We start from the raw sequence: 72,089 nt of genomic DNA, 5'->3' as shown, positions 1-72,089 counted from the left end.
CGCCCGTCATCCGTCCCCGTGCCTACGGTATTTTAATCCTGCTTGTTTACTATAATCACTACTGCTGTCTTTGTTACTCTGCTCGTTGTTATTTCACTACTCGCTACTGCTATAAAGCTGTTACCTACTGATAAACTCTTGCGAGCAAGTCTGTTTCCAGTGCAACTGAATTGACAAGTCCGTTGTTAAGGCTTCCAAGTGTTCTTTGTCTCCCCTTGTGTCGAATCAATAAATTGGGTAATACTTCCCTCGAAGACTCGTTGCGATCCCCTATACTTGTGGGTCATCAAGACTATTTTACGGCGCCGTTGCCGGGGAGCATAGCTTTATTTGGAAGTTCACTTGGATTGATATTGTTCGCTGCAAATTCTCCATCATGGGTAAACCTCGCGATACTAAGATCGCCATATTACCATCCACTACAAGAAAAGGTACAATTCGAGTACCTCCGCTACACTTGATTCACCATCTGTGATTGATAAACTTGTTTCACCGCCACATGCTTCGCATGCGGGTACATCTGCTGAATCTGAACACTCTCATAATATTGATAATGTTTACTGCTGTGCTTGATGATAGTGGTTCATTGGGATCTTTTCTAGATGCTTCCATTGCTAGGTCTAGACAAATTGAAAATGCTTGAAACTCCTGATGTTACTACACCTGTTAATTCACCTGAACTTGAATACTCTAGTGATGATCTTGATGAAGATTATGTGGAACTTGATGATGATTTTATTGAAAAATGCCATGCTACTACTGATGCAAGAAAAATTAAAAAGTTGCTTGCGAGAACATACTGTTAGATATAAAGCTGTCTCCTGATCCTAAATTTGCCACATCTCCTATAAACATTAGGGATAAAGATTATGATTTTTCTCTTGATCTATCTCATATAGCTATTGTTGAGAAAACACCTTTTTGTGGTACTGAAAAAGAAAGTGCTTGTTGAACACATGACTGAGTTATCTACTTTGAGTAGCTTGTTTTTTGATGATGTTAAGAAGCGTACTTACTTTGTTGCTAAAATCTTTCCATTCTCATTAAAGGATGACGCTAAAACCTGGTATAATAGTTTGCCACCTAGTTCTATTAAAAGTCCAAAAGAATTGCTTGCTTGTTTTCTTTCGGAAATACTTTCCTGCTAGTGCTCAACATGCTGCTTTGGAGAGAGTTTATAATTTTGATCAGGGAGATGAAGAGAAATTGCCTGAGGCTTGGGCGAGATTTTGCTCTCTTATTAGAGCTTTGCCTGACCATGATCTAGAAAAGCATGATTTACTTGATATATTTTATAGTGGACTAACCATTGAGTCTAGGGCATACCTGGATAGTTGTGCTGGTTGTGTTTTCAGGAAAAGAACTCCAGACGACGCTGAAGAATTATTGGCTAAAATAAGCCGGAATTATGATGATTGGAATACGCCTGAACCAACTCCAACGCCGATAGTGAAGAAGAGGGGTTTAATTAAATTGAATGATGAAGATATGAGGGAAGCCAAGAAGTCTCTCAAGGAGAAAGGTATTAAATCTGAAGATGTGAAGAATCTACCTCCAATAGAAGATATATGTGAGATAATTCCCCTTTCATCCATGATTGAGGTAAATTCCCTTCAACGCTTTACTAGGGAAGATATTCCGTATTCAAAACCTCCCGCGCAATGCTTAGATGAGTTTGATAATTATATTGTTAAGCAAGAAAATTTTAATATGAGAGTAGAGAATCATCTAATGGAAAATTCTCAAGCTATTAGTCAATTGCATGATATTGTGGAGAGAACCTCCAATGATGTTAAGATGCTTGTTAAACATTTTCATATGATTCAAACTCAAATTGATCAACTCACTAAAGTGCAAAATGACTTGTTAGGAAATAATGCTAAAGAAAAACAAGCTTATGAAGTAACAACTAGAGGTGGTGTCTCTACCCAGGATCCTCTATATCCTGAAGGGCATCCCAAAAGAATTGAACAAGATTCTCAACGCATTGAACCTAGAGCTCATTCTAAGAAAAAGAAAAAGAAACATAAAAATGTTGTAGAATCCTCTGAACCTGTTAATGATCCTAATAGTATTTCTATTTCTGATGCTGAAACTGAAAGTGGTAATGAACATGATAATGATAAAGATAATGATAAGAATGATACTCCTGATAAAGAAGAGGTTGAAGAAGAACATGAAAAGCATGCTAAAAATAAAAAGTATACTAAAGAAGATTTTATTACTTAGAAACATGGTAATGAAAGAGAACCTTGGGTGCAAAAGCCAATGCCTTTTCCTGCTAAGAAACTAAAATCAAAGGAAGAAGAACACTATAATAAATTCTGCGATTGGATGAAACATTTATTCTTGCAAATCCCTTTAACTGATGCTATTAAATTGCCTCCTTATTCAAAGTATATGAAAGATATTGTTACTAACAAAAGGAAAATCCCCAATGAGGAAATTTCCACTATGCTTGCTAATTACTCTTTCAATGGCAAAGTTCCAAAGAAGTTGGGCGACCAGGTATACCTACTATTCCTTGTTCTATTAAGAATAATTATGTTAAAACTGCTCTATGTGACTTGGGAGCCGGTGTTAGTGTTATGCCTTTTTCTCTATACAAGAGACTTTACTTAGATACGTTGATACCTACTGATATATCTTTGCAAATGGCTGATAAATCTACTGCTATTCCTGTTGGTATATGTGAGGATGTTCCTGTTCAAGTTACTAATAACTGCTTGATATTAACTGATTTTGTTGTGTTGGAAATGCCTGAAGATGATAATATGTCTATTATTCTTGGGAGACCTTTTCTTAACACCGCAGGGGCTATTATTGATTGCAATAAAGGAAAGGTTACTTTCAATGTTGATGACAAGGAACACACTCTCTATTTCCCCAAGAGGATTGAAAAAGCGTGCGGAGTTAATACTATCTCTCATGTGAGAACTATCAAAGTGGGAACCATCGATTGTCCTATATATGAGCCTAAAGAAGAATATCAAACTCTTGTGATTGGATCCATATCAATACAATTCAAGGTAACATGATTGATTTGAGGTTTATTTCTTCATATGCTATATAAAATTTATTTGGTGGCAAGACTTGATCAACCTTGTTAACAAATACCTTTTATATGCATAGAGGAGGTAAACAACATTTCTTTCTTTCTCCACTTGCTTTAGTTGCTGTAGCATTTTTAATTTGCAAAGTTTCTTAGTTGATTTGAGTTTTCAAAAATTTTCCTGGCCAGTAATAATAAACTTAATACCCAGAAAATGTGCATTTTTCAAAGTTTTCAAAAATTCGCGAAAATTATACCGTTGGTCCTATTTTTCGACGAGGCACTGGGAGCACCCAGAGGATGACCTGTGGGGCACCAGAGGGCGCCAAACCACAGGCCGGCGCGGCCTGCAAGGTGGCCGCGCCACCATGTGGTGTGGGCCCCTCCTTGCCCCACTTTGCCATCTCTTCCTCCCAGCACCTTCTCTCTCCCGAAAAAACTCGAACACATTTCCTCTCACTCGCGTTTCTGCTCAAGAACTCCAGATTTCTCGATCTCTTTGCTCAGTTCAGATTTCCTGCTGAAATTTGGCACATTTGCTCCTTGGTATGTGACTCCTCCACCCATCCAAGTAGAATTTTGTTTGTTTGAGTATATCTTGAATATTTTGCTGCTGTAGGTAACATGTTTGGTGAGCTTGCATGCTTGTTCTAATTGGTAGAAATTAGTTTTGATGCATGATTAGTACTCTAGCAAGTTCCTATGGTAGTTTCCCCCAATTGTATGTCACCAAATCAAGTTTTATATTGTTTGTTGAAAATTTCAGAAAATGGAAGGAGGTAGATACCAACTCAACCAACATGAGTTGGAGGTTCCACGGGTCATGAGAGTTCACCGGGAAGAAGGAGTATATCCCACTTATTATCCGTGTGTGGATTTCATGAGAAGTGCAGGGATTTTGCAGGACGTCCAAAATTTAATCTCTCGTGCGAGGATTGGATGATTTTGTTGACGGGGAACCATGCCAATATGTGAAGCTGACTATGTCGGTAGTGCAAGATTTTAAATTCAATTGGTCACGGTCTAACCCCATGGTTCAATACAAAATTTATAATAAAGCTGTCAACTTGCCATTCGGTGATTTTTGTGCGATAATCGAGTGCCGCAATGGGGATCATGCGAGAAAATAAAGGGATCGCCGCAAGAGCTTTTGGACCTCTTCAAGATGATTTGTCATGGAAGAAGCTTCTCAGAGGATGATGGTAAAATCAGTAGTATTCATTTCCCGGCTATTCGTTATTTCGCCTATTTCATTACCAAGTGCATTCTAGCGAGAAAGATTGGAGGTAAAATAACTATCCCAGATCTAGCCTTTCTAGCTGCCGCATTACAAGGTAATAGGACTTATAACTTGGGAGCTTTGATAGCCAACAGACTTGCCACTAATCGTGAGAAGGGAGGAATTTGTGGAGGTCTCATCGCCTCTCGTTTATTAGCTATGCATAATGTGAGACCTCACGAGTCTTGATATTCCGCTCCCTATGGAGAAACTTGACATAGCTTCCATGATTAAGCATGAATTTCTTTCTAATTCGTCTAATGTTGGGAACCTGTCTTATAGAATAACATTTTACAAGAAATCTTGGACAAAGACTAAGAAAGTTGAAAAATTAGTAGGATTGCCTGCACCTTCTCTGTTTAACCTTGATTTCGGGGGGATTGGTCGGTCACGGAAAGTGCAGTTAATGCATACATCGAGGGAGGAAGCCATCGTGCACGAGACAACACGGATGAGGTCGAGGAACACCTCGACTCGTCATCCGATGCAGCAAGCTCTTCGCATCCACAAGCTGGGTATGAGGAACCCCCGCGTTTTTCTTCTGCATCGGTACCTTATTATGACTACTCTACATATGATCCACCGGCGTGGAACCCAGACCCTCGATGGGGTTGAACTCCACTTAGGCCAAAAGCCTAAGCTTGGGGGGAGGTATACCGGCATCACTCATTCTTTGCATATTATGGTTGCTGGATACTTGCACATACTTGTTTAGTTTGTTTGAGTGGTTTTCCAATGAGAGGAAGATGATATTTGGGGAAGTGCTGCCTGAAAACAGATTCTGGGCTGTTACCGTAAAAATTCGTGTGCCCAGCCAGAACGTTATTTTGAGTTGCAAATTTTTGTGCATGTTCCCCAGGTTGTTATCTAACTTTCATTAGTTGAGCACTTTTTTAACTGAGCATCGTAAGAGTTTTGTAAAAATCGATTTCTGTACTGCTGTCAAGTTTTGGCAGATTTCTGCCATCTTGCTTTTCTGTGTTTCTTTTAGTTTGCTATTTCTTGCTTTCGCTTTGTTTCTTTCCCAAAACACAAAAAGACCAAAAATATTTCTGTTGTTTCTCTTCACCATTTGTTTGCTTTGGTTTCTTGCATTTGTTTCGCTTTATTTGCTATTGCTAGTTTGCTATAAGAAAACCCAAAAAGATTTTGCTTTGTTTGCGTGTTTCCTTTTGTTCTTGTTCTCAAATTCGAAAATACCAAAAATATTTGCTGTTCCTCTTTGTTTTGTAAAGTTCTTTATGAGTTCAATGGTCTTCGGTGGCTGGAGCGTGGTTTTCATTTCATATTATCCAAGCTACACAAGTGAAAAGGCAATAATGACGATCTACGACAATCTGATTGTGGTGAGAGGCTGGTATGAACTCTATTTGTTTTCATTTTTGTACATATACTCATCCATGTGAGCATGCTTAGTTGGTTCATGTGAGGTATATGTTATTTAAGAAAGTCTTGTAGTTTATGATCTCTCATGTTTAGCTCCAATCTATTAATATGAGTAGCATGTCATGGATGTTTGCTTGCATTGTTTTATTCATAAGTAAGTATGGTATTGTGGTATCCTCCTCTGAATAATTCATTTATATCGACTTGGCACATGCTCACGCATGCATATGACTGAACAAAAAGTCAATTAAGCCTCGATGATCTATATTGCTTCGAGTTCTTGTATCACTTTTATGCCTCCGTTAATTTATTTTGCCGCAAGCATGATTATGACGATTCTTCGCTCTCTTGATTTGTCGCTCCCTAGTCTATTGCTAGCCTTCACTTGTACTGAGCGGGAACGCTGCTCGTGCCTCCAAACACATGAAAACCAAGTCATCCCAGAGTGTCCACCATAAATACATATGCATGGCATTTCAAACCATTCCAAGTAAATTCTCATGCGCTACCTTTAAAATCTTCAAAATGCTTCTTAATTTGTGTTAATGTTTCATAGCTCATGAGGAAGTATGTGGTGTTTAGCTTTCAACCTTGTCATTTACTTTTGACGGACTCTCATATGGAATAGTGGCACATCCGCTTATCCAATAATTTTGCAAAAAGAGCTGGCAATGGGATTCCCGGTCCCGAATTAATTAAACTTAAATAGACACTCCTCCATGGTTTGTGATTGTTGGACGGCACCCGAAGGATTCGGTTAGCCATGGCTTGTGTAAGCAAAGGTTGGGGGAGTGTCATCATCATAATAAAACTAAAATAAAAAGGCACTCCTTCATGGTATGAGATTGTTGGCGAGGCACCCGAGGATTCGGTTAGCCATGGTTTGTGCAAGAAAGGTTGGAAGGAGTGCCAAATAAATATGCAATAATTCATGGGAGCCGCTCTTGAAAGTCCGGTTGGCGAGGTAGTTGGTGTACCCATTACCATTCGTTGACAACAACAAACACCTCTCAAAATAATTTTACTCCTGCTTTACAAATGAATAGCTCTAGCGCATGTTAATCCCTGCTTCCCTCTGCGAAGGGTCAATCTTTTACTTTTATGTTGTGTCTCCATTATTTCTTTGAGCACTTTCTTGAGAGCACAAGCTGTCATTCTTAGTATAATATGCTTGTCTCAAAATATGATTGATTGTGGTATAACTTTGATGCTTTTATCTTTGACAATCACTACTTCTAGTCTTTCTATGAACTTCAAAGGTGCTAGGGCATTTATGTTTTGCCAATCAAATACGGAGCAAGCGAGATACCACTCTATCATACTCTCTTATGAACATTGCAATCTTGCTTATGTACATGATTCTTGATGCTTATTATTAATTGTTGGTACCTCTCCATGATTGACATAGTCTGTTAGATGATCTTATTTGCATGTGTCTCATTATGAACTGCTTAAGTATTAGCCATAACATGAGAATATATACATCATATGAGCAAATGTGTTCGTGAAAGTTCTTTTATCGCTCGGTTGTTAACTGAATTGCTTGAGGACAAGCAATAAGCTAAGCTTGGGGGAGTTGATACGTCCAAAACGTATCTACTTTCCCGAACACTTTTGCTATTGTTTTGCCTCTAATTTGTGTGTTTTGGATGCAACTAACACGGACTAACGCTGTTTTCGATGGAACTGTTACGGTGTCTCGTTTTTGTGCAGAAATCCAACTTTCAGGAAAAACCTCGGGATTTTGACGAAAGGGCCTATTTTCCCAGAATAATGACGGAGCCAGAAGGGCAATTGAAGTGGAGGCCCGAGGGCCCCACACTACATGGCGGCACGGCCTAGGGGGGGCCCGCGCGGCCATGTAGTGTGGCCCCCTCGGTCGGCCTCCGACGCCCCCCTTCGGACTACTTATTCGTCTCAACCTAAAAACGCACGAAAAGAAGTCGAAGTCGCCAGAAACCCTCCAGAACGCCGCCACATCGCGAAACTCCGTCGCGGGAACCAGAAGTCTCCGTTCTGGCACTCCGCCGGGACGGGGAATTGGAGGAGATCATCACCGCCATCACCGCCAACGCCTCTCCATCAACCAGCAATGTTTCCCCCATCCATGTGTGAGTAATTCCCCCGCTGTAGGCGAAGGGGATGGTAGGGATTGGATGAGATTGGTCATGTAATAGCATAAGATTGTTAGGGCATAGTGCCTAGTGTCCAGTAGATGGTACTTTTATGATATTGTTGCAACTTGTTATGCTTAATGCTTGTCACTAGGGCCCGAGTGCCATGATCTCAGATCTGAACATGTTATTATTTCATCATGATATTCGTTGTTTATGATCTTACCTGCAAGTTGTATACACATGTCGCTGTCCGGAACCAATGGCCCCGAAGTGACGAAATCGGGACAACCGGAGGGAATGGCGATGACGTGAGGATCACATGTGTTCACGGAGTGTTAATGCTTTGCTCCGGTACTCTATTAAAAGGAGTACCTTAATATCCAGTAGTTTCCCTTGAGGCCCGGCTGCCACCGGCTGGTAGGACAAAAGATGTTGTGCAAGTTTCTCATTGCGAGCACGTACGACTATAATTGGAACACATGCCTATTGATTGATTAGTACTTGGACACCGTTTTATTATTATCTGCAAATGCCCTGCTATGATTGTTACATGAGTTTCTCTCATCCATGCAACGCCCGTCATCCGTCCCCGTGCCTACAGTATTTTAATCCTGCTGTTTACTATAATCACTACTGCTGTCTTTGTTACTCTGCTGCTTGTTATTTCACTACTCGCTATTGCTCTAAAGCTGTTACTATCGATAAACTCTTGCGAGCAAGTCTGTTTCCAGGTGCAACTGAATTGACAACTCCGTTGTTAAGGCTTCCAAGTGTTCTTTGTCTCCCCTTGTGTCGAATCAATAAATTGGGTAATACTTCCCTCGAAGACTGTTGCGATCCCCTATACTTGTGGGTCATCAGCGGTCAAGAATACCGGCGGCGACCGCGGACGTGGCCCTGGGCGTCGCGGTGGCGAGCACCTGGGCGTCTAGAGAGGAAGACGAAGACGAGGACGTCTTCCTCGTGTTTATCCTCGCGAAGAGGTACGAGGGCTGGTGATGGGCTGTGTTTTGAGCTGGGCCTGGCTGCTTGGTGGGCTGCGGCGCTGGGCTGCTCGTGGGCTGCGACGGCAGGTATGGTCCAGGTAGGTTTTTCTTCTCTCTTTCTTTTTTTTGTTTTCATTTTCTGTTTTATAATTCAACTTTTAATTCAGATTTGAATTCTTTTCTGTTTGGCAGGTATTTGATAATTTGAATTTCATTAGGACTAAATAAAGGATCATTGTAACACTGAATTGTCTTTGAATGAGCATTTAATATATGTGAACCTTTATTGCAAATTTCAATTAAACATGATTTATGCTCTCATTTTAATTTCCATTTTATCTTGTGAATCAAATCTGTTTGGAAATATTGGAGTTGATATTTTCAACTTAAAGTATTTCAGAGGTTGTATTAGGACTTGACTTCCATTTTGGGAATTGGTCACTTGCACATGATCTTGTGTGAATACTGGTTTGTTAAGATCTTGTAAGTTTTAATTATAGCCCTATTTCAAGGTTAGCACTATTATTGTATTTTTACTAGTACCTTGAAATACTTAGAGTAGTTCTACTCTCATCATGGTTTGATCTTGGTTAATAGGTTAAGTGGTTGATCACCATACATATGGTTTCAATTATAAAATGTAGCACAGGATTTTGCTTATGTTCAAGAATTGAAGCCTAAGATTTATTTGATGTGCAAATCTAGGGTTCCAATGCTATTTACCTAATGACACATGGTTTGAATCTTAATTTGTGGTTTAGGTTTTATGTGTGATCACCCAAGTGATACACAAACCAGGGTTGAGAGTTAATTCGGGTTGTAGAGATGAGATGACACCATATTGCATGTGCTAGGGTTTAATCTCCCCTAACCATGATAAGGTGGTTGTTTACTTAACATTTTATGTTCTCCTCTAGTCACTATGATATTGAGAATTAGTTTTATCTTCTACCAATTGGCTTCTATTATTATCCTCAATTTGTCGTTTAAGTAACTACATTGGTTATAGCTATTTTTTATAGTTAACTTTGGTCATATAGATATATGGTTTCTCACCATATTAAGTATGGAGTTTTACACTAAGGTTTTCTTATGTTTCTTAGGTGAAGAATAAGTGGAATGCAGATATGGTAGAATACTACTTATGATCACCAAGTGGTTCACAAGTTAAGGTTGGGATATAAGTCTAGGATTGCTTACTAGTGATCTCCCCATGATTTCATGTGATGAATAATATCTACTGATCATATAAGTGTTAGCATTTGGATTATACTCCTATTTCTCCAAAGCATGGTCATGGATTAGGCATGATCCACTTGTTCTTAATATCCTTACCTTAAGTTCTTAGGGTTTATGATCATTACCCAATTTTGTAATGATCAAAGGTTTGGTTTCCTAAAGTATCTTTCATGATCTAAGTTTCTCACTTCTAAGATCAAGTATTGTCTTGATCACCTAGGGTGTAGTACTTCTATTTTATTTTCCTAGATGGTCCTACTATGGTTGTCTCAATAGATTAAATCCCAGGAGAATTCCTGAGGTAATTACTTAGAGTTCTCTCAAGGATTGATGGTTTAACCACTTGAATATATAATAGGTCTCTCCCTTGAATCCAAGTGTTTCCTCAACTAACTTGAGGGTAACACCATAGCTTGAGTTCTCTCATACAGGAATAGTTATTCTAGGGTTTATGGTATACTCCTAATATTTATTTAGGTAGCTGAGCTAAAGATTCAATTGTCTAACTTAGTTGGAGTAGCCCACTCCTTAGTTCACTAATTCATGGATATAGTCTTATTCCACTTGGTATTTGGTTATCTCTTCACACCAAGATGAAATGGTTTACCTCCTAATACTTTAGTTCAAAGATTATCATTGGTTCATTAATAAGTAAGGTCTGGAATTGGTATGAATGGTCTCTCTCATTTTGGGAAGGACTATAATACTAACTTAGGGTTAGGCTCTATAGAGATTGATGTGATCATCAATGTCTATGTTAAATATAAATGGTTTATCTCTCTAGGAATTGTCTTAGATAATATCCTAGGGTTTCTCTTAGAGATGTTGATTTGAATACTTGGATGTATATCCAAGGTTTAGCTCAAGGTTTGTTATTGCTTCTCTAATAATTATAATAGAACTCTCACCTCTCTAGGTTTGATGCTTAATAATTTGTAATAGAGAAGAATATATATTTCTAGAGTTGATCTCCTTGTAGTGTTTCCAAGATTAAAGTAGAATGAATACCATGATATTCATGGTGGGATCAAGGATTAGTTTAAGACATGGAGAAGATGAGTGAAGAATAGTTTCTCCAATTGTTGTTACTTGATTTCCAATTAAATGGATGTTCTTGTGTTATGACAATGATTACCATATTATGATCTTTTATAAGATCAAGCATTTGATCATTGAGTAAAGTGTTGTTGTGTTGATTATTAGTTCCATTTGATCTAACCCCTTAGATCAAATCATCTCTACCCAAAACAAGATTTTAACAAAGTCACATTGAGGTTTATAGCGCTTGACTTGATGTGCTACTTCAATTCCACCAAGATCAAGTGAAACTTCGTTCATCGTGATGTTTTACTTTAAAGCGCGAAAATTCCCCAGATTTTCTATGCATGAATGCAATGCACACATCTGTTTCCTCTATTTTTGTAACCCCATTACCTGGGATATTACATAAACCACATCAGCAGATTGAGTAATGATGAAGCCGACGTTCTTGCAAACATCCGGTCACAGTGCCTCGCAATCCCGCCAGGCGTGTTCTGGGAGGAGATAACAGAGAGATCCACAAAGCCGAAGAAATCAACAAAGAAGGAGAAGAACGAGAAACCCTCGGGGGCTGCGAAAGAAGCATTGGAAGAAGAAGAAGAGAAAAAGGATCTAGTACTGATGGTGCAAATCCCATGGATGCAGGTGTACATATCATACATCCTAAGAAAAACAATATCCGACGATCCAGTTGAAGCAAGGCGAGTTATTAGACGATCCAAAGCTTTCACGGTGATCAAAGGGGAGTTGTACAAATGAAGTATTTCGGGTGTGTTACAAAGGTGCGTCACACCCGAAGAAGGAAGGATAATCCTGAAGGACGTGCACGAAGGAGTATGTGGTCATCATGCGAGCAGCCGAGCTATTGCAACCAAAGTTTTTCGGGCTGGCTTTTACTAGTTGACAGCAATCGAGGACGCGAAGGAGATAGTGCGAACTTGTGACGCGTGTCAAAGATTTGCCGCAAAACCCCACTCTCCGGCAGTAGAACTCATGCCAATACCCTTATCTTGGCCTTTTGCTCAGTGGGGCCTTGATATGGTGGGAAAGTTACACAAGGCTTCGCCAGGAGGATAAGAATACATGCTCGTCGCTGTCGACAAATTCACCAAGTGGATAGAAGCAAAGGCGATAAATTCACCAGATGCAGCCTCAGCAATAAAATTCGTGAAGGGTATTCTTTTTCGGTTTGGCGTACCTAACAGCATCGTCACGGACAATGGCAGTAATTTCACATCCAAGGAATTCAAGGCGTACTGTGCAGAGGTAGGCATCAAATTGCACTTCGCGTCAGTCGCACATCCTCAAACCAATGGTCAAGTCGAGAAAGCCAATGGTATCATCTGCAATGGCATCAAGAAACGCTTGTTAGGGCCACTAGAAAAAGCTCGCCATACCTGGCCAGAAGAGTTACCAAGTGTGTTATGGAGCATCCGAACAACACCAAATACAACGACACTGGAGACTCCGTTCTTCCTGGTCCATGGAGCAGAGGCGATGCTCGCCGATAGAAATAGAGCACGACTCCCCCAGAGTCACAGAGTACAACGAAGAAGTTTCCAGGAAAGCATTGGAAGACGACGTCGACGCACTCGACGAAGCTCGAGACGAAGTATTGTCAAGGGTAACTAAATATCAGCAGGACCTAAAAAACTACCACAGTCGATGTTTGCGACCAAGATCCTTTCAAGTTGGAGACCTAGTTTTGCGACTCAATCAAGAGCCTACTGAAAAACTCGAGTCGCCATGGCTTGGCCCTTACGTCGTTACAGAAGTCATCGAAGGAGGAGCGTACAGGATTAAAGACAAGAAGACAGGGATTCCCGAGAAAAACCCCTGGAACATGGCACAGCTAAGGCGTTTCTACGCTTAGTGTCAAAATATAGTCCTCCTTGTAAAAATACAATGTACTGAAACGCCCGCGAGTTTTCAGACGCACTCTTTTCCTTTTTCGGGGCACCGAGTGGGGCCGGGAAAGGTTTTTAATGAGGCGGGCTCGCAGTGCTGCAATATAATAAAGATAGTGGAAATATATATATGTTCTTCGACACGGTCATGGGCTTACGCCTCGAAGTTACAATATAGACGAGTCTAACTGATAAAATTATCTCGCCTCGGTACCGAATACCTCGCCGGATAAAACGAAGTTACAAGATAGCAATCAAAGACAAAACACTCGGGGGCTAGTACCCGCAAATATAGTATAAAAACTCGGTTGCTTTGGTTTAAAACCTCGCATACACAACACAAGGATTCAACACCGAAACACCCGGGGGCTTGAATGAAGAAAAATATATACAACTTACAATGTACATACAGCAAAGATATAGTTCTTATCGACAAACTACAAACTCAGTTGCGGGCCAACAAGTCGTCAATATTTACTCTGGCTTCTTCGGGAGCAGCACCCAAAAAATCGGCATAATGGCCGTCTGAAAAAAGTTGGCGTCCATCCGAAGAAGGTCATCAATTATTTCCTCAGCTACTGGGGTGATCCGTGCATTGATTTTATCAACACCTCTTCGTCGTTGCCTCAGCTTAGTATGCACAGTCTCCACCACCTTTGTCATATCAAGTTTGGGGTGGTAGATTTGAAGCATAATAAGGGTAACCTTGGCACCAGCTATCAGTTGAGCCCTTACAAAGCCATGGATCTTCTGCACATCCTTAAATTTCTCCATCAGTTCACGGAGAGATTTTGGTTGAACATTCCGAGGAAACATAACATTGAAAATCTTGGATAAAGTGCTGGAACAAAACTCAAGAAATCCCCGAACTTGGCACGAGCGGTCTTGGAACCTGACAATCTGTCGGGTACGTTCTGGAGTGGCCCAGAAAAGAGAACCGTGGTCAAGAGAAAGGTTAACAAGGAGATTTGTCCTTGTATTTACCCTTTCGTCTTCTGCAGCGGCGTCGAGAAAGGAACCTATTTGGCGACAACATAAGAATCTCGAAAAAGAAATGACGGGAAAAACAGAAGGAGTCTGGGTTTGCAAAAGCATACCTGACATATCCGCACTGGCTTCAATCATCAAATCAAGCATCAAATTTTCTCGAGTAGTTGCTTTTTCAGCTTCCGAAATAGCAGCTTCCTTGGCAGTCATGGCTTCTTTAGCTTGTTGAAAGGCAATCCTTTCCCTTTCGGATGCTTTGCGAGATTGTTCCATCATCGCAAGAGTCTGCTTTTTCATGGACTGAAGTTGTTGGCGAAGTTCTTGCAAATCTCGTGGGGAGTGTTTACTTGAAGAACCTTCGACAAGGTCATCAGCAACAAGTGTTTTCTTCGAAAAGGAGGAAGCAGGAAAAATGTCGGTAGGATGAGGATTTACGGAGTAGTTATCAAATATCAACTGGAAAAGCAAAATTTCAGTATCAATGATCACGCAAAATAGAATTCCATTGATTTTCGAGACATTCACACAGATATTACAGGAGGAGTCTTCAAAAGAAATACTACGACAGTTAAAGTTACTATGGCGACAACTTCAGAAGGAACAAGAAAATAAAAAATAGAAAAAGATAAGGCATTCTACTAGACCTCCGGCTTTGACGAGCTAGGGGCAGGAGTAGGCGTGAATCCAAGATAAGCGAGGATCTTCTTTGTGTTGGGCTTCGCAGCCTTGATCAGCGATCGCCACTTCGTGGTCTCCATCTCCTGTGTGTCGCCAACTTTGGTCCAGTCGATGTTTTGCTGGCTGTCAGCAACCAGGGCGACAGTGCTTTCAACAGCGACCTTCATATTTTCTTGGCGCAGCTTCAGTCCAAGATCTTCTGGTGGATTAAAGCACTTGGCAAGAGCAAGAAAAGTCGCGGGTTCCTCTTTCTTCGGGAAGAAGTAGGGGAAGAGCCGCGACAGTCCTTGCTTGGCCTGATCAATGCCGTCGCGTGTTTCTGTTCCATGAAACTCAAGGAATGCAAGTGCGTCAAGAAGAGGATCATTGTCGGGATCTTCAAGTTCAAATTCCTGAGATGTTTTATCTGTCGAGACAGAAATTTATTGATCAACAAACGAGTAAAGAAAAGCAAGTCCAAAGAATACAAAATGGCTCAGGTACTCACTGACAAAGAGACGGTTTTGCGACTTCAGGCGTTTAGTAATCGCGTCTTCGCGAGCAGATTGTGCGGCTATATGCTCGCTCAGCGAAGTCTCGGTGTCGTGAAGCCTCTTCCTAAGCTCTTCGACACCAGCATCGTCAGCTTTGGCCTTGTCAGCCTCTGCCCTAGCCTTACTAGCATCTGATTCGGCCTTCTTACGAGCCTCCTCACTTTGCTCTAATTTTTGAGCAAGTGTGTTGGCACGCTCGTTGGCCTCCGCCAGTTTTTCTGCCAAGATAGTTAAATCTAGTTAAAATCACGACAAGAAAGGAGTGAGAAGGCAAGGGTAAAGAGAAGCAGAAAGACATTACCTTCAGCTTTGCTAGCATAATCGCGGTACCCAACGAATTGGGCACCGAAGCGGATGAATTCTTTAATCAAAGGCTGTTAAAGAGAAAGATGGAGAAAGAAAGCGTCGGTAGGGGAAAAGTGCGATAGCACAAAATCAAAAAGAAGCAAACAGAGAAAACATCGACAGCATCAGAAAGCAGTTGAGGACTTACATCATCCAAAAGAGGAGTCGAGGAGCTACCCAATTGCAAGGTAGGCTCCGTGATTGTTTCAACCCTTGCCCTTTTTGGAGAAGGGACAAGAGGGCTTGCAGGAGGAGTAGGTGCATCGGTGTTTTGTTGAGGAGGCGAAGATTCTTCTCCTTCAACTGGCACTTCAGAAACAACTAGAGTATGCGACGTACTCGTTCGAGCAGTCGCATCAATAGCTGGCATTTCTTCCTCGTCACCACTACAATTAAAATTACGGAAGTATAAGACGCTAGATAGATGAAAACTTTCAAGAATTAAAACGGCGAGAGCCAAGGAGTAACTTACGAACTGATGAGGGCGTCAAGGTATGGATTGAAAGCTGCCTTCCGACGTGAAGGAGCAGCTTCTTCGGCTTTGGATGTGCCGGAATCTTCGATGTCTGCCCTCTTCCTTTTCTTCTTTGGAGAAACAGCAGGAGGAGGAGATTGTGCTGATGCGGTAGCTTTAGAGGCAGCCTCCTTTTCAGAGGATCCCGCAGATTTTCGAGAACCTGCGGGTTCATTCTCAAAGGAAGGAGCATCTTGGTTGTCATCAGTGACAACGGCTCGTTCTTCGACTTCTCCATCCTCAGGAAGGGGGGGAAGAGAGACAAGGCTTGGATGGTTCTATAAAAAATATAATAAGCAAAAAGAGACGTCAATAAAAGAGTTATGAAAAGGATGTCAAGCAAATATGAGAAAATCGACAAAGGTTACCTTGGGAAGCGCATTGGTGGCGCTATATGGTTCTACGCGACAAGAAGAAGGGACAGGATCTTTCTTGCTGAGGGAGGAGATTTTCCGGACAAGTTTTTCTAAATCCTTGACCGATAAATCCACCGACAAACGATCCACATCATCGTCGCCAGTATACTTCCAGAGAGGATTTTTGCGAGCTTGCAGAGGCTGCACTCTCATTCTAAGGAAATATGCCATGATCTGGATACCCGACAGTTCTTTGCCGCGGGTATTTTGCAGATCGTGGATGCGGGTCATCAATGCCTCCATCGCCGTTTTTTCTTCGTCGGTAGCTTCTGCATCCCAGGAGCGGCGGCGGAAGATTTTCTCGGCACCATCAAAAGGAGGGATGTTGTCTTCAGCGCACCCATGGTTCTCCTCATGAATGTACAGCCATTTTTTGCGCCATCCTTGAACTGAGTAAGGAAATTTAACGTCGAAGTACTCGACATCAGGGCGAACGCAGATAACAACGCCGCCTATGTTATAGGCGACATTGGGAGAGCCATTGCGGCGACAGAAAAAGATACGCTTCCACAACGCCCAGTTAGGCTGGACGCCGAGGAAGGACTCGCAAAGGGTGATGAAGATGGAAATGTGGAGGATAGAGTTGGGTATGAGGTGATGAAGCTGCAGTCCATAAACAAAAAGCAACCCCCGAAGAAAAGGGTGAATGGAGGCAGAAAGGCCGCGGATGAGATGATCGACGAAACTAACCCAATACTCCATTGGAGGGGTTGGGTAGCTCTCTTCGCTGGGGAAGCACAGCGCCTTCGGTTTCTTGCTGATCCCCAGTTTCTTCAGGAGGTTGATGTCTTGGGCAGAGATTTTGGATCTCTCCCACTCGGCGCTCCCCAGATCTGTGGAAGCCATCGTTGATTCCGGCGTGCTGTGCCTGGTCAGTCTGCGCGGTGGCATCAACAATGGCGCAGGAGTGCAGCTCGAGAGAAGTTGAGCTCAGGGAACTGTGGGGCGCAAGAGGAGATTTTTGCAAGAGGAGAACAGGGGATCGGCGCGAGCGAAAGTGCTGAAGGAAGAAGATGAAGACCTTAAATAGAGGTGCGGCGAAGCGCCGAACCGTTGGATGGAAAAAAGTGTGCGGTAGACAATATACACGTGGAAAAGGGGTAAAAAGTAATTTCTCCCTGGGGGAGTTGCAATACGTGCGCCAGGAAAAGAGGAGGACGCGTGTCCCCCACTTGCACGACGTGTTAACGTGGTAAAAATTTGGGTCCACGAGACAGAGGGAGAGAAGTTCTCGCGTTTTCCCGATAAAGTGATCGTGGCTATCGTCAGCAATGATGTCACCTTGACAAGATAAAATTTCGGCTACAAAGGTTCGTAAGATTGCGACAGCAGAAGGTTGTTGATTATTTCGAGAGCCTTTGATCAAATACAAGTTTTTGCCCAAATGCTCGGGGGCTACTTTGGAAAAAATGAAAAGTTCGAGAAAGACAAAATAGAAATGGTATGAGCCTATGATCAAATACAAAATATTTGCTCATAGCCTCGGGGGCTACTCCCATCGGGAGCGCTGTTCGCGCACCCGAGAGATTTGAAAATTTCGGGAGAGAAAGAAAATATAGCGGCATAAAGCGTGGAGCCTACACCGAAGCACAAGTCCTTGGCTGTAACCTCGGGGGATACTCCCATCGGGAACGCTGTTCGCGTGCCCGATGAAATTATAAAAAAAAAAGATAGAAGAACAAGAGAGTATATTTCGAGTTAAAATAACTCTACATATACTCCCATCGGGAGAGCAATATAAGTCATCCGTTGACTCAATAAAATGTGCCATTCCAACAGCCGAATAAGCACTCGACAGTATATTCTCAGAACGCCAAAGTTACGAACAAATTCTGAATGCCGCAAAACTTTGCGAAGGTAAGACCCCAGATCCGTTCTGAGTGGCGTGGCGCCATCTCTGACGTCGGTTTGCTACTTCTATCCGTATCAACATATACGAAGAAAAATCCTAACGGACGCGTTAGGTACTCGATAAATATGACTGGGACTCGACAGAATGGTAAGACCTTAAGCGGCACCTGTCGAAGTTTACACCAGTATCCCGAGATCATGTCCGGGGACGTGATCTTGAAGTAGGTTTTTGCGGATTGCCACTAGAGCAGTTAACTAGTACCTGATCCGTCAGATGAACTAGCCCGAACTACCATTATCCCTGTACAATATAGAGAAGTTTAAAGTTGTAGAGTAAATATAAACGGTGGAGACTTTCCCTGACTCTGCGATTCAAGCAAAATCTCGGGGGCTACTGACATAGGCATCCCCAATGGGCCTGCCGAAGATAGTACCCGGGGTTTACTGAAGGCCCACGACTCGAAGGATAAGAAGAATCGGAAGCCCAAGTTGTTATTAAGGAAAGCTAGAGTTGTATTAGGAGATGATGTTTGTAATCTTGCGGGATGAGTTGGAAACCCTCCCGGACTCTATAACTTGTACAAAACGAATCCCTCGGCTCCACCTCCTATATAAGGGGGAGTCGAGGGACAAAGAAAGCATCGAATCATTGTCTCACAAACCCTAGTTTTTACATCGTCGAGTACTTTTCGGCTGAAACCTTCGAGATCTACTTGCCCTCTACATCCAACGAAACCCTAGTCTACTATCTGTAGGCATTGACAAGTTAATACCTTGTCACCTAGCCCATCAGATTTATAATAAAGAACTTTATAATTGTTGTTTTGTTCTGGTCACATGAAAACAATGAGTTGTTCAAATTATGACCGTACTCCATGTACGATGGAAAATTTATTGTAAATCTTAATGGTGAAACACACATGCATAACACTGACGCTAAAATAATAAGTATTCCACTTATTTGTGGAAACGCCATTTGTGTCATGTTACAAAGGAACGCATGAAGGAACTCCATGCAAATGGATTTTTGGAGTCATTCAATTTTTGAATCGTTCGGCGCTTGCAAATAGCTTCTAAAGAGAATGACTGAAATACCGTTCATAGGCCAAGACTTGAACGGGTAACTAGATTAGTGGAAACATACATGATGATGTATATGGTTTTTAGGCATAGTTGTGTGCGGAAGATTCCTCTACTTCATGAAAACTTCCAACAATGAATTGAGTGTATATAATAAGGATATATTCAATAAGAAAGAAGTTTGAAACATTTGAATGGATTCAAATAAATTTTTAGCATGAAGTGAAAATCATCGTAATAGAAAAGTCAAATATCTATGATTGGATCATGGTGGAAATATCTGAATTACGATTTTTTGCGAACATCTAAGAAAGTTATTAAATTATTCTACAACTCACGTTTCTTGGAGTATCATAGTGATGATGGAGTATCCGAGAGACGTACCCAAACCTTGTTGGGTTAATGATGAGATAAAATAAAATGATGCCATTATATTTTTGTGGATTATGCTTTAGAGACTACCGCTTTTACACTAAATAGAACATCATCATAATCTGTTGAAATGATACCATAAGAGTTATGGCATGGGTAGAAACCCTAATAGTGTCAGAACTTTGAATCTATATTGTGTGTGACAATATTAGTGACATATTTCAGACTGCGGCATTAAGGTTCCACCCGAAGACTAAACATATATGATTAATGCCGGCTCATTTGGAAAATGAATGATGCGTGGAGACGCAAATGAATTGGAAAATACATAAGTTTCTGAGTGTGTCAGATTCGTTGACTGAAACCTCTCCTGTGAGCAAAACATGATAAGCACCAGAAGGCCAAGGTGTTATATCTTTACAAATGTAAACTAGATTATTGACTCTAGTGCAAGTGGGAGACTGTTGGAGATATGTCCGAGAGGCAATAATAAAGTAGTTATTGTTATATCTTAGTGTTCATGATAAATATTTACACCCCATGCTATAATTGAATTAACCAGAAACATTAATACATGTGTGTTGTGTAAACAACCAGAGTCCCTAGTAAGCCTCTCGTTTAACTAGCTTGTTGATTAATATATGATCATGGTTTCATGATCATGAACATTGGATGTTATTAATAACAAGATCATATCATTAGGTGAATGATGTGATGGACACAAACCCATAGTAAGCATAGCATAAGATCAAGTCTTTAAGTTCAACTTGCTATAAGCTTTCGATACATAGTAACCTAGTCCTTCAACCATGAGATCATGTAAATCACTTACACCAGATGGGTAATTTGATTACATCAAATGCCACTGCGTAAATGGGTGGTTATAAAGATGGGATTAAGTATTCATAAAGTATGAGTTGAGGCATATAGATCAAGAGTGGGATTTGTCCATCCTAATGACGGATAGATATGCTGAGGGCCCTCTCGGTGGAATTTCACCTAATTAGCTTGCAAGCATGTGACAAGGTCACAAGAGATGACATACCACGGTACGAGTAAAGAGTACTTTTCGGTAACGAGGTTGAACTAGGTATAGAGATACCGATGATTAAACCTCGGATAAGTAAAGTATCGCTTTACAAAGGGAATCGATATCGTATGTTAATGGTTCAATCGATCACTGAGTTATCGCTGAATGTGTGGGAGCCATTATGGATCTCCAGGTCTCGCTATTGGTTATTGATCGGAGAGGAGTCTCGATCATGTCCGCATAGTTCACGAACCGTAGGGTGACGCACTTAAGGTTCGATGTTGTATAGTAGCTTTGGAATATGAGATGGAGACCGAATGTTGTGCGGAGTCTCGGATGGGATCTAGGACATCAGGAGGAGGTTCGGAATGGTCCAGAGAATAAGATTCATATAAGGGAAGTTTATTTCTAGGGTTCGGAAAAGATCGGGATTTTTCCGGTGGAAGACCGAGAAGGTTCTAGAAGGTTCCGGGGGGGTCCACCAGTGGGCTTAAGACCCTAGGAGGGCCAACATGAGCCGAGGGGTGCAGCCCAGCCCTAATGGGCCAGGCGCACAGCCCCTCAAGGCCCAAGTCGGCCAACCCTTAGGGTTTCCCCAAAACCCTAAAGGGGGAAAGACTTGGGGGGAAGAAAAGTCCCCCCCTCTTTGGCTACCGGCCCTAGATGGGTTTGGGGCGTGGGGGGCCACCCCAACCGACCCTCCCCCCTATATAAAGAGGGGGGGCAGGGGGTGCACCACCCCTTCGTCCCTAACCCTGGCCGCCCCCTCTCTCCTCCACCACAACTCTGCACCGGCTTGGCGAAGCCCTACAGTATTTCTCCTCCACCACCACCAAGCCGTCGTGCTGCTGGGATTCCGAGGGGATCTACCACACCTCCGCTGCCCGCTGGAACGGGGAGAGGATGGACTTCATTGACACCGTATGTGTGACCGAGTACGGAAGTGCTGTCGGATCGCAGCACCGGAACGATCGTCTACATAAACCACGAGACCTGATCTCGTTAAGGCTTTGGATCTACGAGGGTTAGTTCTCATCTATCTCATTGCTCCGATCTCATAGATTAGATCTTGGTTTTTCCATATATTGGATCTTGGATTTATTCGTCTTTGCGATAGAATATTTTTTGTTTTCCATGCATCGAACCCATCATTTGGCCGGTTAGCCCTATAGCCACCTGGACCCGTAATTTGGTGATATTTCTTCAACGCAGCATTTGCCTTATTTTTTGCTGACCTTTTTCTTAAATTCTTCTGACTCCGTGGTGTACTTCATGAATTAGGCCCAATGATATTTTACCTTCTCATTCCCTGCATTGAAGTCCGGAGTCTTCTTTTTCTTTATAAGGTTGTAAAATATTTTCTTGTGGTGCTTGAATAGTTCGGCCATCTTCTTCAAAGCAAAGTCATTGACTACCTCCTCCATCTTTGCCCTTTTATCGGCATTCTCCTCTGGAGGTAGGTTGAAATGTGCCATGAGCTTAGCCAAAAGGCTGCGTTTGGCTACATCATCGATATAATGACCTAGTTCATCAGACTGTCCCTTCGGCTTGTGCCATTCTCGAACGGTGATCGGGATGCAGTCCCTAACAAGCACTCCGCATTGACTTATAAATAATTTTGCAGCCTTCTCTGGAGCAGTCGGTTGGCTACTCAGATCGGTTTCGACGATGTCGTGCCTAACACCGTCGGCCAAATTTTTGGCCGGGCCTCGCTTCTACTTTACAGAAGAATTGCTCGATCCGGAGGGCTAAAAAAGAAATAATTCATCGTCAATACAAATTAGTTAATGCATCTTGTCAGTAGCGGCTTAATTTATATACCTCGATGATAACTACGGTTCCATCACCCGAGCCATCTTCTCTTCTCTCAATATTCTCCGGTCCCTCACCGGAGTCATTCAAAAAAGTTGCGGTGACATCGTCACCGCCATCATCCAGAATACCGCCGCCACCATCATCCAAAGTACCGTTGGCTATGAGGTTAGCCATGAATTCTTCTTGGTCTTCGTCTCTGTGTCCCTCCATGCTTTCTGCAACGACTTGCAAGTTATAATAACCATCATATGATCACATATGTATATATATATATATATATATATATATATATATATATATATATTAATTAAGGATAATGCAAAAAACTGAAATTGGAGTTACATATATAGTTATTAATTAAGGATCGATAATGTAGTGTTGAAAGCAGATAGTGCAGTTACATGCATACATAGCTCGACCGGGTCCATTTTTATTTAACCATAATACATCACTAGAACCTGTCAAAGGCGCCGACCGGTACCTGAGCCACACCGGCTAAACACCCAAAGCCACGGAACAGTAACATGATCATAGCTAATGTAAGATCCCTGCATAACTGACCATATGATCCTATACATGGTGTCTAACGCAAACAGGTAACGACGAAGGTGCTTGTCCTCCTCTCTGAGTCGCCGAGCTACCACCTCCCGCGGGGCTGGCTCCATCTGAAACGATCGTGGCCCAGGCGACCTCTACCAGAGAAGATCCGGGTCGATGATGGGACCCAGATCGATTCCACACCAAGGTGCGCGTCCCGGAAGATAACACCTCCTAGTGCCACCCCGACGGAACCCAGTGCCAGACCTCCCCCATCAACGGCTTCTGGTCCAGAATGGTCCCAAACCCTCCGCGACGCGGTGGACGCGGCATCTTAGCTACGAAAACTAAATCATATATGTACTAACATAACTGAACAAACATAATATTGTGCTAAATAAAATAACTATATATACATACTACTAAAATTTAGTAAGTAAATATTTCTAACTAATACTACTACTATTATTACTAAATATTAATAAAATAATTTTTTAACTAATATTTCTATCTAAATATTTATACTACTAATATTTAGTACTTATGAATATATATTAATAAATATTTATACTAATAATATTTTTATCTAACAAATATTTGTAACATATAATTTCACTACTTTTTTACTAACAAATATTTCTAACTAATAAAATTTTATCTAATAATGATTATATATTAATAGTTAGAAAAATTTGTAACATATAATTTCACTACTTTCACTAATAATAATTTCACTACACTAATCTAACAAAAAAATATTTCTAACTAATTTGGCAGTACTACTAATTTCACTACACTAATCTAACAAAAAAAAAAATACACATGTATGCCAGCCGGCGGCCGGCAGGAGGAGAGGGAGAGGGAGAAGGGGCTTAGCGGCCGGCATGGAGGAGGGTATCGACGGCGTGGAGGAGGGCGGTGACGCGGCGGGCGGCGCGGTGGAGGCGACGCGGCAGACAGCGGTGTCGCGCGCGGAATTTGAGGAGGAGAGGCGGCCGGGCGGTCGGCGACGCGCACGGAGGGCGGCGGCGCACGGGGGCTGCGGTGGCGGTGGCGTGCGCGGCGGCATCAGCGACCGAGAGGAGCGGCAGCCTGGCGGCGTCGTGCTCGTTCGTCACCGCGGGATTGATCTCCGCGGAGACGAAGGGGAGCAGTTATAGGTGCTACCCCTTTGGTCCCGGTTGGTGCCACGAACTGGGACCAAAGGCCCCCCTTTAGTGCCGGTGCGTGCCACCAACCGAGACCGAAGGCCAATTTTTGTGTGACGGTGCCGGTGCGTGCCGGTGCTGGGCTATTCACTGCCCGCGCAAAATAACCCTTTGGCCCCGGTTTGTGGCACGAAGCGGGACCAAAGGAAATTTTGTATCTGCCTTTTCTAATAATTTTTGTTTCCCGTCTTATTTCAATTCAAAGAATGACATATGATATATCAAAATGTTCAGAAAAGAAATATCTATGTAATAAAAGTATAATTTATTCATTATGAACATTTAAATATTGACATTACTTAATAATATGAATTTGAATAACTTATGAATATGAATTTTTTATATGAATTTCGTTTCCCGCCTTATTTCAAATCAAAAAATAACATATGGTGGGTAAGTTTCCCGCCAAGACGCCGCGCGGGAAAGTTTCCCGCCACGACGCCTCTATAAATAGCTCCTACGTCCCAGTCTCCCACTTCACTCACCGAACTCTAGCCCATTTCACAATGCCCCCAAAGCCGCACCCGCCGCCGGTGGAGGTGGACCCGCAACTCGCCGAGATAGAGAAGTAGGAGGAGCTACAGCAGCAGCCGCAGTAGGAGGCGGTAGCAGGGAGGGCAGCAGCGGATGAGGTGGACCCGTAGCTCGCGGAGATAGAGGAGTGGGAGCAGGCGGCGCTAGCGGCTACCATAGAAGCATTTGAGAGGCAGAGTCTACAGGAGCTGCATAAGCGGCGGCGTGTGGCGGATCTGGATAGAGAGGAGATGCATAAGCGTCATCGTGAGGAGGAGGAGGCGGCCAGGAGGGCAGCAACGGATGCGCGGAAGAACTAGTCAAAGTCGTTATTTTAGTTTAAATTTTGTTAACGTATCTAGTTAAATTCCAATAAAGTCGTAGTCGTTACTTTGGTTTAAATTTAGTTAACGTATCTAGTTAAATTTCAATAAAGTCGTTGTCGGTTGTTTTAGTTTAAATTTAGTTTATATACCCATTTTATCCCGGGTGGAGGCTCAAACCGGGTCAAAAGATGGGGGGCTTAATCTGGAGGAGGAAGAAGAGAGGAACCTAGAGCTGGTGGCTTCATCGTGGCTGACGCTGATGATGAGGAGGAGGAAGAAGAAGAACCCAGAGCAGGTGATGAGCATATGGAGGAAGAAGTCGAAGGAAGCCAGAGCTGACCATCTAACCTTTAGTCCTGGCTAGTGGGTGCAACCGGGACTAAGGTGGTTTTAGAAGCCATGTACCAAACTGTCGGCAGGATAAAGACGTGCGGGCAACCATTATTCCTTGTTGGTGGGTACAACCGGGACTAAAGGTGGTTTTTGTATCATCTAACAAAATTGTCGGTGGGATAAGGACATGTGGGTAACCTTTAGTCCCGGCTGGTGGGTGCAACCGGGACTAAAGCTATCGGCAGGATAAGGACACGTGGGTGGACGCATTGCTCGATGAGATAAAGCATGCAGCACACGACGCCCTGTCGAAGGAACAAGACAAAGTAGAAGCGGCGCCATGCCTATAAAAGGAGAATCGATACGCCAGGACAAGCAGCTCAACAAGCCAATCTAGCAGGTAGGGAGAGTTTCATCCCCATGAATGGAGGAAAGGGTTGGGAAATCCATCTTCTCGAAGATGTCGTTGGTGCACACGCCCTACGACATCTTTGGAAGTTCCGCCTCGTAAACTTTCTCCTGCAAGCCCGTGAAAGACTCCATCTCCTCTAACAGTGTTGGGGAAAGGGTTGGTAAATCTCCCATGGCGGAACTTCTCGAAGATGTCGTTGTTGCACATGCCCTACGACATCTTCGGAAGTTCCGCCTCGGATTTTTTTTCCTGCAAGCCCGTGAAAGACTCCATCTCCTCTAACAGTGTTGGGGAAAGGGTTGGGAAATCTCCGGTGGCGGGACTTCTCGAAGATGTCGTTGGTGCACACGCCCTACGGCATCTTCGGAAGTTCCGCCTCGGATTTTTTTTTTCCTCTGCAAGCCCGTGAAAGACTCCATCTCCTCTAACAGTGTTGGGGAAAGGGTTGGGAATCTCCCGTGGCGGAACTTCTCGAAGATGTCATTGGTGCACACGCCCTATGGCATCTTCAGAAGTTCTGCCCCGGAATTTTTTTCCTGCAAGCCCGTGAAATACTCCATCTCCTCTAAGAGTGTTGGGGAAAGGGTTGGGAAATCTCCTCTGGCGGAGCTTCTCAAAGATGTCGTTGGTGCACACGCCCTACGGCATCTTCAGAAGCTCCGCCTCGGAAATTTTCCTGCAAACCCGTGAACGACTCCATCTCCTCTAAAAGTGTTGGGGGATCTCACTATATATATGGTACAAAAAGCCAACCATCTCTACTTTTAATATCTTACATACATTTACATGATTAAACAAAAATAAATGGGAAATTGATTGCCATGTTGAGATACTCATTTGTGCCATGAACATTCTTCAATTAACTTGATCATGGAGCATCTTCATCATTGAACCTTCTTCGGTCGTAACCATGGAGCATCTTCATCATTTAACTTGATGCTTGAGTCAATGTTCATTGTGAAGGGTGGAATTTCATCGAACTTATTATAATCTTCTGACATGTATGTCTTGTCCTCCACTCCCACGATGTTTCTTTTTCCAGAAAGAACTATGTGGCACTTTGGCTCATCGTATGATGTATTCGTTTCCTTATGTTTCCTTTTTTTCCTTGTTTGATAGACATGTCCTTCACATAGAAAACCTGGGCCACATCCTTGGCTAGGACGAATGGTTCGTCTCTATACCCAAGATTGTTGAGATCCACTGTTGTCATTCCATACAACTTGTCTACCTGAACCCCGCCTCCTGTTATATTGACCCATTTGGACCTACACAAAGGGACCTTAAAAGAAGGTCCATAGTCAAGTTCCCATACCTCCTCTATGTAACCATAATATGTGTCATTTGGGCCTTAATTTGTTGTTTATTGCATCAAAGTGGACACCACTGTTTTGGTTGGTGTTCTTTTTATCTTGGGCGATCATGTAAAATGAATTGCCATTTATCTCGTACCCTTGGAAAGTCAATCCAGTCGAAGATGGTGTCTGGGCCAACAAGTACAGTTGGTCTCCAACAGTGGTGTCATTCATGAGATGTTTTTTGCAACTAACCTCCAAAAGTCGACATGTGTTCACGTGTAATCCAATCGTCCGACTACCCCGGGTTCTGGGAGCGTACAAAATTCTTGTGTACATTGATATACGGAGCCACCAAGGTGGAACTTCGTAGAACTATGTAGTGTGCTTGAGTGAAAGAAATCCCATCCCTACATATCATTGATTTCCTTCCTGGCGTGCCTTTTCCACTTAGTCTCATGCTGCGATTCATGAACACCAATTGTCTTAAGGTTAGGAATGAAGTCAACACATAACTCAATGACCTCCTCTGTTCCATAGCCCTTGGAGATGCTTCCTTCTGGCCTAGCACAGTTACGAACATATTTCTTTAAGACTCCCATGAACCTCTCGAAGGGGAACATATTGTGTAGAAACACAGGACCGAGAATGGAAATCTCATCGACCAGGTGAAGGAGGAGATGCGTCATAATATTGAAGAAGCATGGTGGGAACACCAGCTCAAAACTAACAAGACATTGGACCACATCATTCTGCAACCTCGGTAGAATTTCTAGATTGATTACCTTCTGAGAAATTGCATTGAGGAATGCACATAGCTTCACAATGGTCAGTCGAACATTTTGCGGTGGAAGCCCCCTCAATGCAATCGGAAGCAACTGCATCATTATCACGTGGCAGTCATGATACATGAGGTTCTGGAACTTTTTTCTCTGCCATATTTATTATTCCCTTTATATTGGAGGAGAAGCCAGAACGGACCTTGAACTGCTCAGGTATTCAAAAAAGATTTCCTTCTCTGCTTTTGTAAGAGCGTAGCTGGAGTAATGACGTCCTTTATCTGTCTCATGCAGTTTTTTGGGGTCTTTCATATGTTGCGGGTCCTCCCGTGCTTCTGGTGTATCTTTTGTCTTCCCGTACACGCCCAGGAAGCCTAGCAGGTTCACGCAAAGATTCTTCGTCATGTGCATCACATCGATTGAAGAGCGGATCTCTAAGACTTTCCAATAGGGTAGATCCCAAAATATAGATTTCTTCTTCCACATGGCTGCGTGTCTGGATGCGTCATTCGGAACAGACCGTCCGCCAGGACCCTTTCCAAATATTACTTCTAGATCCTTGACCATACCAAATATATCAGCACCATTACGGTGGGCGGGCTTCTTCCGGTGATCTGCCTCACCATTTTAATGCTTGCCTTTATTTCTTATGGGATGGGTATGCCTAAGAAATCGATGATGCCCCAGGTACACGACCTTCTTTATCCAAATAGTCACCTTCGAGCTCATCTAAACAGTGCGTGGATGCATTGTATCCCTTGTTTGGTTGTCCTGAAATGTTACCAAGAGCAGACCAATCATTGATGGTTACGAAAAGCAGCGCTCGTAGGTCAAATTCCTCCTGCTTGTGCTCGTCCCACAAAGGTACACATGTTATGGTCCACAGCTGTAGAAGTTCTTCGACTAATGGCTTTAGGTACACATCAATGTCATTGTCGCATTGATTCGGGCCTTGTATGAGCATTGGCATCATAATGAACTTAGACCAAACCTTAAGTTCCTTTCATCCAAGGAGGAAGGTTATAGATACAAAGAGTCACAGGCTAGGTGCTATGGTTGCAGCTCTACTCTCCAAAAGGATTCATGCCATCTGTACTTAGACCAAACCTTAAGTTCCTTTCATCCTCTGCAAAGTACGGGAACTCTCTCTATCGATTTTTCTCCAGTGGGACCCATCAGCATGGTGTCTTAACATCTCATATTTCTTACGATCTTCTTTGTGCCATCGCAACAACCTAGCGTGCTCTTTATTTCTGAACAAATGTTCCAGCCGTGGTATTATAGGAGCATACCACATAACCTTGACAGGAACCCTCTTCCTGGGGCGCTTGCCCTCAACATCACCCGGGTCATCTCGTCTGATCTTATACCGCAATGCAGTGCACACCGGGCATGCATCCAAATTCTCGTACTCGCCGCAGTAGAGGATGTAGTCATTAATGCAAGCTTGTATCTTTTGCACATCTAATCCTAGAGGGCAGACAACCTTCTTCGCTTCGTACGTACTGGCGGGCAATTCGTTACCCTTGGAATCATCTTCTTAATTATTTTCATCAGCTTTTCAAATCTTGAGTCAGTGACACCGTTCTCTTCCTTCCATTGCTACAATTCCAGTGTGCTACCTAGCTTTTTATGGCCATCTTCGCAAGTTGGGTATAACATGTTGTGATCCTCTAACATCTGGTCGAACTCCAACCTTTTCTTTTCAGTTTCACATTCTCTCCTTGCATTAGCAATGACCCGACCAAGATCGTCAGCAGGCTCATCTCGTGCCTCTTGATTTTCTGCTTCATTGTCTTCATTGCCTTATGATGGAAACAACCCCCTATGCAGTATCACCGTATTGAGGGAACATGGGATAGTTGTCATCATCCTCTTCTTCTTCATTGTGCTCCATCATAATCCCTCTTTCTCCGTGCTTGGTCCAACAATTGTACTGGGGCATGAAACCGGATCGCAGCAGGTGGCCGTGAATGGTACTCGAGGAAGATTAATTTACGACATTCTTACAGTCAACACATGGACAATACATAAAGCCACCATATTTGTTTGCCTCAGCCACGGCGATAAAATTACTCAGGCCCGAAGTGAACTCGTCAAAGCGTCGGTCAATGTACATCCATTGTTGATTCATCTGCATGATATAATTAAGCTTATCAAAAACCATTACATAATATCATGATTAGTGAAACGATGTATATATATATACACACATGCATTTTATCAATGACAGATGAAAGGATAAAATTGTTAACCTCGATGGAGAAGAAAAAGGACAGTTAAGTGTGGCTTGTTTTGTGTGAACTCAAGTGGCAAAACCTCTTAGGCATTTCATCGAACACCTTTTGTGCATATGAAGAGAGCAAAGCAACATACACCCCTCTTGTGATAAGAAGTGGAAAAATGGATAAGTGTGGCTCATACTTGGGCAGGGGCAAGGTATATGTAGGTAGATGGGGACTTTGTCCCGGTTGTTAAGGCATACCAGAACTAAAGGTAGGCCTTTGGTCCCGATTTGTAATACAAATCGATTCTAAAGGGTTTCGAGGCCTAACATGGCTTGCCACGCCCTGCTGAAGCCCCCTTAGTCCCGGTTTATAATACAAACCGGGACCAAAGACCCCAAACGGATCGGGACGAGAGGGTGGGGTCGTCCCGTGCCGAACGAACCAAGACCAATGCCCCCCCCCCCCCCCGGCCCCGGTTTGCTTTAAAATCGGGACTATTGCTCCCAGGAGTGTGTTATCACCAGAATTTGACCGAGTCAGAGGTGGGCCGCGATCAAGATGGGCTTGGAAGGTTACATATGAAAGATCTATGAAGCGGCCTCGCACGGAGAAGTTGGGCTAGTTAGCCCGTGTATCGTAGTAGAATAAATTATGTATCGATTTAGAAGTTAGAGTTTATCTCGTGCACGGTTTAGTGCACGTCCACATTAGAAAGTCCCCTGGACTATAAATATGTACCTAGGGTTTATGGAATAAACAACAACTCACGTTCAACCCCAAAAACAAACCAATCTCGGCGCATCGCCAACTCCTTCATCTCGAGGGTTTCTATCGGGTAGCGACATGCTGCCTAGATCGCATCTTGCGATCTAGGCAGCACAAGCCCCACGTTGTTCATGCGTTGCTCGTATCGAAGCGCTTTTGATGGCGAGCAACGTAGTTATCATTAGATGTGTTAGGGTTAGCATTGTTCTTCGTTTAAGCATGCTTACGTAGTGCAACCCTTGCATATCTAGCCGTCCTCACGCCTATCTCAGGTGTGGGGGCGGCACCCCGCTTGATCTTTATTTAGTAGATCTGATCCGTTACGATTGCTCCTTGTTCTACAAGGATTAGTTTAATATCTCGCAATAGTTTGGCCTTACAAAGGGGGAGGATCCTGTGGCACGTAGGGTGGCGTTCGCAAGTCCTAAACGGGATGTTCCTAGGATCAACTTCATGTTGGTTTTTTGGCCTTGTTTAGGATCGGCTTACGAGCACCGTGCGTGGCCATCCGGCCCAACCTGGAGTAGGATGATCCGATTATGTGGTGAAAACCCTAAATCGTCGTAGATCTCATTAGCTTCATCTTGATCAAGCAGGACCACCAAGTATTCGTACACCCCGTACGGATCATGGGTGGATCGGCTCTTTGAGCCGATTCACGAGATAACCCGAGAGCCGATCGAGGCTCGTATTTAACGTTTACATGTATGCCCTGCAGGAAACTAAGCGAGGCAATCTCATCACCTTCCCGACCAGGTATAGGTCAGGTGGCACGCCCTTGCACTTCGCAACGCCGCGTGTGACCAGGAAGAGCATTGCGGGCCGTCGCTCGGAGGGGTCTCAGCCAGCCGCAGCTCTAGGCTCCCCCGGCTCTACAGGTGTTGACAAGGCCGCTGCCCGCCGGTGGGTTTTGGCAGTCAACACATTCTCGGCACGCCCGGTGGGACAATCGTCTACATCAACCACATCGCCATCTACATCTGAGATGGCGGACGGCACGCCGATCACCTACGAGGATCCGCTCCGACGACCTCAAGAAGCAATACAATGAGATCAAGGCTACCCTCGAAGCCGACCTCATCGGCTCTTTTCGCAGAACCCGTTCGGTGGCATCGGATGGAAGGGGTTCTCACCGGAAGGTGCACTCGATGGGATAGACCTTTCTTCCCCGTCGGAGGAACGCACCGAGGGTCTCGCGGCAGGAGATCAACTACCCGGTGGCTCACTCGCTACACCGCCACTGCGAGAACTTGGTTAACGTGCCGGAGCGTGTCGCTCGCGCGTGATCCAGGAGATCATGAGCCACCGCACTCGCCGTCGGGACCAGCTCTCGGGACGCATCAAGGAGAATTGCCATTCCGAGTCCCGTCCACCGCTGCCATTTGCGTTGGCAGCACTCTGCCGAAGTGCCGACTACACCGGCATTCCTCGTCTACGGAATTGGTGGCGACCCCGGTGACTACCAGTTCTTAATGGAGGCGCCTAAGGAGATCCCTCATGGGTACGCATGCATGTATGTGCCGGATTGTGGTGACTGGGCACTCACAAACCAGGCCACAACATCGGGGACTCCGGCGAAGACGAGGAGGAACGTCGGCGGCAGAGCGGACGTGGCTAACTAAATACGCCACACCGACGAAACTCCCGAGCCCAGCTCCCGCAGCCGGCTCGGAGCTGGAAAAGCAAACGTGGCAGGCCAAGTACGCCACCCCGGCGAATCTTCGAGTGCAACTCCTACGGCCAGTACGGCGGATCAGATCGAGTACCATACCGAGAGACCAGTTCGGCATGATGCCGAAAAGAAGGGCGGTCGGCTATTCCAAGCCGTACCCGACGATTACGAGATGATCCCGCTGCCACCAAAATATCGGCTCCCCGACTTCTCCAAATTCGGTGGATCGGATGGCTCCAGCTCCATCGAGCACGTCGACCGATATTTGGCTCAACTAGGACCGGCTTCGGTGTCGGATCAGCTACGCGTGAGGCTCTTTTCACGGTCCCTCACGGGATCGGCTTTTGGATGGTACACCTCTCTACCAGCGAACTCCATCCAGTCTTGGAAGCAATTGGAAGAACAGTTCCATATGCAATACCATACAGAAGCTTCCGAGTCTGGCATTGCCGATCTAGCACAACTACGTCAGAAGCGCGGGGAAACGGTGACGGAATACATCCAGCCGCTTCAGGAATCTTAGGAACCGATGTTATTCGGTTCGTATAACTGAAAAGGAAGCGAGTCGAGTTGGCAGTAGCAGGCCTTGCAACACAGCTCAAGGACATGGCCTCCCAAGCGGATTATCCCTCACCGGCGCACATGGTTCGAAACTATCGGCATATGAACAGCGCCACCCCGACCTGTACCAAGACAAGTTCAAGCGTGCGGTAGTCATGGTCGATACGGAGGAGGATGAAGTGCCTGCGGGAGGCCAAGAGATAGCGAGTGGCTGAGTGGACTCGGGAGGAACCCCGTGGCCTGCAAATGGGTAAAGCCACCGGGGCCGCCCGAGGGATTTGATTTTGACGTAACCAAGACTGAACAAATCTTCGACCTCCTGCTCAAGGAGAAACAGTTGACGGTTCCCGAAGGTCTCAAGTTCCCCACGGCGAAAGAGCTAAACGGAAAGCCGTACCGCAAATTCCACAACTCGCTTTCCCATGCCACCAACGACCGCCGGGTGTGGCGTCGGCACATCCAAGCGGCGATAGAGAAGGGGCGGCTAATTTTCAACCGATACGCCATGAAGGTCGACACCCAACCCTTCCCCGCCGTTAACATGGTAGGAATCACCTACCCTGAAGGTTGCCAGCCAGGCCCCTCGTTCAGCATCAACATGGTAGGGCCTGGAAACCACTCTGGCAAAGATAGAGATGAGGGCAGCTGCTCTCACAGCAAGGATACAGATGAGGCCGCCCCATGCGATCGGCTCCGTCATGATGGCAAGCGCTACGTCACAGAGGGAGAGGTGAAGAATATAAGATATCAGCGACCCCTCTCTGATCACCTCCTCAACAAATATGTGAATCGGTATGGTCAACGCCGGCGACCCTATTACGGTGATAGAGAAGATCGTTTGGCTAGAGAAGCCGGAAGATATCGTCGGCAGGATCACGATGAGGAGGAGCATGAGCGCTATGCCACGGAAGCATCAAGGGAGCAAGACGACAACGCCGGGCATTGGGACTGCCCCTTCTTCGTACACTCGCTGGGATTCAGGAATGAGCCGATTGCCCACAATCGGCAATTGCCCGAATGCAATAAGAAAAAGAAGGAGGCAGCCAACGTGTCCGTGTTCGAGCGCTTAGGGCCTCTCCCACCACAAAGCAAATGCGCCGAGTCACCTCGTTGGGCAGATCTTGAAGATTCGGAAGACGAGGGAGAAGTGGAAGAAGACAGGTACCACCGGCCAAGGTGGTGCCCCGACGGACTCAGCCGTTCCCGAAGCGCGGGGTTCAGCGATTGCGCGGCCCGGAGGAAGCCGAAAGGTTGTACCTGCATACGCTAAGAAAGGCACGGCCCGATCCGGCTGCAAAGGTTCAGCGAACCCTGGATGAAGAGGGTCGTCCACGGAAAATGGAGTGGCGCCCTAAACGAGAGGAAAGCCGATGATGAGACATCGGCTGGCACAAACATGGTACTCGTCTTGCCGACAGAGCGTAGCGCTCCACGACTCTACGGAGCACACAAGGTGGACGACAGCAGGCGCATCAAGTCAGAGGTTGGGTTGGTTTCATCCAGCCTGACCAAGTAGCAAGATCAAACCAATGAGCAAACCAGGAGAGGCTGATCCTTGTGATCGGCCCCAAAAAATTTACGAAGGGAACTTACAAAACCTTCAACGAACAAGCAACGTGGAGGCCGATTCCAGCAATCGGCCAAAATCATCCTCACCTACCTCTCCGCTCGGGTTCAACATGTTATCCAACGGAGCCGATACCATCAATTTTCTTGACAGAATCGGCTTGGGGGGGCACCCAGGTATATGGAAATACGAGGATATACAACAGAAGCATCTCATCTTTTGTTGATGGGTAGTGGAATATGGGGGCCGATGCACAGGTCGGCTGTAAAAAAAAAAAAGATGCAAATTCGAAAAAATTTCGAACACAGCCGATGCAGCAGGCATCGACTTAAAGATATGAAAGCCGATGCATGGCCATCGACTCAAGAGGAATAGCCGTTACGATCAGAGGGTTGATGGAGCACTAATGGAAGAGCTCCGCAATGGGGTAGTGTAAGAGCTCGGATCCTCTCTTCAAGAACAATGCCACCAAAGGAAAGGAGCCGATCTGGCCGGCAAGAACTGAAGGTTCTCTGCTTGGGGCTACATCATGAGTTAAGGCTAATATCGGCACATGTGTCTGGTTCGCCTTCACTAAGGCTCGGGGGGCAGCTCGCCCTAAAGGTATTGCCCTAGGGAGCCGATTTAATTGGAATCGGCTACAGAGTCATCAGTTTGAGCATCCAAGACAGTTCCAGGGCTCTTTTAGAATCGCTTGCTCGAAGATCAAGTCGCCAGCTTGCCAGGATCGGATGTGTCGTCGTCATCGGCAGAAGCCAGCTAGCTTGAAGGGATGGCTAAATTGGCCTGTCTTGCAGATTATCATGAAACTGATGCGGTACCATCGGTCACTAAGCATGGATTAGGCCAACAGTCGACAAATTCAGCATGAAAGAAATCGGCAAAATCAAGCTAAGGGAATTCTTCATTAATATGAGGATTTCTTACAATGGGGAGCCGATTGCTCAAGGAGGGAAGAACAAAAGGAGGGTCTATTGACCAATCTACTACTGCTAGGCCTATACTAATTAGGTCCTAGTCTACGGGCCATCACTGCCCTCATCGTCATCCTCAGAACTCTCATCGGCACCGCTACCGACGGGCTCCTCGTCGCTACTCCCGTAGCCCTCCACGGGGGCTTCGTCCCCGTCTTCGTCGTCGCTCGCCGTCGTCGTCCCACCACATGCGAAGGCGCTTCGCTGGCGGGTAGCCCTCGAGGGAGTCGTCGTCGTCGTCTTCTTCTCCCTCTTCTTCGGAGGTTGGGCAGCCGTCCCGGGAGAACCGGTCGTCCTCGCTTTTGGGCTCCGAGTTCCCCATCGGCAAGGAACTCGAAGATCTTCATCCCCGCTGGTCAAGGACTTGTCGTCCTCAGACCAAATGGAGGAGGCATGGCTCTCCACGTCCCAGTCTTCCGGGGCACGAATCTCTGGCGGCGTCTCGCGGGAGGAGTCAGACCCGTAGGAAAGCTCGGAGGAGGAGGAGGAAGACATGGCGGCACAGAGGGTTTTTTTGGTGCTAATGCGAGAAGGACGAAGGAGACGCAAGCTGTTGAGAACGGTTAAATAAAGGGGATATGGGAGAGGTTCAATGCCACAGCAGTTTCCGAGGAGGTGTTGCCCAATTGGAAAATTTTACGGCCACGTGGAGAAGTGGAAGGGGCAAGGCATCATGATGGGGATTCTGCGGCAGTTCTGCTCTGCCACGACATGACCCGACGAAAGAAAGCGTAATGATTTTGGAAATGTCATTTCCAAAACCAGGGGGGCATGTGTTATCACCAGAATTTGACCGAGTCAGAGGTGGGCCGCGATCAAGATGGGCTTGGAAGGTTACATATGAAAGATCTATGAAGCGGCCTCGCACGGAGAAGTTGGGCTAGTTAGCCCGTGTATCGTAGTAGAATAAATTATGTATCGATTTAGAAGTTAGAGTTTATCTCGTGCACGGTTTAGTGCACGTCCACATTAGAAAGTCCCCTGGACTATAAATATGTACCTAGGGTTTATGGAATAAACAACAACTCACGTTCAACCCCAAAAACAAACCAATCTCGGCGCATCGCCAACTCCTTCATCTCGAGGGTTTCTATCAGGTAGCGACATGCTGCCTAGATCGCATCTTGCGATCTAGGCAGCACAAGCCCCACGTTGTTCATGCGTTGCTCGTACTGAAGCGCTTTTGATGGCGAGCAACGTAGTTATCATTAGATGTGTTAGGGTTAGCATTGTTCTTCGTTTAAGCATGCTTACGTAGTGCAACCCTTGCATATCTAGCCGTCCTCACGCCTATCTCAGGTGTGGGGGCGGCACCCCGCTTGATCTTTATTTAGTAGATCTGATCCGTTACGATTGCTCCTTGTTCTACAAGGATTAGTTTAATATCTCGCAATAGTTTGGCCTTACAAAGGGGGGGAGGATCCTGTGGCACGTAGGGTGGCGTTCGCAAGTCCTAAACGGGATGTTCCTAGGATCAACTTCATGTTGGTTTTTTGGCCTTGTTTAGGATCGGCTTACGAGCACCGTGCGTGGCCATCTGGCCCAACCTCGAGTAGGATGATCCGATTATGTGGTGAAAACCCTAAATCGTCGTAGATCTCATTAGCTTCATCTTGATCAAGCAGGACCACCAAGTATTCGTACACCCCGTACGGATCATGGGTGGATCGGCTCTTTGAGCCGATTCACAGGATAACCCGAGAGCCGATCGAGGCTCGTATTTAACGTTTACATGTATGCCCCTGCAGGAAACTAAGCGAGGCAATCTCATCACCTTCCCGACCAGGTATAGGTCAGGTGGCACGCCCTTGCACTTCGCAACGCCGCGTGTGACCAGAAGAGCATTGCGGGCCGTCGCTCGGAGGGGTCTCAGCCAGCCGCAGCTCTAGGCTCCCCCCGGCTCTACAGTGTTGACAAGGCCGCTGCCCGCCGGTGGGTTTTGGCAGTCAACAGAGTGCTGGACAAAAGGTTTATTCTCTATTAGTGTCACGGCGGCTTGCATAGCGTCAATGTGTTATCGCAAAGCCAAAAAAAAAACATCAACGTGTCTTGCATGGGGTGAGTTGAGGCAGAGGCAGCAATAAAAAAAAACATAGAGATTGAGCCAGGGCTCGGGCCCCTTGAATCGAATCTTTTGAATTAGAAGTAACTATCCGAAATGTATTTAATTTTAGGAAATATTTTTGTGTTTACACGTATGGATAGGGCATCATGGTTTTTTTTTTTGCTTTAAGATTTTGGATAAAATAAGAAAAGAGAGCTATTTTTCAGGACAGAGATTTGGTGCTCCTGGGCACCAGTGCTCCTTCTCTTTTAGAAAAAATAAAAATAATATTTATGTGTTTCAAAAAAATTATAAAAAAATCATGGTGTAGCCAATGAATTGCCCCACAAACGTGCAAAATTTTAATTTCAAATACAAAAAGTTCTGGGCTACACAAAAATAACAAACGTGTGGATATGCATATTTCAAATCTTCAAATTTTAACAGATTTTGTCTTATTATGTAGTCTACAATATAAAGAATTTCATATTAAAATTTTACACGCTTCATAGGCTACGTCATTTTTTATGTCTAGATTTATTTTCAGATTTTTTAAAAAATATGTATGATTTTTGAATTTTTTTAAACGGCAGGAGCACTGGTACCCATAAGCCAAATACACTTTTCGTATTTTTCATATGGTTTATCATTTTGCGGTGTGAGCTTTCTTGGAAGCAGCGCGTTGTTGATTCCATTTGGTTTATCGTAAGGTGCGCATTTTAAATAAGAACCTTCTGTCTTTGTAGTCGACTCTGCCGCACCTAAATTTTATACTGTACCTAGATTCGCCACTGGGTACATGTACCTGAAATACTTTTTAGGAGCAGCTTTTTCATTAAGAAGAGTGAAATTTGGTCAGTTTATACGGGAACTGGCCGAAAACCGATATAAACGCAACACCGCGTCCGGTTTAAAAGAAAACCAGACAAGAGAAAGGCAAACACGGCACAGTTTTTCTGGAAAAACTGGCGAAAACCCCCACACCTGGCCACACGATCTGGATAAACCAGGTCTGGAGCGCCGCCGAATGGCACCAGCACGACGGCAACAGCGAGCGCCACGACTGCCCGGTCCACGTCCCTGGAAAGGAAGTCAGAGCCGAAAGAGACGGCTAGGCCTTTCAAGCTTCGAGGGGTGAGGCAGGCCGCAAGGCAAGCCAGCGGCACTCGCGCACCGACGGAACACGAAAACGTCGACCAAAGCAGTAGCCAAGGCATTGCCGGGGGTGGCTCCCAAACATTCCGAAAATGACGCCTCCAAGGAGGTGACGACGTCCAAAGACGCCGCCGTCATTCAATCCAGCCCAGCAGGATTTGGGTTTTCACCCCGGAACGATGGGCAGAGGTGTGTGAGGACTCCACGGCAACGCCTCCAAGGAGGAAAACGGCGCCCTTGAGCGTCGCCGTTCCCGGCACCGACCGAGTCGGGCAAGACTTTCGTCCGGAGACCTACAACACCGCCACTGTCAAAGACAGTCCAAACCCCGGACGAGCACAAACCACCACAACAGGGGCGTCGCCCACGCCACGGAGACATACCCTGTCGTCCACACAGCCAGAGGCATATCATCAACACACCAAGATCCCGGAGCCGCCGCTCCGGCCTCCACGCACGGTAGGCCAACTCCTCACGCCAACCTCCCGCAGTCCCCGAGACGTTGCGAAAACGCCCGGTCCACCAAGAGCCGCGCCGCCGCGCTGTCGTCCATGCACAATGGCACACCTCTGCCATGGGCCTGCAGGTGCCAGCAATGGCAGCCTGCCACACGCAGTGGTCCACCACGGCCACCGGGACACCGACGGAGCTGGGAGCAGCCTCCACGCGACCACCGCGCCGAGACACCCCGAGATCCGCCGTCCTCCGCGCAACCTCCGTGCCGAGGCGAAGCCGGCCACCCCAAACCCACCACCACCGCGTCCCCGGGGCCGCCGCCCCGGCATGCCTGCGCCGGCGAGCCCGAAAGTCCGAGCAGGACCAGATCAGCCCCCTCCGGGCCTAGATCGGCCCTGGCCACACCAGTCCGCCGACGCCCGAGCGCCGCCGGAGGCCCGCAGCGAGCCGCCGCAGAAGATCCTCCGAAGCCCGCGCCACCCCGGGCACGCCGGGCGCGCGGCCCGCGCCGCACCACACCCCGCCCGCCACCACCACCGTCGAAGCCCGGGGCCGCCGCCCCAGCATCCCGCGCCGCCAGGAACCACCGGACCCGGCCGTCGACGTGCATCCGCCATCCGCGTTCACCGCGAGATCTCCCCGCGCCGCCTTTGGAGGTCGGGGCTGCCGCCACCGCGACGACGACAGCGGCAGCGGCGGAGGGGACGGCAGGAGGGAGAACCGGCCAGCGGCGCGGCTAGGGTTCCCCCGTGTCGCTCCGCTCGAGCGACGCGGGGGGGGGTGGTCTATGTACCTGAAATACTGGACTTCCTCTTTTCTTTTTTCGGGGGAAATATAAAAGTACATATTGACTTTATGTGCAGTGGTACAGCTGCTTACTGCACACTTGTCACACTACACTAGTAGACAGTACCGGCGGCTAAGAAATACTTACCCAACAATCTCGGTCTCATTGACCAGGATGCTCATCAGCATAGCGGACTCGATCTGCCCGGAACCAAGATGCACACATACTTGTTCCCTGAACCAAGATGAGAACGACACGCGTGCATTTAACATGCATCGTACTAGCCAGCACTTAACAAGTCTATTTTGAACATTTCACGCCAATTGTACGTGCTAAAGTGCCAGCCGACAGTTCAGCCTTGTGAACAAGTGGGTTTCAGCACCTATACGAGTAAATACACGAGTAAATACCTTCTCCGTGCATGAACAATTGTATGTTTTTTTAGAAGTCAACTATTTTCAATTTTGACCCAACTATTACGCAAAAATAGTAGTATATGTGACATCAATCACTATATTAAACTACATGTCAAGATGGAGTTAATCAACTTAGTAAAATTTGACTTAAAATATATCTAAATATACACTTATTTAAAAAAAATGCTTATAGCTTTTGAGTTTTTTTCCTCTTCAAACGCGTGCGAAAAGTCCACCGCTCCACGCCGGCCGCCGACCGGTCAGATTCATAACGCTAGTCAGTGCAAACATCACTGCCAATTAAGCTGGCGGGTATGAAAATTGCTTAGTTTAATTAATAGAAGCAGCGACGGAGCTAGCCTTTAAGGCTGAGCAGTAGGTTTTCCTGCTCCTGGTTTTTGTTGCATTTTCATTTTGAAAGATGCACAAAAAGGGGGAAAGAAAGCAAATAAAAAACTCAATTCCCCTATGACTAGCAGCTAGGTAATACAAGGCTTTACGTCCTCCAGACTAATGTCTATGAAAAATAGAAAAATTACATGAAAGCATTAAACTAAGTATAAGCTAAGCAAGGAACGCGCACAGTGAGTGGCTTGATGGAGAAGATGGCATCCCACATCTTTATTTCTCCTCTTGAAAGACGAAGTGTTACTTAAATAAATTCATAGTGATGTATATCTTCGTCGTTCTATCTTTTGAGTAACAAAACGTTCTTTACTGATTTTTTTTATCCGAGGATATGGATGCATAGAGAGTTGCTATTTCTTTCAAATATAATATCAGAGGCTTGGTGACTTTTACTCGTCCCTGGCAATGCATGATTAGGCCCCCTCTGACTTTTATTACTGAGCCTTCATGATTAGTTGTATGTCTGACACTAGATTTCCTTTTGTCAAAAAATGCCAAGGATACGTGGCTTCAGTAATTGTTCAATAGAATTGTTGTTATCCCGTCGCCTTCAGTAATATGATCAATTCTATGTTATTTTAGGCGGCTTGAGGGAGGGTATGGGAATCAAGCATCCTCATTTGTAGCTTTATCTACATAAGTTTTATATGTGTACCAACACATTTTACGCCAACTAAAAGTTCGTTCACATCCCCTTGAGAATTTTGTCATCTTTTCAAATATTTGAGTCATCAAAGAGGCCCAAATGATTACCAAAAGGAATTAACTATTTCATGCACCCCCAATAACACATCTCAATCTTTGGCAAGTTTTTTTTCCGAGGTTGATGGGGGGGGGGGGGAATTCCCCACCGTTTGTTATTCCATTACTCGAAAAGGCCAAGGATCTGTATGTACACAAGGGGAAGTACAGGGGGAGAGAGAGGAGAGGGTGGTCACCCTAGCTATCCCACAGGTGGGAGAGGATGAAAGATCGAAGCAAGTCTATCATGGGATGGTCAGCCACCCGATACCGCCATCGCCAAAGTGAGAGGTCATCTAAAGCCCGCCTATGAACCAGCGTCGAGGTAGAGCTCTTGGCGTTGAACACCAAATCATTGCGCGCCTTCCAGATGCTCCAGAGGGTCACCGCGAGGCCAGCCAGCCAAATGTCCAACGCGAGGGGGACAGGGGCCGGCAGGTCCCAAACCGAAAACCGCCCAGCTAGGATTGGGACATCCAGCCGTCTCCAAATCCTCGCCGAGACGGGGCAGTCGAAGAATAAGTGCCTAGCAGTCGAGGGGCAGGTTGCGCACCCTGCAGACGATGCACAACTCTTGGTGAAGAGGTTGGCGCGAGAACTCAGACGGTCGATGTCGGCGAGGTAGGCGAACAGCTTGACCTTCGAAGGAAGACGCAGAGCCCAGGAGATACTGGACGAGGAGTCCAGCGGGTGCACCGGCGAAAGCAAGTGGTATGCATGCCGGGTGCAGAAGCGTGGCGCCGAGGAGGAGTCCATGCACCTCAGGTCCGGACCGTCCCGGAGCGTGACGCTGTGCGCGAGCCGGAGAGCAACAGAGAGCTCCTCCTCCGCGGCCGAAGTCATGCGGGGCCGCAAGTCGATGCCGAGACGGGCGACCGTCGCCACGGTCGCCTGGGGACGGGACCGCGTCGCTAGCGGTCCCCCGGGTAGCCACATGTCTTGCCAAAAGAGGTGGAGCAGCCAGAGACCACCGCACCCGCGTGACGGCTCGGTAGAGTGGGAGACACTCAGCGACGATCCGCTCAAGGAACGAGGGGGGAACTTGAAAGCTCCCCCAAGTCCAGACATGTGTGAGAGAAAAACCAGCTTTTCCAGGGAAGTGGATCAGGGTTGTGTAGTTGGTGGATGAAGTTCAGCAGCAAACACCTGTTCTGCCGGTGGAGATCCTTGATGTCGAAACTATACCCTCTTACTTAGACAACACAACTTTATCCCAAGCAATTAGACAGCGAGCACCAGAACACGAGTCTTTCCCGATCCAGAAAAAAGCACGACGCCTCTTGGCAAGTTTTCATGAACCACAAGGATCAATAGGGTGGTTTTGTTTTCCCGTTTGACAACTTGCATGAATAGAGGGCATCACATACCTCCTCTCCTATCAACATAGTTACCAGCACATACCAATCATGACCTAGCGCAGTACATACCGTGCCTAACACCAAATGTCGCCCGCATATAAATCTTACTGAAACCCTCTTAAACGTAGTAGCAAACCAAGAAACACTGAGAAGTATATGAGGAAAAAGCAAAGCAGGAGGGAAGCTTCTAGGGAGATTAACAACGTCACCTACATAAGGCCCGGTACCGTCTCCCAATGAAGTTCCCAAAGACAAAGGGCAGTGACAGTAAGGCGAAGTTCTATAAAAGGGCTTGCACCCCCTTCGTTTTAATCCTAAGCAATCAGGCTTCAAGCCTCTAGTCAACGAGACTTGCCCAAGCGCAGTGTACGCAAGTGTGAGTGGGTGCATTAGTTCCATTGTTCCTGAGCAAACTCTGCGTTTGATCTGCTTCAGTCCTGTTAAGTAGCTAGCTATCAAGTAGCGTACGTACCTAAGAGTAAGACACCCCTCTTCAACCTCTCTGCTGCCAGCAATGGCGACCCCGCAGCACCACGGCGACCAGTACGGGCGGCTGTTCCTAGAGGAGACGGGATGGTACAACGAGATGCTCCTGAGCGTGGTCCTTCCGGGCGACCGGTGGCGCGTGCTGCCGCACCTGGTGCAGTCGTGGCTGCGCAACTGCATCGGCGTCTACCTCATGTATTTCATCATCGGCTTCCTATGGTGCTTCGTCATCTACCACTGGAAGCAGCACGATTACGTCCCCAAAGGTTGTCCATCTCATCCCTTGTTGACTTGTTTTTCATATGTTATACTCGCTCCAATCTATAATAACTATCATCATATTAGTTGAAATTTTAATTATTATGAATCGGAAGGAATAAAAAAGCTTAGCTCGTAAATCATTGAATTAGACCACCGTTTTGATTCAAAATTTAAAACTCGTGAGTTAAACGAGTAACTTGCGACTCGACTCGTCTGAACTCGAACATGGCGTGTAACTAGTCGAGTCGAGTTTTAAGTTCTATCATTAAAAGAACTCGTTTAGCTCGGTAAAAAATATATAGCATTAGGCTGTACAATCATATCAAATAAATTAATCCTGCCCATGTGGCCAAGTCGTGCCGGCCCGAGCCTACTTGTTCGATGTGACAACTCAAGTACACTTGCCATTTATCGACTTGCCTTGTAATGTTTCTAGATAATATAGTTTATCCACTAATAATCTGCCAATATTACATAATTCTTGTGATATAATTATTGGTTGTTGTGGTTTATCGACTGTATTATTTTGGCATCATATATTTAATAATTGTTTTCTATTATTTATACTCAAAATAATAAGAAAAAATGCATCATATATTATACATTTCCTTTTCCTTTTGACAGTTTTTAACTAGATACCCCACTAGTAGAAAAAAGGCTTTCATCTGCCCCCATTAGTCCCCAAAATATTCGAACCGCGACTAAAGGGGTCTTTAGTCGCGGTTCGGGAGGCGACCCGCGACCAAAGGTCTGGGCCCAGCGGGTTCGGTCGACAGCTGGTGAACGAGAGGGGCTTTAGTCGCGGTTGGCTAGGCCAACCGCGACTAAAGGTCCTCAGGCCTGGCCCGAAGGCCTTTAGTCGCGGTTGGCCAGACCAACCGGGACTAAAGGCCCATCCCTATAAATACGGTTCAGCACAGTCACTTAGCGTGTGTTTGGTTGCTGGATCCATAGGGATGGGATGGGATGGATCCTTAGGAATGGGATGGGATCTTGAATGGTCCATTTTCTAGTGTTTGTTTGGTTTAAAGGGATTGGATGCGGTTAGGACGAGCTGCAATTAGCTTAGAATAGTTAACAACGATTTTATTAGAGTAGTTAATCGCAATTAGCTCCAAAGTAGAGAGATAAAGGCAGGTCCCAATCTCCTGGGCTGACCATCCACAGGGACCTTCGTTGGCGGTCTGGGTAGTGGGCTAGTGGCTAGTCTTGGACGGGGTGACGGACATGGCCAGGAGCACGGCGCCGCGCGCCGGCACCGCCAAGTCGGAGAGGAGCGCCAGCAGCACCACGCGTGGGCCTAATATCCAATCACTCTGGTTCCCGGCGCCAACCACTCTGGTTCCCGGCGGTGCGCAAGATGGCTCCGCACAACCCATGGGTGGTGGCTGCCGGCTGATCTTGGGGCTCAGAGTATCGTTGGGTGAGCTCGGCGGCGGGGTGATTAGAGACGAGGAAGAGATATTAGGCTGCATCCACGTTGTTAGGAAAAAGTGGATGGGAAGGTTCGGCCGATTTTGAGGGATCGGTTGGTTCAGAATTTTCGGGGAATATTCCCTAGTGAGGATGGTTCCATCCACCTAACTTTGCAACCAAACACAGCAAAAACAGGGACCATCCCATTCCATCCATGTTGTGGTCCGGAACCAAACACACGCTTAGCCATTTGGTGCCACTTCTATTCACAAGAGATGGTGGGTTTGCTTTTGCTTCCTCCTATGCATTAGACTCGGTTGCTCGGCTCGGCTTGAATTCCAGGAAGTCCACCAACAGGTTTGCGGCCTTTCGGGTTTCTCTAGTTTGTATCATGACTTAATTGATTACTTTTGCCGACTTCCTTAAGCCACCCGCATGTTAAAAAAAAATCTGTTTTTCTCTCTCGACTTCTGAATTTTTTTACTTGAGGTCTGTAGGCTACTGAATATTGATTTTTTGGAAGGAATCTCCGTATGATAAATATGGAGTCTCTGTGAACATCTTATTTATTTTTAAACATTAGTTCTTTCTGTTGTAGGCTAGTGAATAGATTTTTTATTAGCATCTCGTATGACAGCAGAACAGTTTTGTTTCTCGTGGTTATGCAAGACAACTGAAATGGAAGCTATTAGCTGTATTTCTTGCTTCGTTGGAAATTATATTCCATTTTTGTTGCTTGATTCATTCTATGAACACAAAGGTATCATCATGTGCTATATAGATATATGTACTGTGAAACTATTTTTCCAGATGAATTATGTCCATATGGTCAATCTGTATGCTTTTAATTCTAATTGAGCTCTATGTAGAGCTCTTAACCTGATTGACACATTCATCACGAGCACATCACTCGTGCTCCTTTTCCGATCTTCAGAATCTTCTTATTTTTTTACAGTAAAAGGCATTTTATTATTTAAAAATCTTAAGCATTATAGTCGGCATCTGCATAAGTAAGATACGCACGGTCTTCAGGTCCGATCGTCCAAAAGTACAAAAGAAAAAAGTGGTGCACAACAAGTAATCCACTAGGGATTTGCATAGGTGCTTATGGTGATGGAGGTCCAATACATGAATTACGCTTTCATTCAACCGTGTCGTTCAACCGTGTAGACACCTACATAAACATGTTTCAATTCTTCAAACGTTTTAGAGACAACCATGAACCAAGATAAGTTGTGAGAAGAATTTTTATCTGTCATTTCTACATAGCCACATTGACCAAATAACGGCAATTGCTTCCACTCTAATAAGTATTTTGAACCTATGATTCACACCATTTAGCCAGTTAGGGAAATATTTGAAACGTTGCCTGATGGGTATAAGGTATAATCTACTTGGGTGACTGCCTTATGGACTGTTTAAGTTATTTATATACCTTTATTACTTCATAGATGGTGGTGCTGACACCCTAAGGCACTTGATGCAGATTCTATCCCTACGGTGGAAGCTGTGAAGAAGCAAATACTTGTGGCATCAGTGTCCATGCCTTTCTACACTGTTCTTCCAACTATATATGAGTACATGATTGAGAGTGGATGGACACAATGTTTCTTTCATATCAGCGATGTTGGATGGCCAATGTATCTTGTCTATCTGGCTTTATATCTCATCTTTCTGGAGTGCGGAATGTACTGGGTGCACAGGGAGTTGCATCACATAAAGCCACTATACAAGCACCTCCATGCAGTCCACCACCTTTACAACAAGGAGAATACCCTATCTCCATTTGCGGGTAAGATTTTGCTCGCATGTCGACTCTTGTATATTTTAATTGCATCTTTGATTTGTGTATCGCGCTAGGTAGCAACGCCGAGGGCTTATGTTGTTGTTTATATACTTCTAAATGAAGTGGAGTTGTAATTTTTTTTTATTGTTGACAATTGTTCTTGTCATAGATCTATAACAATATACTTGAGTATATATGTTTATTTGTATCGTACTTATTATTTTAAATCTCACTAACACTATGGTTCTGAGTGTCAAAGGGCATGCCATTAGAAAGTATAGTTAGGATGTACATGTAATGCTCCTTTGTTGACGGCCATTGTCTTATCATCACCACTACATATTCAACTTATGCCCTTTGTTCCTTGCAGGACTAGCATCCCATCCGGTGGATGGGATTTTACTAGCCATGCCGCATGTGGTTGCTCCCTTCCTTTTCCCAACGCACTTCAGGACTAACGTTGCCCTCTTGTTCATGGAGGCTATGTGGACAGCTAATATCCATGATTGCATTCATGGCAAGGTTTGGCCGGTGATGGGTGCTGGTTATCATACTATTCACCATACCACTTACCGGCACAATTATGGCCACTACACTATCTGGATGGACTCACTGTTTGGCACACTTCAAAAGCCAGAAGATATCTTCAAGGAGGATTGAGTTGTTCAACCATCTGATAGTGTTGTGAACTGTAGTAGACTTTTACCTTATATGTTTACTCTCCTCAAAGTTTCTTTTTGTCTTATATGCTATTTTAGTTTTCTAGTTGGTGATAACATGGTACATATTTAGCATTGTTCACACGAAATGCGTGAAGTAAATAAAGAGATACGTTTGAAACTTGCGTCAATGGTGTTTGTATCATTTTTTTGGCATAGTGTGAAGATATAAGCAATGTTTCATTTTTTTTAGATAAAATGTTTTTCCAGCTTATAAAAGTTTAATGTTGTTTCTCCACCTGACTACCGGAGTCCACAGTAATTTTCCTTATCTGCGAAGTTTATTGGATCTTAATAGGAAGAGGATTTCGTGCACATGAACTCTAGTGCACCCGCCAGCTGGTGCTCTGTGATTAGCTCGTTTCAGCATTGGTAACTATGGCCGAAGTATTTTGCTGGTAAAACAAATGTTTTGAAATCCCATATACGAGCTGTTTGTTATATTTGAGATGCACAATAAACGAAGAACGAAAAGTAAAACACTGCAGGGGACACGAGATTTTAACGTGGAAAACCCTTGCAACACACAAGGGAAAAACCACGGGCGCCAGCCAGCAAAACTTCACTATTTCGGTGGTGTTTACAAACGCCGTGGGTGTACAATGATGCGATGATAACCCTAGCGGCGGCTTACAGGGAATATAAATAGGCGGTGGCAACGATCCGTACCGCGGGGGGCTGCCGCCCCCCGCACCCCCCGCAGGCGTCCCTGTAGGGCACGACATATGGGCTAACTTCTGACTACGCTACGCTTCGGCCCAAGCCTCCGGCGACGGGCCTCGCTCCGCTCGTCGGAAGTTAGCCTCCCTTTAGTATATGAATTTGGATCACAAAATAACAAACTCCACCTTGAGACAAATTCCTTGTAGCATGAACTTCAACAATCACCTGAATCAACAAAGAAAACACTTGCTGGCGCCAATAGCCACTTGGGCTAAACGAGTTATACCAACCAAGCTTGAGCAAAGCTCAAACTTGGACACAGGGACAGGCTTAGTCATCATATCAGCAGGATTATCATGAGTACTAATCTTGCATACCTTCACTTTACCTTTTGCAACCACATCTCCGATTGCGTGGTACTTAATATCAATGTGCTTTGTCCTATCATGGAACATCTGATCTTTAGTAAGATAAATAGCACTTTGACTCGTCACTGAACAACTTAATGCAAGAATTATCTCCACAAAGCTCAGCATATAACCCTTTCAGCCAAACAGCCTCTTTACCCGCCTCGGCAATAGCCATGTACTCAGCCTCGGTAGTAGATTGTGCAACGAGCATCCCGCAAAGTAGCCTTCCAGCTAACGAGCACATCCACCAACGAGTAAACACATAACCTGTGAGGGACCTTCTCCGATCCAAATCGCCGGCATAATCTGAATCCACATATCCGGCGAGCCCCTCACCAATCCTGCCAAACCTCAAGCAAGCTTTTGATGTGCCGCGAAGGTACCTGAAAATCCACCGAACAGCTTTCCAATGTTCTTTACCGGGATTAGCCATGTATCGACTGACCAAACTCATAGCATATGATAGATCGGGACGTGAACAAACCATGGCATACATCAAGGAACCAACGAGCACTAGAATAGGGAACTCGAGACATGTACTCAATATCATCTTTAGAGCTAGGACATTGCAAAGCCGACAACTTGAAATGAGAAGCAATAGGAGTAGTAACCGACTTTGCATCATGCATATTAAAACGATGAAGAACTTTCTCAATGTACTTTTCCCGACTAAGAAACAACAAACTAGACTTTCTCGTCCCTTTTGATTTCCATGCCTAGTATTTTCTTAGCGAGGACCAAGATCCTTCATCTCAAACTCACTACTTAATTGATTCTTTAAAGTAGTGATCTCTTTCATGCTCTTGGCAGCAATCAACATATCATCAACATATAGCGGCAAATAAATAGGTGATCCATTAACAAACTTGATATACACACAACTATCATACTGAGATCTCTCAAAACCATGTGTAAGCATAAATGAATCAAACCTTTTATACCACTGTCGTGGCGACTCGTTTCGGACCATAAAGGGACCTCTTTAATTTGCAAACAAGATCCTCCTTACCAGGCACAACATAACCTTCGGGTTGGTCCATATATATATCCTCCTCCAACTCACCATGCGAAAAGCGAGTCTTTACATCTAGCTGCTCAAGCTCAAGATCATGCATAGCAACAATACCAAAGAAAGCACGAATAGAACTATGCTTCACAACCAGGGAGAATACATCATTATAATCAACACCGGAATTTGAGTCGAAACCTTTTGCTACTAACCTTGCCTTAAACCGTGGAGGCTCATTAGGAGACAAACCTTCCTTTCTTTTGAATATCCACTTGCGGCGGACAGCCTTCTTTTGTTTAGGCAAGTGCACAACATCCCATGTGCCATTCTTCTCAAGCGATTGCATCTCTTCTTGCATCGCACCTACCCACTTCTCTTTATCAACCGAAGCAATGGCTTCGGTATATGTAGCTGGTTCAATATCATGCTCCACCTGTTCAGCACAACTCAAAGCATAAACAACAATATCACATTCTTGAATTAATCGGGTAGGAGGTGTAATATTTCTCTTAGGGCGGTCGGCGGCAATAGACCGTCCTTGTCGCTGAACAAAAGGTGGTGAAGGTGGAACATCATTATCATCATTGTTGGTTTCGGGAAACACATTTTCATTTTCCTTTGCGTGCTCCACCTGCACGCCAATTCCGTGCTGCTCATCATCGAAACATCGGGAGAATCAATAGCATCGAAATATCGGTAGACGGACTATCATTAAACATAACCGCCTCATTAAAAACGACATTCCTGCTCAACACAATTTTCTTAGTTTCGGGATTCCATAATCTATATGCCTTAACTCCTGAACCATAACCAAGGAAGATGCACTTAACAGCCCTTGGCTCCAACTTTCCATTATCAACATGAGCGTAAGCGATGCAACCGAAAACTCTCAAATCTGAATAATCGGCGAGCGAACCGGACCATACCTCAATTGGAGTTTTCTTATCAAGTGGAACAGAAGGTGACCTGTTGATGAGATAACATGCGGTGGAGGCTGCTTCAGCCCAAAAACCTCTATGCATCTTTGCATTAGACAACATGCGACGAGCCCTCGAAATAATGGTCCTGTTCATGCGTTCAGCCACGCCATTACTGTTGAGGGGTGTACGGAATGGTATGATGTCTTACCATCCCATCATTGCTGCAAAACTCATCAAATTCATTTGAACAAAATTCCATACAATTGTCGGTACGGAGTATCTTAACCTTCTTTTCAGTTTGGGTTTCTACCATAACTTTCCACTTCTTAAAAGCATTAAAAACATCAGATTTATGTTTCGGGAAATATGGCCACACTTTTCTTGAGTAATCATCAATAATTGTAAGCATGTAATTAGCACCACCATTAGAAGTTCTACGGGACGGACCCCAAACATCAGCGTGTACATAATCTAAAATGCCTTTGGTGGTATGAACGGAAGCATTAAATTTTACTCTTTTATGCTTACCAAAGATGCGGTGCTCACGGAACTCAAGATTACCTAAATCGCAGCCATCAATTAGCTCTCTCTTTGCCAATTCTGCCATGCCAAGCTCACTCATATGTCCAAGACGCTTGTGCCAAAGGTTAGTCTTACTAGTTTCATCGGAACTAACAGCAGCAGCAATACCGGGCAAAGTGCTACCTCTAAGGACATATAATTTCGCGAGAATTCATATCACCAATCATAATAATGAGAGAACTCTGATGATACCTTCAAAAGTTTGTTCCCACCTTTGTACTTGTACCCGTCACAATCAAGGGTACTCAAAGAGATCAAATTCCTCGCCATGGAGGGTATGTGTTTCACTCCTGTCAACGTGCGTGTCATCCCATCATGGGTCTTGATGCGAACAGAACCAATGCCAACAATGCTGCACTTGGTTGTCATTCCCCACACGCACAAAATCTCCACTCGCACGGACTCATAAGAACTGAACCAATCTTTGTTACAGACAAATATGAAACGAACATGCGGTATCAAGAATCCATTCATCATCACGTGAAACACATGCAGCCAAAACAGCTAAGCAATCTCCATCGGAACTATCACTACCGGCAACAACGGCAGCCTCACCCTTACCGGTGACAACGGCAGCCTTACCATTACCATCATTATTTTTCGGTTGGTAAGTTCCGTTCCTTTTCTCCTTGTTCTGCGGCTTCCAACAATCATCAATATTGTGGCTAGATTTCTTACAATACCCGCAGAACTTGTCACGTCCTTTGGACTTTGAGCGACCTCTATCGCCCTTGCTCTTATCTCTGTTGTTGTGGTAGTAGTTATCTCGCTGCTCGGTCCTGCCACGGACCTCTAACGCCTCCGCCTTGGAGGACGAACTTTCAGCCTTGCACCATAAATTTCATTTTCTCCTTTTGTTGGAGAGCATCATAAACTTCCGCGAGAGTTAGTTTGTCGCGGCTCAATAATATGGTGTCACGAAAATTACTGAAAGAATTAGGCAGCGAGCATAAAAGAAGAAGACCTAAATCCTCATCCTCATACTTAACTTCTATAGACCGCAAATCGAAACAATCTCTTTCCGGGAAGATAGGTGATTCATTACCGAACCTCCCTCTTGCAACTTATGCGAGAACAGCTTCATCTTCACGTGCAATCTGCCCGTGAGATCCTTGGACAAACAGATCTCCTCTAGTTTGACCCATAACTCGGCGGTGGTTTTCTCCTGCAGGCACTTCCTGCGAGAATATTATTGGACAGATGGAGTTGAATCAACGATAAAGCCTTACGGTCTTTCCGCTTCTCCGCATCGGTCCAGGTATCCTTCGCTTTCTCGCCGAAAGCATCGATCGCTTCATCCGGATCTGAAGATTGGGCGAGAATCGCCCTCATCTTCACTTGCCACAAAGCAAATCTCGTGGTGTAGTCCAAGCTGCGGTAGATCGAACTTCGGTGACGACATCTCGTAAACCCTAGATCCAAAGAACACGGGCTCTGATACCACTTGTTATATTTGAGATGCACAATAAACGAAGAACGAAAAGTAAAACACTGCAGGGGACACGAGATTTTAACGTGGAAAACCCTTGCAACACACAAGGGAAAAACCACGGGCGCCGGCCCAGCAAAACTTCACTATTTCGGTGGTGTTTACAAACGCCGTGGGTGTACAATGATGCGATGATAACCCTAGCGGCGGCTTACGGGGAATATAAATAGGCGGTGGCAACGATCCGTGACCGCGGGGGCTGCCGCCCCCGCACCCCCCGCGGGCGTCCCTGTAGGGCACGACATATGGGCTAACTTCTGACTACGCTACGCTTCGGCCCAAGCCTCCGGCGACGGGCCTCGCTCCGCTCGTCAGAAGTTAGCCTCCCTTTAGTATATGAATTTGGATCACAAAATAACACTGTTCCGTACTGAATTACAGTTACATGGTCAGAAGGTCGGTTGGCAGTGTGGTCATTGAAGTCAGCTGAGCCAGGAGACGCGGTCACTGATTTCCTGGACACATACATCAATATGTTTTTTTTTTTTGAAATAGAGGCAAAAGCTTTGCCTCGTTCATTGATTAAGAAGAGTGTGACCAATTTTTAAGAGAAAATCGGGCGAAAACCTACAACAACATGGCTAAGCCCACATACCCACATCCATTTCTAAGAGACCCAAAACAACAGAGCCACACCCGCTCTAGTCAACTCCTATGACCATGAAGTGACATGAAAAAACATTCCAAACACGACCTACCAACACCGCGCCGACAAAGACAACCAATGATATTGGGGGCACCAATCAAACCACTGCGGATCCAGGGTAGGCAGCAGACAACATGGCGAGAAAATCGCAAACCTCTCTGGCGACGACAGCTCCGGGCACCGTTGCCAATAGCCCAGACTCAGCAACCCCAACACCAATAGGCACCACATGCCTATCAGACTCAGGCGAAAGAGATACGGCAACGTCAACATCACAACTCTTCTCAAAGCCAAGTGCCTGACTCGGTGGAGAAGCCACATCCGAGATCACGTGCGAGTCTGACTGCACTTCATCGACGGAAGGAGGCATCACCACATCACCACACAACTCCAGGAGCTCGGGCATGATTTGAATGACCGGAGCCGTGACCGTCGAACCTACCCTAGCGCGCAGAGAGAAACATCCATGAAAGCCCGCTCCGGTCGCGCCCACTTTGCCAACATCAGGCGGAACCAATGGATCTGCAGGCGTCCGGGAGAGCATACCCAACGCAGCTTCCGCTCGCTCCAGAAAACCCCCCAAACGCTAGCAACCAGCCGTGCAAGGAGTCAACAGCCTCGTGGAGAGGACGGATGGCCTCCTGAAGCAACTCAACTTGCTTCTCCAAAGCGGATTGCATATCCGCTGAGGACAAAGAGCCAACAGATGCAGAAACAACCGACGCCCAACAACGACGATGAGGCGCATTGGACGGGGACGAGACCTCAACGTGAGCTCGACGAGGAGCATGCGCTTGACGGGACGACGACGCGACAGAGCCTGCGAGTGAGTTCAGAGGGCGCCAAGCAATATGTTTGGTGGGCGGTACTTTTGCAGAGCTTTTGTTTGGGTAAAGTTGAATTTGAAGGAAATGATGCATACGATTCTCAAGTCGAGAGCTTCCTCCAGCAAGATTGAAACTGCTAGAATTAAATGTTCTTCTGAGAAAAGTTTTACTACCGTACTAGTATAATGTGTTTCTGAATTTTTAATTACATTTAAGTGTAATTTGTTGTTTGAAGCGTGGCCACCCATATTTTGTTAGCATCTTGCTGATGAAATTATGTGTAAACATTATGAAGTTATTCTTAATTTGGTAGATATTGTTTTAGCCTGAACAATGATAAAATTGTGGCTGTTTTACATCTGTCCGTAGGATTAAAAACTATGCCTAGGCAAAACTCGGGCTAGGTCGGGTTTTGGGCCGGGCCAAAAAAGCCTGAGGCTAAACATCTAGGCCTGAGCTTAGTCCTGCCCGATCGCCGGGTCTAAAAATCGGGCATGAGCCTGGCCTGGAGACAAAAAATTCCGGCCTAGCCCGACTACGGCTTCAATCACGTTTTTGTAGGCCCGGAGCCGGCCCGGCCTGGCCGTCGGGCTAAGAAACTCGGTCTGAGCTTGACCCGACATACAATCTTGGCCCGGCCCGGTCTACGATTTTTGGGCCGGGTCGGCCCGTCCAGGCCAGGCTGCCCATGCCCAGCTCTATTAAAAACTACCAAAACATAGATTTTAAAATGTTCAAATATCGTTTATGCCAGAAAAACTGGAAAAAATGGCTCAACGCTGGTAACACCATAATTATTGCTTGATGACTGCATGACTAGTTAAATTTCAAGAAAATATGAACTGAAAATTTTAATAACTAAAAAAATTATGAAGTAAGGTATGCAAAAAAATCACAACCAAACCTAGATTTTTCACCCTAGAAAGTAGGACACGATGCTCAAGGGCAGCATCAAAAACGAATTTTCTGCCAGTGACACTTCCCACTCAGCGAGTACACTTCTACAACCGTCAAGAGCACCATATGAAGGACCAATTTCCTAGTAAGTCTACCCGTTTCTACGATATTTTTTGCAACTAAAATAAAATAATGGAATTACTGGTAAACTGAAATTGGAAGAATCGATTTTGTGTTATTTATACAAGTCTTTGTGGTGCTGCAAAAATTACATACATAAACAGATAGAAAATAATCTTCAAATGGAGAGCTCAAAGTTTAGCTGGGTTTCACACTGCATACCGGTTATGCTAGCTCAACCAAGGAAACTTATGGTGTGTTTGGTAGGTTGGCTCACCTCAGATATTCTCATCTTATCCCACTATCTCTTGTTTTTTATGTCGGGTCGGCTAACCTCAGCTATGCCCACCTTATACTAAAACAGAACCTAAGCCATGTCCACTTGAGAAGCTAAAATCGGGCTTCGCAACTCAGCCAAGATGAGTCCATCCTGAAAACGTTCCCTGTGCACGCTCTTTCGCCCGCTAGGGGTCACCGCCCTGCCCTCCTCCATCTCTCTCATTCCCCCAACCACCAGCCCCCATCCCTTCGTCTCTCTCTCCCAGTGAAGTGCACAACAACCACCCCCTCCGACCCTCTCCCGAGCTTGCACCGGCGGCCGAGCAGCCGGCTAGCCGCGCAACCCCTCCTGACCTTGTCCGGCAACCGAGCAACGGGAGGAGCCCGGCCTCACCGGGAAACTGAGCGGGATCGGCAGAGCCCTCGACCGGCCTCACTCCATGCATGACCATGATGAGTAGCTCGGCCTCATTGCGTGCGGAGCAGGAGGGGCTTGGCCAGCTGTCCTTCTGGCGGCGTTTCCTCTCGTCGGCGGTGGCTTATCTTGCTGGTGGAGGCTCCTCTCGCCGGAGACGGCGCCAAAGCCCCATCCCAACACTCCTAGAGACCCGATTGCTTTTTTTGTTTTCTTTTTAGGGATCTGATTGCTTTTCTTTTTTGTACTCAGGGACCCGTCGCCTTTTTTTTTCTTTTGTGGCATGACTAAAGTCATACGTGACAACCAAATAGGATCTCAATTGAGCTCGGCTCAACTCATACAACCTACCAAACATAACACAATAATACACACTTGTATGTGGTCGACATAGCTGGACTCAACTTGTATGAGGTTAGATAGTCCAACCGGGCTACCAAACACACACTTACCGGCTACCCATACCTATCAGATCTGCCTGCTTCCAATGATGTCGGCACAATTGTTGCCCATATGGTACCTTATTAAATGCACAATGGTAGGAAATACATCAGCGTTGCTCACATAGTGATATACTCTAATGAATCTACCTCTATACTGCAAAGGATGGTCAAATTGAGATAAGGAACAACTCCGAGTAGCTCCAACCGGCGGGTGCACTAAAGCTCATGTGCCATTACCACTTTTCAGTGGTTATAAGGTTTACTTCTCTAGGCTTTGAATTTTTTGTGTCTGCTAGATCCCGCCACACGGTCGGGATCACATTTAAAGTTCATCGGTGGCATAACTGTAATATTGACAAGAGTTGCGTCAAGGCAAGCCTTGCGAAGTCTCAAGCGCCGTCAAGGCAGGCACGGAGGTTTTGTGAGGCGTTTTCCCCTCAATGGTGGCGGTAACAAACCACAATGCGCTATTTCCGTTCATTCCATGGCAGCTTGTGCCAGCGAGAGTGGGCAGGGGCGGTCCAAAGATTTTAGGGGTGGGGTTCCTAGGGCGAAACGACACCAAGGCTCCTTGTTTATAGTGGCAACGCTTTCCTACTGTAGGGGGCCACTAGAAAGTTTAAGCATGATTGGTGTTTTTGACCCCTTAACAATCTCCATCAAACTTCATCACTTGGTCACACACAAAAAACTTGGAAGAATATTAGGGTAATATAATAACAAACTACATAATATTAATATTTTTAAGGACCCATGGTCTTCGAAATCTCGGTGAAGACATTTAAAACTATTTGTTACCATTGATGGAGCTCTTATTTCGAACACTAGCTGCTTGCGTACACATGTATATAAAGCATGTAGCTCTAGAATTAATCATAATATTTTATGAGGGTCACACATCTGAAAAGGATAAAGAGAAATTATGTCATCGGAAAAAATTATTTTTTAATAGTTAAAAGAAGTCGGAGTAGAAGCACGGTAAATTGCATCTTGGACCTTCTTATTTTGTAGAACTATTCTAAATGTTACGACCCAAAGATTAAATGTTAACACACTTTTTGGGAGTAAAAAGAGTTGTGGAGACACAATGAGCTGCAACTTTGGACATCTTGAGCCTAGATCTTAGCTCCTGAGGACCCGGGGCGTGGGCCCCACTGCCCTGCCGATATGGGCTGGCCCTGGTTACAATGGGCAACGCGTGGCGGCGGCAGAAGGGAAGGAGGGTGCAGGTGGGTTTTTTTTTTCTCTATTTTCTGGGCATGAGCAATATGAATGTTCTGTTCTACAGCGTTGATAATAAAATGGGAACACTTGTTCAGCAAGTCGATCTGGTAGCTGGGAAACAGAGCAACAGCCGATTCTGGAGCTCGATCAATGCATACGTTACAGATTGTACATTCATCCTTATTCCTATTTTGCAACTAGAGTACAAATTACAGCCAAACCGCACGGGGAATCGTCACGGTGCTTGCTAGGTTTGCACACGTTCCGAAGAACAGAGCTGGAGCTGTTGCTGGAGCTGGCTCAGTGCATACAGCATACACACATTGTACATTCATATAGCTGACATCGACATAATATGGAAGATCCACACTGGCATACACTTCCATTTGCGACCGTGATCATCGGCACAGGCGAGGAACGGATCACTCCGTCTTGGGCTTGTCGTCGGTGACGCCGGCGGCGTCAGGGGACATCATCTTCTTGAACTCCTGGAATCCGACGTAGCCCTCGCCGTCGACGCCGACGGAGGCGATCATCCGCTCGCACTCCTCGGTGCTGCACCCCTCGCCGATCCGGCCCAGGACCTTGCTGAGCTCGGCGACGGAGATGCGGCCGTCGCCGTTGATGTCGTAGACGTTGAAGGCGTCGCGCAGCTCGGCGTCCAGGTCGCGGCCGCCGGGCGCGTGGAAGGCCGTGAACTCGCCGAGGTCCACGTACCCGTTCCGGTCGGCGTCGAGCTCGTCCATCATCGCGCCCACCTCCCGGCCCCCCGCGGACTCGCTCGGCGGCGGCGATATGGCGCCCGCCACCGCGGCCAGCTCGGACGGGGAGATCCGGCCGTCGCCGTCCGCGTCGAAGCGGGAGAACAGCTTCCTGGTCTCCGCGTCGTGACCGGCCGCGGACAGCGCCGCCGGCGGCGCCTTCTTCTGGCCGTCGGTGGTCGACATGGCTACCTCAGCTGCTAGAGAATCTTCAAGCTTTCAAGTGGCTGTAGTGTTGGACTAGCTACCGGTTGTTGGAGATCCAAGATGACTTATTGTGCGAGAGAGTGATCTTTGGAATTGCAGCGGGCACATCTGGGGTATTAATACCGGCGAGCACGCGCTACGGAGACGCGCCGACCATCGCCATCATTCCCGACAGAGAAGTTAAAGAGTACTCCGCCGTGCAGCGCGTTCTTCCGGTTGCCTGGAGCGGCGCATCGGCCAGGCGTCGCTTCCGGGCAAGACCCACGCGTACGGGTGATTTTAAAAAGATGCGATTTTTCTTCCCTCCTCGCCGGCAGCTTCGTCGGGGGTCGATAGCAGTTAGCAGCACGCGTGAATCACCGGCCACGTCGATGTCGGTGTCGAGAATTTAGTGTGGTGGTGATTCCTGATGGTGGTCGTGAGTGGCTACGGTGCCAGCTCGTGGATAGACAAATGACCACGGAGTGCGCACGATCGTCTACTCCTTTTCACAACAAAAGTTGGTTCCTGCAGCAATCTCGAAGCAAATTTGCGAATATAGTAGTTAATTTCCAAGCACTCAGCCACAGCAAACTAAAAATGGAAAAGATTGGCTATCACCCGGGGATCATGATGCTCCCGTCCTCCTAATGCGTAACCGTTGGATGTAATCGTGCGGACGCGTTTTGCTGGTCTCAATCAACCATCAGTCCCCCGTCGAGCCCGACGATTCTTGACCCAAACACCAAACTTACCCGCTAGTTGGAAGCCTTGAGCAAAACAAACTTACCTGGTTAGAAGCCTCACGAGAGTGCCTTAAAGCTGGATTATGTATTGTAACATTAAAGAAATTGCATTTCAACTTTACTATCTGTGAAATGCTGCATACAAATGCCCGCTTGTTGAACCATGCATCAGCGAGGTTGTGTTGATCTCTTGAGAACCACTTTGAGAATTATGCTTCGACAATTTAGATCATTCAATTTCTAGCATGCTTCTCAGTTATTTATGGTTTCTATGAATTAATTTGCTAGATAATTATCTTCTTAATATGTATTATTATTTTCTAATTTTCTATTATTATTTTTATTGGAGTTAGACGGGCGCGGCAACGCGCGCTTTCATGTTCTAGTACTGGATGTATAACTGGCCGCATGCGGCTGCACGGCGCGCTGAAGCCCACAGAAAATGATGGAGGCATGGAAACATTTAGGCCGCCATGCCGAGGCCCACGGGAAAGAATGAACCTCCAGTTACGAAAAAATTGAATTTGATAACACATGTGACTTTTGAGTAATAACCTTGCACTTGATCGGTACATCGAGTATTGGAGTGTAGTTATATGCATGCAAATAAAGACTATGAGAAAAGCACATGTGAGAACTGATTAGGCTAAAGATTCCATTTATTAAATTTTTGCTGTCAAATAGATCTATCCATGGTGCAACATATGTATATTAACCCCATGTTACATGCAACAACTTCTCATCACAAGATAACACATTAAGTCCAATTATTCATAATTTTTATGGTATTCAATTAGAGCAACAACAAATGCCACCGCGGTCTGAATGGCAGTGTCCATTCTTGTATTCAAAAAATGCGCAGTGATCCCTGCACGCCTCTTCAGATACATAGTCTCCCTCGCAGCTTTTGAAATGCATACATAAGTTTGGGATGGGGGCTGGCTTAGGGGAACCTACACATAACAACGTTATGTACATTAGCATTAGAATATGCGGATTATATAAATAAAGTTATTTGTTTAGTATATACATTAGCATTAGAATATGAGGATTATATATTAAAGTTATTTTGTTTAGTCTTAGTTACATATGCAAAGTTGTGCGCATATGCTATACCAAAATGAACACGAAATTATATAGAGAAACCGGCATACCTCCATCTGCATGACACAGTAAGAGAGTGCTAGACATCATCAAAAGAGCGAGCAAACATAAGGTTGTTATGTTTGTCTTGATAAAAGCCATGGCGATTGGTTTGTACTTGATTCCTTCTAGGTGTCGTCGTCTTTGAGAGTAGACTAGCTCTTTCGATAACCTATGCAGTATGTTGTTGTGATGTTGTTTATATATATAAGCTTGACCCGATCATTGAGGGGTATTCTTGCCCTTCTATTTTTAGCACGATTCAATTAGTACTTAGAAAACTCAGCCGATATACACATGTTTTAAATAAGTTATTAATAACTATGCCGTGTATAACTCGATATTAATTGACTCCCAGTTTAAAAAAGTTAGTATGTCCATCTTCAAGTTCGAGCTTGGTTGTTTATTTGCTCGTGATATTTGGAGCAAATTTAGAACAAGATATGCGGATAATAATTTTTCTTTTTAATTTGTACAGAAAAATAAACTAACCTGGGATTGCTCATCAATTCATTATGATTAAGATATAGTCAGGCTATATGAGGTTTCTTGTTTATTTGCTCCTAATATTTGGAACAAATTTAAAACTAGATAAGCGGATAATATTTTTTTTTAATTTGCACAAAAAAAAGTAACCCGGTAGTGCTCATCTAGTCATTCTGATTGATATATAGTCATGCTGATCTGTCATATAGAAATCAATATATTTGTCATTTGTATATCACCTTCTTGGTTCTAGATTTTTAATGGTTAAAAGTAAACAAAAACGATACCAAACTCTGGAAAAATATATTAAAAGCTTGCGCTATTGTATTTATGGCGGACGTTTTTTTTATCACATAACTTGTATCTACTAGTTAAAACAACATTTCTGCAAATTTCAAAGATTAGTAATAATCAGTCAGTAACAAAGCCAAACTATCTATTGTCATACTTATATTTGAAGATTGGTGTCATTGCCTTCCGAAACAGGGCACAACAAACTATGAATCTGAATCGATGATGTTTAGTTGAATGTTCTAGATATGTTGCTTAGAAAGAAGTAACCTTTAAAGGTCAGTGTTTGTCGCAAAACACATTAAGAACACCAGCTTTGACACTCCACTTTGTACTAATCTTGTTCTATATAGGAAATACAACATAATTTTATCATTTATTTGTATACTTTTGAAACACATAAGATGATAAGAAACAATTAATATAAGAAAATTGTTTATAAATACATGCTAGGAGAGGAATGATTAAAGAAAGTTAATGTATGTTCGCTTCCCACACAGCTGATATGTCTAGCCAAATAGTCAATGAGAAACTAAGTCTACACGAAAATTGCTAAAAATCTAGGCAAGTATCGGTGCAGGAGAGGGCCATAAGAGGGATCAGGAATTGGGATAGGGGGATTTCGCTGATGTCAATGTCATTTGCTTATTAGCAACATGGCGATTAATTTTGACACCAGTCGACTTTGGAACGATGGATTTATCAGGTCGTGGACACCCACCTTCTCGCCCACGACAATGCATGAACATGCAAGGGATGCTAGAGTGGGGAAGTGGATGGTTTTTGTTTATAGAACTTCTGTATTTTATTGATCACTCAGCATAATTACAAAGTACTTCCCTGATGCAACCTGGGTTAAAATTTGAAGACAAATTACAATTATAAACCTAACATTTATGAGCTAAAACATGAGCTGCCACTCTGATCTTGCGCCCATAGTACTTGAAGTTGTAGGCTTGGAAAGTTGTCGCCAGCTTCTTTATGTCATACACGACCGCGCCGACACAAGAATGGTCATGCCAGGGTCCAGATCCGATGTAGTGTATGGACATACAATCAGATGCCAGGTAATATCTCATTACTTGAAGAACTCTTTGAATGTCCATTGTTTCAGCCAACTATGGAGATCTGATGCCATCGATACCCTCAGAACAAGCAAGCTCAGAAAAACCAAGATGATCCCATCCAACATTACCCTACCTCATACGATTGCTTCCAGGGAATAAGGTTGCATCAACATTTACACAAACCGAGCCAACATGTGGTGGAAAATGCACCGTAAGACCGAGGGGAAACACACTTGTTTGTTGTTTTGGATTTGGAGCAATATCAGAAGATATTCTAGGTGCACGCCATGACTTTTCGAGCAACATGATCATGATGCAGTTGACCCTTATCATTTCTAGCATCGTTGCGTACCTCCCAGATATGCCAACATGTCACAACAAAAACTTTTATTTTACGCTCGTTGACCTTATTCAGAAACTTGAACAACCAATGCTTCACGGTCATCAATGACTTTTGTTAAAGATATACAGGATAGTTTACCGTTACTGAATCCCAAACAGCTCCAGTAAAGGGGTAGAAGATAACAAGATGCTCCAAATTTTAGACCTATAGCATAAGATGCATTCATCCTTCGCGGTATATGCGGCCTCTGGAATTTGACTCTAGTAGGTAAACAATCATGATCCATCATCCATAGGTTATTTTTCAATTTCCCTGGAACTTATATAAACCATAGCGATTTTCAATCCTTAGTATGGCCAGATATAGTCGAACTGCCTCCTCTTCCCAATGTACCAATAGATGTGAAGAAGGTTCCAGTTCGTGCCAGGTTATCTGCATATCTGACAGTATATCTACCAAACTTTGCATGTGTCCAGCCGGGACAAAAAAAATCACACCACCATATATGTTAATTGGTATTTGTTGGATACCTGTTGCCACTTCCTCGTGAACGATGGCTTCGACAGTGTCCATGTCCCATGCATTACCGACATCATTCATTAAGAAACTATTCCTATCTCCAAATAGTAAACTATTCATTAAGAAACCATTACCATACATCAAGGTCAACCATGGTGTTAAAACAATATTGTAAGAAGCCAGTTATCCAATTGTCCTCGAAGATCTTGAAACTATTCCTATCTCCAAATCCCCACCTGATCGCTTTCACATCAATACAAGATAGATTGTTACTTGTAGGAAGATAATCTTGGTTTAACTGCATGCAAGAAATCAACATTTGGGGAATAGTGTCCCTTAAAGACTCTTGTAACTAGGCGCCAAGCCTGTCTTCCTAATATTGCTTGATTGAACAGGACAAACTCGCAAACTACCGAGGGAGTTAGGCACCGGCATCCACTCCCATGAACGGCAGTGCACTGATCGCCGTTATTACCATTTGCCACAACACAACGATGAATAGGGTATGCAATGGGAGTGATGGCATGATGTCCGCGTAGAACAGGGTGGCACCGAATATACACCTCATCGTTAATTGACTCTGAAATTCACATATTCCATATAAGGTAGTACTTCCGCTCTTCGTTAATTGTGAATGGAGAAAGTAACATACTACATAATCCTGAGTTCAATTGTCCTGGGCTCTGGACCGGTTCGTCGTCAAGGATTGTGCAATAGGGTTTCCCATTTTTAAAGACATAAACTGCCTCCCAGGTTGTTTGTGCAGGCGACTCCGGAGGCTCGAAGTTCTTTTCCTAGGGTCTGCTCCTTCCATCTCTTGGCCGTTGCTGCTATTGGTGCATCGGTGGTGGTAAAAGAAGAGGTGGCTTGTAATAGCAGGTGAACCGGTGACATTGCGTGGCATTTCTTGTTCCAATACAGGTAGAAACGAAACGTTAAACATATACCACCTCCGTTTCAAGAAATAAGACGTCCTCGTTTTACGTGATTTTTGTTTGACCAAATATTATTTCAATTATATAAAGAATGTTTGAATAAAATTAACATTATTAGAAAGTGTTTTTCTGTAACACCCCAAAAATTTCAAAACAAAACAAATGAATTTCCCTAGTTCCAAATTTTGGAACCAACAAAAACTTTTATTCAATTAAGTTTGATACATAGTGATCTTGCTTAATTCTTGTGCTATTGCCATGATGACTTGTTAAAGTATTTTGAAATGATCTTAAACCCTAAACCTCACCCCTCTTTTCACCATCCTAGTTAAAATAAAATAAAAGGAAATTAAATAAGAAAAAGGTATATGTGCCTATGGCTATTTTTATAAATCTTTACCCTAGACCTTTCTACTTTGTTTAGAGGTTTGGAAAACCTTCATACTCCCTATCCAGCACTTATCAAACCAAATCCAAAGTGAAACAAAAGAAAATAAAAAGAAACTAAAAATGCCATAGAGGCATATGAGAGTAAAATAGAAAATATGTGAATTTAAGGATCTTGACCCTAAGATATGTTGTGAATGGATTGGATCACTCCTATATACCATTTCAACACTCAACAACCTCTATTGGGTCAAGCCAAGTAAAATTAAAACTCAAATGCAACATATGCATAGAGACATATGTGACACGTAGCCATAACACCCAATTCTTGTTCTATGACTTTAAACCTTACCCAAATGATGTGAAACCACCTCTAAACCTAATCTAATACTAAATTGACCCTAACCCATGCCCAAGTAAAGCAAGAGGAACAATTTACAAGAATAATGAAATATGACACATCACCTCTTATGTGTTATGGCCATTTTTGCAAATCTTTGACACTACTAGGAAAAGGCCCATTGTCGGCGCACCTAAAACGCCCATTGCCGGCGCACCACGAGCCCGCCGGTGCGAACGCGCCGGTGACAAATGGACACTGCCGGCGCACCAGGTAGTGCGCCGGCGATATGTCAGCTACTGCCGGCGCACCACCCAAGCTTCGCCGGCAAAGACATATTCCACCGGCGCACAATCAGGTGCGCCGGCAGTAGTGCTTCCAGCACTGGCGCATGCCACGTGCGCCGACAATATGTCATTTAGGTGCGCCGGCAATTAATTCGAAAATTCTTTTTCCAGCTTTTTTCCAGCATATTACAATACATATTTGACAGCAGTATATATTTACAACGCAGTTCATATTTATACAGTATTACATGCAATATGAGAAGCACATAGAGAGCCAAGTTTCATTTCGGTATCGGTACACAAATACGCAAGTCTCGTTTCGGAATGTGTTGATTCATACAACACATGTGCATATGCAACACCGAACGACGAAGTTTCACAAAGTTAGAAGTCTTGGTACATAGTCGTCACAAGTATCGTCATACACCTCACAATGTAGGTCCTAACCTAAACTAGAATCACATAGAACATGACCAACATGGTCATGATGACCATCATCACGAAGGCCATGGTCTTCATCCGGTTCCTCCTCATGTCCCTCATCTCTCCCGCTAGATAACGGGCGTATCTTCCTTCCGCCTCCACCCTAGTGGGGTATCCCTTGTAGCTGTTGCCGCTGAAACGGTGCACCTGTCTCCGACAGTCCTCCCGATCGTCGTAGACTCCGGGAACCCTCCCTTGTACACGACATATGTCGTCGGCATCTCCATTCACAAGACAAGTAAAACGTTAGTACCAATGCAATGAACAAGTGCCAACTCAAATAAGAGACAAGTAGTATGAACTAAATAGCATGTGCCTCATACTTTGTTGGTCGAAATAAATAATAACATACGAGGGATGGGGTCGGTGAGGCTAGGTAGGATGCACAATAGATTGATATTTGTGGCCATCACACCAAGCCTCACTGGCCCCACCCGGAGTGTACAAGTGACCGAACATTTTAATCATCGGCCAATGCAATTAAGAAGTGCGAACTCAAATAGAAGACAAGTAGTACGAATTAAATAGCGTGCCTCATACTTTGTCGGTCGAAACAAATATTAACATCCAGGGATGGAGTCGGTGAGGCTAGGTAGGATGCACAATAGATTGATACTTGTGGCCGTCGCACCAAGGCTCACTGGCTCCACCCCGAGTGTACGATTGACCGAACATTCTAATCATCGGCGAACTCCAAATACGAGGCAAGTAGTGGTCGAGTAAATGCAAATAATTATTAAGCTATGTACGCCATAATCTTGAAATATATAGCAAAGTAAATGAAACTACAGACACATGTTCACATGCACATTCATACAACTAAATAAAAGCAACTAGTCGATTCTATGGGAATATATAGCAATTATTACAGTACGGAAGTTCAAGGACATATCGTTCAAGCTTTAGCAAGTGTTCCCGTCGTAGGATCGGGTTGTACGCCTAGGGGGAATGGACGGCAGCCCTCAAGCGAGTTGAACAGCCTCTCATCACGCGACATCTCCAAGCGGAGGTCTATCTCGTCATTAGGTGGTAGACCATAGCCGTAGAAGAACTCGCCGGACCTATTGTTGACATCTCGCGGGATTATCGTGCAAATGAACTGCTGGATGCGACCCCGGTTCTTTCTAATCTCTCTATCGGGGACATCCGCCATGTTTGCAAACCTGTTTCCGAGATTCTCCGGCAGCAACATGTCATCTGCGTACTTTATGTACTCCTGCATCCGAAGGATGGCGTACCATGCGTCCATCCCATTGTCGGGCGTCGATCGCCCGAGGCGGGGAAGTTGGTTGTGTGGGTTAAGACCAAGCCTCCTCGGGATTTCCTCTCTACTTTGAGGGGGCCTGCCTTGTTGGCGAAGCCGGTGAGAACATCATTGAGAATGGCCCTGATGTGGGAGTAGTCTTTCTTGCGGTCCCTACCCGAGTCGAGATAGACTGCATGCGAGTGTTGCGGGTGCACGACGATGAGGGTGCAGAACTTGTCTCTGCGGAAAACACACGGATTAACCTTTGGAAATGCAAATGGAGATATAGGATAGAATGGTGATGGGGGACTAGCGAGTGATTACTTACTCGGGGAAGTAAGGGATGAGAATGGCGCCCTTCTTAATGTTCGCCGGCATGAAATCCTCGACCTGCTTGGGTGGCAATCGCGCGATCCCCGGGGTTGCGGATGATGCTCTCCCGCATATAGAAGGGGTCCATTATCGCGATGGTCGGCGTCCCCTCCTTAACAATACGGGCGAGACAAGCTAAGAGAAACTAGGCGAACCACACTAAAGTGGAGCGCTTGCATGCGATAGATGCTGAAGATGTCGTTGAACCGGATGAAGCACAAGTCCGCGGGGTACTTCTCGACGAAGTTCATGCCAGTTGGCACCTTCGCCACGAAGAGAGGGTAACCAGGATCTTTTGATTTGAGAAGAAGGTTCTCCACATGCAAGACAAGTCTCATGCAAGCTCCTCATATCCGGGGTGAGTTTCTTCACGACATGCTCCGGCAGCATCGGTTGACCCAAGTGATGCGAGGTCGCCAATTGTTTGGCAACTTGTCAAGGAGTGGGACCTTGTCCTTGGATTTGGCCGCCGCCGCCTTGTCTTGGGCGTCCTTCTTATTTGCCCTCTTCCTCTTCTTGGGTTGTAGTGCTGGACCATCCATCGCCGTAGTGGCCGTAGCACGGAGTGTGTTTGGGCTCAACATATTTTTGACGGCGGCGGTGGCGACCTCGTCGGGATTTTTCTCCTCATCAGCCGTTTCTTGAGAATCGAACAGCTTCTTGGAGCACACATATTTCAAGCCCGGCGCATCCTCATGGACAACTTGTGAAGCCGTAGGAATATCCCATTGGAAGTTGTCACGTTCATATTCCTCGGCCTCCGGCGCAGGCTGGCTGTTGTGGTGGGGCGGCCGACCTCCGGCGCAAGCGGCCGTTCCGGTGGGGCGATGACCACGGGCGCCGGCCGGGCTGTCGTGGAGGGACGCCGACATGTGGCGCCGCAAGGTGCTTGTCTTTGCTTGCCGTCGACCCCAAGTAGGTGTTGATCCGAATTAGGGTCTTCGGCCATAGCGGTACCCAACCCTTCGGTGAGGCCGGATTCAACGGGCTATCGTCATCGGCACCATGCGGTTGATTAGGAGGAAACAAATCCTCATAGCCCGGTAACGCCCGATCCACTTCAACCCGGTAAACGTCATCCGCCATATCTCGTGTGTGCCACTTCTTATCCGGGGGCCGAATGATGGACCCCCTCGCGGCGTCTTTGAGTTCGTCGTTTACTCTCATCAAGAAGGTGCATGGCGTCGAGAGCGCCTGCGAGAACATGTGTATGGCGTTAGAGAGAGGGCAAGGATGACGAAACTAATATATTAACTTGATGTACACATTAGTTAATTACCGTGAGGGCGTTGAGCTCGGCTAATGTCGACGGGCCAGCACATGCGGCGGCGGGCGTGCAAGTGACGGAGGGGCTGCTACCCGGCATCGACGGTGAATCCCTAGCACCAGCGACATTGCCGGCGGCCGGAGGAGTCTCCATTATAACATTGTCATTGCCGGCGGACGGCGGCACCATCGAGTTGCTGCCGTTGAAGCTAACCACTTGCATTTTCGGGGGGGGGGGGGGGGCTTGTTTGCCACCCTCATACCACGCTTGTAGAGCGTTGAAATCTGCTTGGACTCCAGCGGCGACTTCAGCTTTGACTTCAGGTACGAGTGTAGCTTTGAGTTGCGGTACCAGTTGCGGTACCAAACCAGCTTGGACTTGGGCTAGGATTGACTCCCTCATTTCCTCCGCCTCCCGCTGCTTCCTCTCATTACGCGCATTTTTATCGGCCGCGGACGACAAGCCATAGTGACCATGCTTGTAGCCTGTACCGGCGCCAGCCACACGGCCTCTATGCGGCCTTCTCGTCGGTGAATGCTCATTAACGATGTTTAGCGCCCGTACGAGAGGCTTGTCCCAGGCTACCCTGCCCGTCGACGCCTGGGACGAGGAGCCTTCGTCACCTTGGGAGCCTTGAGAAAGTCTTTGTCTTTCTTCTTCCTGCGGAAGAAACGCGAACCATTTAGAAATGTTGCTACTATTATATGAACGATACTTGATCTAATTAAACCGGTAAATTGCTTACCAGTTTTTTCTCCAACGCCAGGACCTTCTGGTCGTTCGTGAACCAAATTATGTCGGTTACGACCTTCGGATCCGTGACAAGTTCCCCGGTTAGTTTCTTCTTATGGTACCGGGACCTGATGAATCTTCTTTCAAGCGGGTCCTTGTACTTGAGCCGGGGGTTCTCAATGCGGCATTTACATACGCCTCGTCCTCCTTCGCCCAATAGGGCTCCTTTCCCTCGTACCCACGGCTCCCAAGGTTGTGGTTGCCGATGTTAAGCTCCCGCATTTCCTTCCCCCACAACTTGCGATTCTTGGTTGCTTGTAGCTCTTCATTGGCCACAAAAGCATCAAAGTCCGCTCGGGTGACATGCGGAAAGGCGGAGTGGACCTCTTCGAAACCTTTGCCCTCGGCAATCGGCTTCCGCACCATGTACTTATAGGCTGCTGAGGTGTTTGGTGAACTTCAGGAGGGCTTGTGAGTTCACAATGTTGTTGGTTTGATGACTGGAGGCGTAGTCGCCTAGGAACTTGTATCGTGCGTGCAACCTCGCAATGAGCTGGGCTCGCAAAGGCGATTTGCTCTCAGCTCGGAGGTCCGTCTCGTTGAGATTGACGACCTCTCGGAGGATACATGCCAGTTGGTTGCCGTACCCCTTGGCAACATCCTTAGGCTCCACCGGCAAACCACTGGCGGGGTCCACCTCTTTGATCGTGTCTCTGCCGGTGCCGACCGTGTTTTGGCGCCTTGCCTTCCGCGGCCTCTTGGCTCCACTTGTCCCGGTGCCACTACTCCCGGCGGCGCCGCTAGGATCGTCGCCGCTTGTCTCGCCGCCACCCCGGCGGCGCCGGCTGCCTCATCGCCGCTAGGCTCGTAGGTACTACCCCCGGCGGCGGCGCTTGCCTCGTTGCCGCTCGGCTCGTCGGCACTACCCCCGGCGGCATCCTCCATCTCATGGTCCTCGTCGCCGCCAACACCGGCGGCCTCGGCATCCTCCTCCGTCCTAAAGAAGTGCCTATTGTAGTGCTCCTCTAACTCTTCTTGAGACGACATGGTGGCTTGCACTAATAGAAGATGAAAAAGAGTTAGAATTCACGGAAAAATTCGGCATGACCTTTGCTAAAAATTGGTCATGCCGAGTGCTAGAATTGCCGGAACGGAAATGAATCGACATTCCGGCACTCAATAGCAACTCAATCCCTGCAAATGTACAGAAATGCAAAAAGAAGACCATATACTTTAGCACCATTTCATTCTTGATCATTTAGTGTGGAGAGCAGCACCATTGCATCAGCATGCACAACACCATATACATCAGCATACACAGCACCATATACATCAACATGCACTTAATCATTTCATATACATCATCATGCACTTAACATCAGCAGCACCATGCCAGTAGCATGCATTTCATTTTCAAACCAGAGAACAAATTCAGTAGCATGCATTTAACCAGAGACACTTGGCTAACCCTAACCCTAGCATTCTTGGCTAACCCTAACCCTAACATTTAAATGTATGCCTAACCCTAACACTTGCTACTGCTAGCATTCTTGGCAGTAGGCATTTAAATGAAGAACCACTACTGCATATATAGCAGCAGTAGCAACTGCTGCTATAAGTGGAATTAAAGTGGAATTAAAGTGACATTCCTTCACCTTGTACATGCACTGGCCAATTAACTAAACAAAATCAATTTCATTTTCTTTTTTTGGCAGTAGGTAATGATGCATTTTCATTTTGAACCAAATTAATTTACAACCAGTGAGCATGCATGAGCATTTTGAACTAAACAATTGAGCATTTTTTACCAGTAGCAATTTATGGCAGCATTTTGGCATTTCATTCTTGTTAGGAGCATGAGCATGAGCAAGCAATTTTGCATTTCATTCAAATTATTAGCATGAGCATGCAACACCTACAGTGGCAGCAATTCATTTTGTATATCAGCATTTCATTCTTGTTATTAGCATGAACCAGAGAATGCATTTCATTAGGCATTTAAATGAACCAGAGAATGCATTCTTGCTATATATGAACCCTAAAATTTTAATAAACATGAATCAAGAATGGCTAAACCAGTAGTAGCATTTGCTACTGCCAACTAGTGTTCATTTCATTTAAATGAACCATGTACTGCTAGCAAATTTTATTAACTAAACCAACATATATAAAGTTCATTTTCAACATATATAAAGTTCATTTTCTTTTTTCCTACTGCAACCTGCAACTAAATCAAGTGGCATATATATGGTTCATTTTAAAATTGGTTTAGTTTCAAACAAGAGAGCATACAACATACGAGAGGTTGTACCCACTTATAATAGCATGGACTGCAACAACAAGATTATCCAGAAATTCTTCTATGCACCAACAATATCATGCATTATTCCAATATCAGCCATTCTTCTATGAACATAAAGAACCAAAACCGAGAGAACAATACGCTAGCATTTGAACCAGGGTATGAAAAAAGCATTAAATTTTACCGATGCCATTCTTGCATTTTAGCCCTAGCAATTAACCGGAGACGAGGAAGAACCCTAACCGGCTTGGGTCACCGGAGATGAGGAAGAACCCTAAACAGAGAGGGAAGGGGAGGGAAGGGGAGAGGGAAGGGGAGAGGGAAGCTCACCAATGGCGCGCGGCTCCTTCTTCTCCAACGGCGGCGCCGACGTCCCCTCGCGCGGGCAACCTTCTTCTCCAATGGCGCGCGGCACCTCCTTCTCCACGGGTCTTCCACGGC

General features: G+C 45.4%; 2 protein-coding genes across 2 annotated transcripts; one reads left to right on the top strand and one right to left on the bottom strand.

Annotated features, from left to right (window-relative positions):
- The first annotated feature begins 43,677 nt into the window (after nt 1–43,677).
- On the top strand, nt 43,678–47,781 carry LOC124664312 (delta(7)-sterol-C5(6)-desaturase-like). Its single transcript, XM_047201859.1, has 3 exons — nt 43,678–43,915; nt 46,813–47,118; nt 47,483–47,781. Exons 1-3 carry the CDS (start codon nt 43,678–43,680, stop codon nt 47,770–47,772), a joined length of 834 nt encoding a protein of 277 aa, XP_047057815.1. The 3' UTR covers nt 47,773–47,781.
- Nucleotides 47,782–58,100: 10,319 nt separating this feature from the next.
- On the bottom strand, nt 58,101–58,702 carry LOC124664311 (probable calcium-binding protein CML16). The gene has a single exon (XM_047201858.1). It carries the CDS (start codon nt 58,700–58,702, stop codon nt 58,178–58,180), a length of 525 nt encoding a protein of 174 aa, XP_047057814.1. The 3' UTR covers nt 58,101–58,177.
- Nucleotides 58,703–72,089: the final 13,387 nt, after the last annotated feature.

This window comes from Lolium rigidum, chromosome 6 (genome assembly GCF_022539505.1).
Source record: "Lolium rigidum isolate FL_2022 chromosome 6, APGP_CSIRO_Lrig_0.1, whole genome shotgun sequence".
Taxonomy (NCBI): Eukaryota; Viridiplantae; Streptophyta; class Magnoliopsida; order Poales; family Poaceae; genus Lolium; species Lolium rigidum.
Note: the sequence above shows the minus strand (reverse complement) of the source record. Positions and strands in the feature narration are given on the sequence as shown.

Coding starts and splice junctions, on each gene's coding strand:
- LOC124664311 (XM_047201858.1), bottom strand. CDS start 58,702: ATGTCGACCACCGACGGCCAGAAGAAGGCGCCGCCGGCGGCGCTGTCC.
- LOC124664312 (XM_047201859.1), top strand. CDS start 43,678: ATGGCGACCCCGCAGCACCACGGCGACCAGTACGGGCGGCTGTTCCTA. Junction 43,916..46,812: donor GCACGATTACGTCCCCAAAG/GTTGTCCATCTC, acceptor CACTTGATGCAG/ATTCTATCCCTACGGTGGAA. Junction 47,119..47,482: donor TACCCTATCTCCATTTGCGG/GTAAGATTTTGC, acceptor TGTTCCTTGCAG/GACTAGCATCCCATCCGGTG.